We start from the raw sequence: 72,089 nt of genomic DNA, 5'->3' as shown, positions 1-72,089 counted from the left end.
ATGAAACTTATTTAGATGATGTGAATGTTTATGTACAAAGTTTCATTTGAAAATATATGAATACTTAACAACTTTGTTTAAATTGATTTGAAAACTATATTTTGAAAGAGTTTTTTTTTGTTTGCTGATGTATAAATCTTATATACATCAATAGGAACCCCTTCGAATGAATACAAACATTTAGAGTGGTTCCATGAAGCAATGAAATCTTTAGGAATAAAATAGATCGTTGAAAAGAGATGTTGCTTCAGCGGTAACCAATTACCATAATGCTATAACTGATTACATTTGTAATGTTGTAAAAACAATTGAACATGTAATCGGTTACAGGTTTTCTGTAAACAGTTAAACCTGTTACAAAATTGTCAAACACTTGTTTTTATGATTCTTAACCAAAGTTAAAATATTTTAATTAATGCATAAAAGGTTTGAGATGAATATGCGTGATAGATTATGTTCCATTAAGATATATAATATGAATTGTAATGCATACTTTAACCAACTTGATTATTTCCTTTAATTTCCAAATATTATGATCATTTGAGTTTGATTGTGCTAGCCTTCAAGCTTTGTCTTCATTTTATTGATGTGTTTGTTTTCATCAAAACTTTAAACAAGGTTAAGAAGAAATTTTCTTCACAATCCCCCCCCCCCCCTTTTAATTATGACAAACATCCTTTAAAATTTTCTTGTTCATCAAAGAGTTGCTTCCATATATACGACTTTATCAATTTTTGTGATTTTTTGCAACTTAAGGTTTTCTCCCATGAAAATATTATGAACAAGACAAATACAATACCTATCATTTCTCCCCATTTTGACATCATTAAAAAGAAGAAAAAGTATAATAAAGTACAAAGCAAAGTGATAACTTAGGAAAGATATACCATGATAGATAAAAATTAATAGCACATAATTATACATTTATCTTCTTCATAAAGATTTGAGGCAATGTTGATATCATTGATGATGCTCTTTAAAAGTGCAAATCTTTTCATTTCATCTTTTATTTTGACCGCTTTCCAAACATGTGAATCTTGTGCCTCAAGAAACCTTGCATAATGATTTTCCAAAAATCATAACATTCATTGGTAAAATATGGAGGCCTATTTATGCTTCCACCTTATCCTAGAAACAATTTTGTGAAATCCATCTGGACTGAGGAGCAAGTTAACTTAACCTGCTCTGATTCCAATTGTAAGTATAAGAGTGCACAATCTAGGGGTGAATTAGACTTGTTGAATTTTTCTAGTTTTTATGCAAGTTCCTTTTCTTTTTACTTTTTCAGAAACAAGTTAAGTGTTGCAACTTAATTAGAATAATGTTATGAAGAAAATAAAAGTGTATAAAAGTAAATGACATAATGATGTATGTTATCTTCCTTTATCAACCAAGGGTACATATAGTTCCATCACACCCTGTGAGAGATTTCTACTATTGTTAGATATTTGTACAAGCCTCACATCAAAACTTCTCCTACAATCTTCTAACAACAACAAAGAAGTACACCATTTCCTTAATTTACAAGAACACTAATAATTATGGTGGACTTTGAATCAAACCAATTCAAGTGACCTTTTTACAATAATCACCAACATGGTGATAACAAAAATACATATTTCACTCTTGAGTCTGTATCTCTTTTGACTTGCTTGAATGATAGGATATATGAAAGTTTTGGCTCTTCTCTTTCTATTTGATCACAATAAAAACTTATACACTTAAGTGCTCATAAATGATATGAATGAAGCTTCTTTAAATGATGTGAAAGTTTTGCACAAAGTTTCATTTAAAAATATATGAACACATAACAACACTATTTGAATTGATTTAAAAACTACATTTTAAAAGAGTTTTTTGTTGTTGATGTATAAACCTTATATACATCAATTGGAACCCCTTTGAATGTATATAAATGTTTAGATTGGTTCCATGAAGCAATGGTATTTTTATGAATGAAATAGATTGATGAAAAGAGTTGTTGCTTCAGTGATAATCGATTACCAGAATATTTTAACTGATTACACCTTGTAACATTATAAAAAACAATTTTTTGTACCTGTAACTGGTTACAGGTTTTGTGTACCCGGTTACACCTGTTACAAAATTTCCAAATACTTATTTTTATGATTCTGAACCAAAGTTAAAATATTTTAATTGATGTATAAAATGTTTGAGATGGATATGCATGACATATTCTAAGTCAATAAGATATATAATATGAGTTATAATGCATACTTTAACCATCTTGATTCTTTCCTTTAATTTCCAAAGTTTATGATTATTTGAGCTTGATTATGCTAGCCTTCAAGCTTTGTTTTCTTTTTGTTGATGTGTTTGTTTTCATCAAAACTTTAACCAATGTTAAGAAGAACTTTTCTTCACAGCTTATGAGCTTAAGGTGTTTCGTATTATACTTAAGTACAATGTACCTAATTGTGTATTACATTTCTCTAATTAATGCAGTGCATTGCAAGACCACATCATTGAATAGGATTTATTTATTTATTTTATTTCTCATTAATATTTTCTTATATGTGTGGTCATGAAGACTCATGTAACGTTGAAAATTATATTAAATCACATATTTAATATAATAAATTATGAGCAATATCTAACAACACCTCACTACTACCCAAATGACCAAAATATCATGTAATCTGACGAAACTTTTCTATGATATTGTTTATGTCTACAATTACCCTTTTGACCTCATTTCTGTAAGTCACTCATGACCCGTGGACCGTGTTACCCTTATCTAGTTAAATATTTGACTATTATACATTTATCATGTTACGTAGGACAGTAAAATTCTCTAAGTCGCTCATGACCCTCAACATGATTTGTGGAGTACCCCATCAATAACCTTTATCATCATCCAGTTATGGACAATTTTTGAATGATAATAAGTACTCAAATCAGTGGCTTCAAGTCAAACGGTGGTATACACCACAATCACCATGAAAATAACTCATGACACTAACATTATATATAGTATTCTCATGGTGGGTCAATCTTATATAAATGTTACTCCTAATATTTATTTATATATATATATATATATATATATATATATATATATATATATATATATATATATATATATATATATATATATATATATATATATATATATATATATATATATATATATATATATATATATATATGTGAAGACTTGATATCTCTTTATCCATGATATGTGAGATGTGGTCATCATTCTATCTACATTATAGTCGTTATACTTTAATGTTATACCATTTCACAATAAAGTTTGACTATGGATATTCTTCAAGAAAAGTGTTTGTATGTTTAATTAGGTCTCACGATTAAGTCATATCTGGTGTTTCACCAAACAACTTAGATAATCAAGGGACTTTCTTATGTTAGAAAAACAAACATAATAAAGAAATGTTTTCTTATTATTAATAATATATAATTTGATACAAGTACCAATTTCTAATAAAGTTATTTACCTCTAGGGCTTACACCAACAATCTTCCACTAGCACAAGATTCAATCAAGCATACACCTAATACTCATAGATATATCATGGTCATCATGCTTCTGTTGCTAAAGAGGCTTTGTCAGTGGGTGAATGATATTGTCAAGAGTTGAAACGCTTCATATGTTCAGATCTCCTCTATCTATTGTCTCTTTAATAGGGTGATATCGCCTAAGTATGTGTTTATATTGTTGGTGAGATCTAGGTTCCTTAGCTTGTGCGGTGGGACCATTGTCGTCACAATAGATATCATCGGGATGCACAATGCTAGGGACTATGCTAGGTGCAACTTCTTGATCCAAACAGCTTCCTTTGCTGCATTTGAGGCAGAAATATACTCAAATTTGGTTTTAGAATCAGCGTTTTTATTCTACTTTAAACTTTTCCAGCTCACTATGCCACCATTTAAGCAAAACACATTACCATATTATAATATACAATCATATTAATTTGTCTAGAAGCTAGCAATGGTTTATCGTACTATAGTGAGATTTTTCTGACCTTCATATATCAAGAATGAATCCTTATTCCTTCTTAAGTACTTAATGGTATTTTTAATAGCAACCCAATGGGTCTCATCAGGATCAGATTGGTACCTACTCGTTACACTTACATCATACGATACATCTGACTGAGTACTTAACATAGAATACATTATATATCATAATGAAGATGCATATGGGATCTTTTTCATGTGTTATTTTCTTTTTTAAGAGGATTGTGTTTTTGATATGCACAAGCTATGTTTCATATGTATGAATCTTATATGGCAGTTATGCACATTAAAGCACTTCAACACTTTGTCTATGTATGTACTTAGACTTAGACTAAGTAGTTTTTGTGATCTATCTCTTTAGATCATGATTCCTGATATATAGGGTGTTTCACCAAATTCATTCATATAAAAACATTCCCCTAGCCAAATTTTCACTTCCTCCTACAAGGTAGGGACATCATTTCCACTGAGTAATATGTGGTCTACATATAATACAAAAATACAACCATGATCCTGTTAACCTTCTTGTAGACACAAGGTTCATCTTAATTTTTAATGAATCCAAAATGTTTTACAGTTTCATCAAAATGGAGATTTCACCTGTTGGAAGTGTGATTAGATCCATAAATTGATCATTGTAACTTGCATATATTTTTGGATTCTTTTGGAATGCCAAAACCTCCAGGTTGTGTCATGTAAACATACTTAAGGAGACTACCATTAAGGAAAGCACTCTATAAATCCATTTGCCATATTTCATAATAATGATATGTAGCGATAACAAGTAAAATCAAAATGGATTTGATCATTACAACTAGTAAAAAGGTATCATTATAGTCTACACTATGAATTTTCTTATAGCCTTTAACAACAAGTTGTGCCTTGTAATTATATACCTTTAGATCCTTGTTTGTCTTCTTTTTAAAAACACGCATTCATCTTATATGATTAACTCCTTCAAAAGGGTTTTCCAAGGTGTAAACCTGGTTTGTGCATATGGAGTCCATTTTAGATTTTATTGCATTTATCCATTTCTTAATCACAAGAATAATAATGGCCTATTTGCAGGTTGCAGCCTCATCTTGATCTATGAGTAATATATCACCCTTCTAGGCTATGATATATCTATTTATCTCAGGTTGTTGACGTATCATGTTTGACGCACGTTAATCTTGTGTGACATGAGCATGTTGCTCTTCCATAACTTCTTGTGTTTACCACTGTTGTTCCTTCATGGGTATGCCATTGCATTGTGATTCTTGAATTTCTTCTAGCTCTTATTTCTCCCCCCTTACTCCTTTGAAAATAAACTCTTTTTCTATGAATACTCTAGTTCGAGTGAAAAACATTTTTCCCCCAAAGGTTATAGAAGTAATACCCTTTTGTCTCTTTAGGATAATCTATAATGAAGCATTTATCAGATTTTGACTCAAGCTTAGTTGAAATTTTTTCGTTTCATATAAACTTTGTAACTCCAATTCTTCATGCAAGACCCATGGGGTCTCTAAAAATCAACATCTCATATGGTGTCTTATAAAATGTATTAGATGGAACATGGTTAAGTTTGTAAGTCATTGTCAATAAAGCATGTCCCCAAGAAGAGTTTGTAAGATCAATGTGGCTCATCATGGATTGAAACATGTCCAACAAGGTGTAACTTCTTCTCTCGGATACACCATTCCATTGTGGTCTTCTAGGATGATTAAGTTGGGACAGAATCCCATATTGTTTCAAATGGTCATCAAATTCTAGGCTTAAATTTTTTAATATTATCGCCTAGTTGGTTTTAGACTTCATTTTTTAATTCCTTGAAATTTTCAAAATATTCATATTTGTGTTGCATTAAATGCACGTGACCATATCTATTGTAATCATTAGTAAATGTGATGAAGTATTGAAAACCTCCTCTATCTGGTATGTTCAGTAGTCCACATGCAACATTTAATAAGGGACAAAATATCACTAATCCTTTCGCTTTTCTTGTGAATGAGGACTTTGTCATATTTTCAAGTAAACCTCCTCCATTTGGTATGTTCAGTGGTCCACATGCAACACGTAATAAGAGCCAAAATATCACTAATCCTCTCATTTTTTCTTGTTAATTGGGACTTTGCCATATTTCCAACTAAACAAGATTGACATGTATCATATAATTCATAATCAAAAGAATCCATGAGGTCGTATTTGTGGAGTTTGGAAATACGTTTCTCATTTATGTGGCTTAAACGACAATGCCAAAGGTTGCATCCTTTTAGTATTAATATTATTTGTTGACATTTTAATATCAAGCACATGCAAACTGTTATTCATTTGTGTAGTATCATATAATATACCATTTAAATAAATAGAGAAACAATTGTTCATTTTTATAAATGGAAAATCAAACTTTTCTAAATAAGAAATGAAAATAACACTTCTGCTAACTGCATGTACATAATAAGGGTTCTCTAATTGAATTAATAAACCACTAGGTAAAATTAATACATAATTTCTCATGGCTAAGTGAATAACATTTTATCCATTGTCAACTCGTAGATAAACTTCACCCTTTTTCAATTATCTACTCCTTTTTAACCCCTAAACATTAGTACAAATGTGAGAACCACATCCAATATTCAATACCAATCATGTAGAAGTAGATAAATTTATTTCTATAATAAAAATACCTGAACTTGAAGTCTTTACTCCATTGTTTTTATCTTTTATTTACTTTGGGAAACTCCTCTTTCAATGTCCATTCTTACCATAGTCGAAGCAAATACCCTCCTTGGTTATATCGTTGTTAGGCTTCAAAGTGCGAGTAGTAGGTTTGGGCTAGATAACTTCCTTGAATTTTCCTTTACCATCTTGCTTGTTGGGCCTTTTGTTCTCATTATTGAAATTTCCATTCTTGACCATGAGAATGGTCTTCCCTTTTGATTTGAAATTATGTTGAGCAGTTCTCAATATAATTAATAACTCTGATAGATATTTTTCCATATCATTCAAATTTAAATTTTGGATTACTTGACGAAGATCTCTGACATTGATTATACCATTAAATCAGTCTCAAGATCCATCCCAAAAGGAAAACCTAATCAGCCTGGGCACATAACACCTACATAGGTTCCCTCAGCTAGATTTCCTTGAAAAGGGGCCTTGGAAACTTTGAACCTTTCATTGTTAGCCTGATTTTGATATATCACTTTAGGTGTTTGATCATATTGAATGTTACCATGTTCTTATGTTGCTTCTGCAATTCATAGTTCATGGTAGCCATTATAAGAGAACCAGTTTTTAAGACATCATCAACATGATACATATAAGCATCTCATTCAACCTTAGGAGAAGAACAAGGTGGATCATCTTTGGGAACAAGTATTTCTAGGACATACAACTTTTTTTCATATTTGAGGATAATCCTCAAATTTCAGTGTCTACCCCAAAAATTTATCCCATGAAACTTTTCTTTGTCGAGTAAAGATCGCAAAATGTCGATATTGAAAAAGAAGAAGAAGTTTCTATCATCTTGGACAGGCCTTTCTTACCCATCGTCAGGGAAAATGTCAACTTGGAAATCGATGAGCTTAGGTTCATATTTTATAAACAGAAGATGATAATCAAGGTTTATGATGTCTTGCAACTTTGGAGAATAATCTAGAATATAGTTATGAAAAGATACAACAAGTGCAAAAATTTGAAGAAGAGATGAATCCTCCAAAGAAGTCAAAGATAAAACAAAATAAATTTGGAAAGCCTCTAATTTTAGAAAAGAATGATAACATGATTCATGCAAATCCTAGAGAAGAAGAATATTGACTTATAGTTAAAAAGCATTGGTTTTCAAGAACAAAGAAACAACATCTGGAGCGAAATCAAACCTTTCTTCACTGGTTAAAGGTCCCCTATCCCGAGCACCAAAGACTGGAGTGAGTTATGAGACTAAGAAGAAGGGAATGAACAAGATTAATTGAAGGACCAACATGAAGTATCCTCGCTAACTTGAGAGGTGAGACATCAAGCTACTGGCGTTAAATGAGTGACTGATGGGAGGCGACCCATAAAAAATCAAGTGTTATTAATTTTATTTGAATTTTATTAATGGATGGAAGAAATTATTTTTTAGACGACAAGTGAACTAAGTGTGGGAAGATAGAAAAAGGAGAAATTGAAAGAGAAATAGAAAAGTTTGATATTTTTAAATAATTGAAGTCAATAACACCGTTCTCCATCCCTAACGCAACAAGGTTAACTTGTTGTATATCGGTTTCGCTTTTGAAAAAAGTTGCAATTGTGACGCTTACTGAAGGCATTGCGTCTTATATATATATATATATATATATATATATATATATATATATATATATATATAAAATACATTCTTGGCTTTTTAGTTATATCTTTCATCACTAGTTCTTCACCTCTTAGGGTAAAGAAAATGTGTAGAGTAAAATCAAAATCAAATTGTAGAGATTTTACTTACATCCATCATTGCACCAAAGTATTTTGAGTTATACGTCCTGAAATATGAGAATGCATGAATATAGTATTTTGCGTTATACGTCCTGAAGTATGAGAATGGAAGTGAAGGTTGAATAGGGTCACGAAAGTACTTTGGTAAGTAGCGTGAACTTATAAATTATCTTTAAATACATAAATTCTCGTTTTTCTAAAATCTCAATTTTCAAGCATTTTCTTTTAGTACAAGGAAAGGTTCAAGTTTGGGATTGTGATGATAATTTGTTTATGTTTGTAGTATTTAGTTTTGATATTTTTAATTACTTTTATTGATAATGCACTTCCATTTTTTAGGTTTTTAATAAAGACTCTGAAGATTCATAGAAAAGACAAAATCATGCTCACTAGAAAAATTTCAGAATATTTAATGTGAAAGTTATGCTGACGAAGTGAGGAAAAGAATACACACAAAGAACAGAAGAATGTCATAAAAGTCACAAGAAAGAAATATAACGACACACATTTCAAGCATAGAGACCCTATCATTACAAAACAACCAAAGTGGCACCCACCCAAGACCTGCCACGCAATTCAAACAATGTTCCTAAATTGCAAAACAAATAAAATATTGGATTATCATGCGGTTTGTTGGGCAAAATATATGGTGGGTTAAACCGTCTAGAATAGGGGTTGAATATGCCACTCACCTTAAACCATTTTTTTATAAAAAAATTACTCGCGTAAAATTATAGTTCAATAAACAAAAACATAAGTGGAAAACGGAAGCAAAATATAACAGATGGATTCAAAGATTATATGTTTCGATGTCAATCTAATATATATAATTCAATCAATATTAAACATGACTGAGATGAAATTGGAATATATCAAAGATTAATTAGTCCAAAATTAGGGTCTTTACAATTATAATCAAGGAATAGAGTAGTCATTGAACTAGGTACATCACAATTCACAAACCTAAACTTATATGATAAAGCACTATAACCAATGTCAAAAATCTAGATGACATTATAAAGATGAACACATTTAAAGCATACGAAAAAATTCATAAAATTAAAAAGGTAGGGAGAAGAAAAGTTGTACACCGGATGTATAATGGTTCAACTCATTCTTCCTCGTTAGAGCTTAGTCCATTCTTTAACGGATTACCTTGATCAACCTCTCAACCTCAATTTTTAGACTTGAGCACCATAATTATGGATTCTTGGTACAAGGATGAAGATGGTGAATATCATCTAAAGAATCTTACACAACACAACTAAAATCTCACAATATCAACATTCTATTATGTTTTCACAAGGTTGAATCAATGAGGTAGTGTGCTTATGAGTGGAATAACTATCATAAGTTTTCTCAATCTCAATGAAAGTATGGGTATGGATATCAATAGATCTTGCTATGGAAGAATCTCATTCTAAGACTACTTTTTCTTAATGAATATCTGATAAGTGATTATTGTAGCATATTTATTATTATATTCTCATTTTATTGTGTGTTTTTATTGTTTTGTTTTGTTTTGTTTTTGTTAATTTTATTTAATAAGGAAGTATCATGCAAGATTTAAATGAAAAAGACATAAAATTGCGCGTTTAAGTAAAATCTCAGTATAAAAGAGATGTGGCCAACACGGTCTGGTTGTGTCGGATGGGCCGTGTTGACCCTTGAGGTACTCCTATAGAAAAAACCTGAGAAGAACACAGGTTGTATGTGTTGCCTGACACGGTCATGTTCCTTAACGCGACCCCCTCCTCCTGTGTCAGACCCAGTTTCTGCTGCAAACTTCGCCATTCAGTAATGGTTTCCCGAATTCTAGACTTCCAAAACTGTCTCTTTTTATCCATAAGTGATCATTTATGTTAGTGCTTAAAATTATGAGACCTTAATGATGTATTTCATGTATAAATAGGTAGTAACTTGTTTGGAATGAGGTGTGACATTTTTAGGAGACTTTTTCTTTACTACTTATTTCACTTTCAGTTTATGTTCTAAGCTTGCATCTCTAATTTCTCTTTACTACTTATTTCATTTTCAGTTTATGTTCTAAGCTTGCATCTCAAATTTCTCTGCAACTTTTACTTTAATTTCTAGATTTCCTTCATTTAAGTATGATTTTACTTTAAGTTTGTTTCTCTTATTTCATTTTATTACAATTTATTTTACTTTGTTTATTTTATTATGCATGCTATGTTTTTACCTTTTTTATTTGTTGTTAACCTCACCATGAGTGAGTTTCCATCTCATGGTGATCCCTAAATTGATTTATCTGAATATGAACCAAGATAATTAAAAGTAATTTTATTTTAGTATCTTAAATATTAAATATATTTTTGTTAATTGTGAAAGAAAAAGAAACCCATATACGATCGTAGTCCGAAAGGATATGAATCGATATCAGATCGTGGATTGTTAAATAATTGAGCAGCAAGCCACCCTTCGTAACAAGGTGACTCACTCTTGATTGAGAAAGACATTTAGTCGTGCCTGAAATACATCTAGTATGAATGCCATGAAAGTGGGTGTAGTACATATTAATCTACTTTTCTATAATTTTCTTTGTTATTCTCAAGTTCAATTTTGGATGATCGATAGGGTGAGTCAAGATAGATGATCACTACCCCATATTCTGTTTTTGTTATCTGTTAATTATATTTCATTCACACTGAATATTGAATATTCTTTTTCTTTAACTACACATCGTTAGGATAAAAATTAGTACTGAAACTCATCTCCATGTGGGTTTGAACTTTTTATATTAGTTCACATTGTCCTGCACTTGCGACTTGCATTAAGTTTTTGCCTTGGATCAATCAAGATTAACTCACTAGCTTATTAGCAAATGATTAATGGCAAACCATTACAACTCACACTAAAAGGATTTAATATGTGCTAGAGGTAAATCACAAAAAGGTGAAGTAAGAACAAAATGATTTGAGTCAAAGAATGAGGTTATGATTTAAATCAAGGAAATAATAATTTGAATCAAAGGTAGTAACTTGAGGAATTTGTCATTTGTGTTGAATCAAGATTTTTGTCTATGATTTGAGTCAGGCTAAAACATGATTCGAATCATAGTTATTTTTTAAAAGATTTTTAGATCACCTGATTCAAATCAAAAGTTTTATGATTTGAGTCAATAAGTTTTGTGATTCAAATCACACACATCACTAATTCAAATTAGGTTAACATATCCAAATTCCATACTTCCTGTTGATGTTTGATTTGAATCAGGAGGTTTGACTCCAATCAAGCTACATAAAAACATTGATTTAAAATTTCTAAGTTGTGATTCAATCTACACTCATTATATTGACGTAGATTAAATTGGTTAGGCTACAAAACACATTGCTATAGGTCGAAAGATAATTTATTGAATTCAAGGGTATCTTTTTTTAATTCAATGGTATCTCAAATGTACAAATCTAATCTAATAATCGAAATAAACAAATTAAAAATTAATTACAAATAAACAATATATCAAACTACACATAAATCAAATTTAAACATAACATATAAATAAAAATGATATCAACTGCAATTTCAGTCTCCTCTTTTTATGTTTGACAAATTTGAGATATTATTGATTTGAACTGAGCAGATTATTTGAAAGAGAAATTTCATTCCATATTTATTTATTAGCATATAAAAAATGATACAAGATATCTTTGAGATATTTGAACATATCTTGAGCTCTTAAGTTCCCCTGCATTAAACACTTAATGCGCATAAATACTACGATAATATCTCGCAACCTTCTCCCCCATTTGACAAATATCAAAAAGAGAAACGATAAAACATATAAAATGCACATAGAGGAACTCTAACCAACATGGAAAACCCATTCAAAATTTCATACAAAAGCAAACTACTTTAAAACTATAAAATCACGTACAAGCACGAAAGCACAAGTAATGCAATTTTAGAAAATATACAAGATAGAAGATATTTGAAGACTTACACAATATAAAATAGAAGAAATCATCAAAAATAAACATAAATGGCTAAAAAAATTCCTTACTTAACATAATTCACCAAAAGAACTTATCACTCAAATATCCAAAATAGCAGAGATACTAATATTCTAAAATAAGATAAATAAAAGTCATGGTATGATGCAATAATGGGAATGAGATGCATGTTATAGTATGTTAGGTGATGGAAATGGATCAGGAGGGGAAGAAAAATCATTCAAGTCGAAATCACAATCAAAGCTCGAACCTTTTTGAGCGGCAAGAGCTTCCTTTATTGGAACAATCTGAGCCATCATCATGTCTTCCCTTGCTTTAGCTTTAGCAGCATTTGCATCAAGGTGAGCCATCAGACACTCTTCTCTCACTTGAGCAGCTGTCAGGATTCTATCAATGCAGATAACCATGTATTCTTTCACATCAGGTGGTAGGATGTCTGAGGTGCTGATAGTAGGGGAGGGGAAAGATGTATAAGAATGTGTTGGAGTATATGCAGGCTCAGAAGTAGCTTTCTATGGAACATAACCTTATGGAGCATTCTTACCTGCCACTAACTTGTTTTCATAAATTCTGCATATCTAGTCAAGATAGTAATATGCATCATCCTCGTCTTGATAATACTTTATCAACTTCAATGCAATATCATCAAAGATCTTTTTCTTTCTGGCAAGATCACATTCAGTAGACAATACACCATCTTTTCCAAAATTAACTGAATCTGAGAGTTATGGAACAGAGGACGCTTTGGTGTTTTCTTTCAAACTAAAATTTGATCCGTAATGAAATTTACCTAGTTGACTTACTTTTGGATCAATAATAACCACATCATGTATAAGTATTAATCATCATCCCTAGCCTAATTCTTGGCTTTCCGGTAGATAATTTTGAAAATCACCCAATGGAACATCTGCATTTCACATTTCATTTGGCTAATTTGAAAATTAGAAGAATCCAAATGATCTCTAAAAAATGGTTTGGAGATGAACTTCATAAATTATTCTCGATTGAAACCCTTAGCCTGATGTTGATCAACTTCAATACCCTTATACTTAAGCCCTAAGAGGTCGTAAAAGTCTGCATGAGTGAACAACATAAAATTTCCCTGGAACTTGCATAACAATCCACCAGTAATAAGACATGCAGTGCAGTAGAATGGTCTGACATAGTTTGGATTGCATTTCTTATTCAGACTCAGAAGCTTTAGCAAATTGTGTTCTTCAAAAGGTTTCATAAATTTCAATGAGTTGAGTTTCAACCTCCTTTACAACATAATACTCTGGGTCCATTTTCTTGTTGATGAAAGATATGGTCAATGGAATATGATCACTTGTGAGGATGAGATGATTGACTATGTGGATCAAAGAAATCACAATAGAATCAGTGTAAGCTAATGAAGCAAAAGAGGGGGCAGTTTTACAAGGATGATCAATTTTATCTTTGGTCTGGAGGATTCCTTGTGAGCTCTCATTTTTACACGTTTTGCTTATCTGATGGATCTTCCATTGTTAAATGATTCATGTTAAAGGATAAAGGATTATGAGTTTTTGAGATGAGATGAATGGAGGTAAAATATGAATATGATGAAATGAATGGAGATGAAATGGGTTTTGAGAGAAGTAGTAATGAGATGAAGTGAGATGAATTTTGAAAAAAAATGGAATTAGTTGAAATGATGAGGGGTGGTGATATGTATGAATGTGATTAAATGTAATGATGAAAATATTTAAAAATGAAAAGGCTCACAAATTTTAAAATATTTGGGATTTGAAACATTTGATTTGAATCAGAGGGATTTTGCATTCGAATAAGAAAAAGGCTTTTGAGCTTGATTCGAGTAAATCCTTAGTTTGATTTAAATCAATAATGAAAATTTCTATAGTACTTCTTCTAATTCGAATCGGGACATGGTGTGATACGAACCAGATGGACAAAGGCCAGTTGTGAGAAAACTTGTAACAATTGATTCGAGTAATGGATCTTGATGATTTAAATAATGCACCAAAAAATTTAAAAAAAATAAATGTAAGAATTTTGAAGATAGGTTTTAATGTATCATAAAACTTTAATGCATAATAATTTTAATTCCAAACAAAATTTTAATGAACTTGATAAAGCTTGATGCAAAAACTTGATGCCAACTTTGAAAGCACATGATGCAAATGAATGATATGCGCAGATGAGTAAGATAGGCATATGAATGAAATGCTCAGATAAATGATATATATCATACACACATAACACACATACATACACACACATACTTTAGACACATAACACACCAAATACAGATGAAGCGCATAAAATTAGGTACACTACAAGAAGATAAAGGAGAGTGGAACGGTCATAACAATTTGACGATATAGGCTTTAACTTGTTGCTCATGTAACAATTAGTAAACATTAACAGTAACAACAAAATCATAATACGATCAATCATAGACAATCAGATACTTCTTCCTTTTCACATTTGGAAAGAATTTTAAGACACTTCTTACAAGATATCAAATGAAATGGAATGACACATGTTCTGATTATCTTTGATTATCCTCTTATCAAGTTGTGATTAGCATCTTCATTTCTTGAGCCAGTACTTTGACAATATTGGATAACTTATACAACATTTTACAATGGTATGGATATTTCAAAACCTAATGCTTTGAACCTTCTTCGAGGATTTTTAAAAAATTAGTGAACACGCCAACATCTTTATGGGAACTACCTTCATCTTTCTTCACAATGACCTTAGAAGAATGTGTATTCAAGGAGATACTTCTTTTATCTTCTCATGATACTTTTACCAATTTCAAACATAGATATTATATGACAAAATGAGTCAGCTTTATAAATAATCATGATGTACCAAAAGTCTTCAAGCTATACAACTAGGTTTTTGATTTCTTACCGAGAACTCGAAATTTTGTTAACTCAATCTTGGATGTATATAATTGCTATCAAATTCTATAAAATTGTTATTGAATTATCAATATAATAATATTGGATTAGTTCAAATATCTCTAGGCTATTTAGATAAAGACATAAGTCATGTAACAAAATGACTATGAAACAAATTGAACCCACTAGATAAGAAAAATAAAAAATGCACATCATTTGGATCATTCTATCCATATCCTCGACTTTTGAAGTTGCATGACTTGATTAAAAGACCATCTCAGAGGCCATTTGTTGGGCAATAATATGGATATTAAATGGTTTAGAGGGGGGTTGAATAGACCAAACCCCTTAAACCATTTTCATAAAAAATCTACTCACGTAAATATCAAATTTCAATAAACGAAAACATAAGTGGCATGAGTAGGCAAAATATAGCGGATGCATTCAAAGTTATATGGTTCAATGTTAATCTAATATACACAATTAAATAAATATTAAACATGGTTGAGATGAAAGAAGTTTCTTTGATAAACAATTCAACTTGATCATAATATAATTTTATGCATAGCTCAAGATTGAAATATATCAAAGATTAATTAATCTAAAATTAACACCTTTACAATTATTATTATTAATAAGGATTAGACTAGTTATTGAACTAGATGCATCATAGAAATAAAATTATATGATAAAGTACTATAAGCAAGATCAAAATTCTTGATGATATTCCAAAAAAGAACAAATTTAAAGCATACGAAAGCATGCAAAAAATAAAGAGATATGGAGGAAAAGAATTGTACACCATATGTATAGTAGTTAAACCCATTCATCCTCGCGATAGCTTATTCCACTCTTCAATAAATTTACCATTGAAAATCGTAAGGTCTTCCAATATTTGGAAAGTTAAAATACAAGTATTTTGGTACAACAAATAATCAAAATTTTGAAAATTACAAGCCCAATGCTTTAGCCAACACAGATCAAAAATTCACTTTCTCTTCTATTGAAGAAGATTACTCAAACTAAACATTCAAGATCTTCAATGATCTTAATCCAACAATCTTCCTAGACACAGTAATCTTACTTCAAGCCTATGTTCTATAACAACCTTTACTCGGCTCTATAGATTCCTTGTCTAAGAAATCATTCTACACAAGAATGATTGGACAACTCCTAAATTATTTATGCGGAAGCCTTTTCTAAGTCCCACGTAAGTCTTCCATGGAGTAAAGAGAACATTTATCTTGTTGGATAATCACCACTAGATGACGAAGACAAGAATCAATTCTTTTTTCTGATACACAAAATAAAAACTTCACAAAAAATATTGGATTCCCTAATGTACGTTGATCTACCGCTCACACTCAATATTTAGACTTGAGCACCATATTTATAGTTTCTTGGTACAAGGATGAATATGATGAATATTAACTAAAAAATATCACACAACACAACTAAAATGTCACAATATCAATATTCTAGAAAGTTTTTCACAAGGCTGGATCAAGGAGGTAATGTGTTTATGAGTGGAAGAACTCTCATATGTTTTCTCAAGCTCTTTGAAAGTATGGGTATGCAACTCAATATATCTTGCACTGTAAGAATCTCATTGTGATACTACTCTTTCTTGATGAGTATCCTTGGGTCAATCAAGATTAACTCACTAGCTTACTAGATAATGAATAATGACCAGCATTTAAAGTCACACTAAAAGGATTTAAATAGGTGTTAGAGGTAAGGAATAAAAAGGTGAAGAAAGAACAAAATGATTCAAGTCGAATCATGAGGTTAAGATTTGAATCAAGGAAATAATTATTTGAGTCAAAGGTAGTAAAGTGAAGAATTTGTCATTTGATTTGAATCAATATTTGTATCTATGATTCGAGTCCAGCTAAATCATGATTGGAATCATAGCTATTTTTAAAAATATTTTTATATCACATGATTCGAATCAAAATTCTTGTGATTCTAACCAAGGAGTGTTGCGATTCGAATTTCACACACCCCTAATTCGAATTAGGCTAATAACGCCAAATTCCATACTTTTTGTTGATGTTTGATTAGAATCACCAGAAGGTCTGATTCCAATCAAGCTTCATAAAAGCATGATTTAAACTTTCTAACATGTGATTCAAACTAAACTAATCATATTGACTTAGACCAAATTTCTTAGGCTAAAAAACACAATGTTATGGGTCCAAAACTAATTTATTGAATGTAAGGGTATCTCAAAGGTACACATCTAATCGAATAATATAAATAAACAAATTACCAATAAGCGATAAATAAAACTACACATAGATCAAATTTAAACAGAACATCAAAATAAAAATGACACTAGTGCAATTTCACGCTTAAGTTAAGGTGCGATACGATCCTGTGATTGCAATATTTATTTCTATAAATTGAAAATTATGTTTAGTTATTAGGGTCCTGGATTTTTAGAAAGTCCAAGGCATTTTTCTGTACCAAGGAGAGTGGAAAATGTAGGCTACCATCAAGGCATCATTCTTAATCGTTGTATTTTTTCATTTTTTTATTGTCAAAGTCATGATTTCCTTAAGGATGAGTGGTTGGTTCTCTTAAATTAGGTTCCTTTAGATGATTCTACCTAACAACTATGATATATATATATATATATATATATATATATATATATATATATATATATATATATATATATATATATATATATATATATATATATATATATATATATATATATATATATATATATATATATATATATATATATATATATATATATATATATATATATATATATATATATATATATCATTGTTTATGATTGTCTATATAATGAATATATGTTTTACAATTATATACATTTATTTGAGTTTAATGTTTTCTTTCTTCTAGAGAATGGGGACAATTAATTTAGATGGCAATTGAGACCTAACGAAGAACTGCACATTCGATTGGTAAAATTATGAAATTCTAATAATAGTTCGTGTTACGCCAAGAATAACTACGACCATTGTTCTAGTTTTATGCACTATAAAACCTTCGTCAATTTCAATTGAAGACTCTCAATATATGGGAGGTCGGGTTACCTTGCGATTTTAGACTCCCCAATATCTATGGGGTTGCAAGGTTGTAAAATCGTATTTTGTAAAAGGTCATAATTAAAATAGATTCATTATAAGTTCATTCATTGGATGCCTCACATCTAAGGGTTGATTATTCGAAAGGAAAACTTAATATTTTTTATGATTATTTGGTTGATGTGCTAAGTCCGTCGTCTTGTAAGGCTCTGTCCTCACGTACATCGAGATCGACTATATTGATTGCTTTACACTCCTTCTTATTTATTTCTCAGAGACGACAACGGTTGATAGGTTTTTTCAATATTGTATTATGTGTAAGGCGAGCTCCACATAGATCATCTGTAACAACGATCAGTTTACCCGAATCGCTGTAGTATTTCATCTTCATATGGACCTTAAAGGCCATTACATCTAATGTCTCCATGAATGATCTTCGAAGAAGGCCACTATAGGCGTTTTCATAAGGAACTACGAGGAAATTTACATTCACTGTCCTCATATTCTTCCCTTCTCTGAAGGAAGCTGGTAGATCTATGTAGCGGTAAATTTATGACCATCAAGTTATGGATAAGCTTAACATCAATAAAACTAGAGTCGTCGCCGCACTTTTATTATTTTCAAAGGAAAAGGGAAAAGTACGAACAAACCCAAAGATAAGAAGTTTCCAAATCAAAATTAATAAAATGCCAGAGATTACAGGTAAGAGGGTTGGTTACATAGAGGGAAGGTGTTAGCACCCAAAGTATCTTAGGTACCCCTAGGGAACCCTTTTTTATGTGTGTATGTGTTTTTGATATAAAAAGATGTTTGTAACAAATAGAGTGTGGGGATGAGAAAATAATTCATTAATTATCTTTTTGTGTTCGACAAGACCTTCAGACTTGTGCCTACGTACCAACATAAAAATGAGGGATCAAAACCTCGTAATTTGTGGTATCAATTTCAAAATGAGTGGATTGTTTTTAATCAAAAGTTAAGTTTAAAAGAAACACAAAGGGCCCAAAAATTTGAATGAGTGTTAGTTCTTTTTGTCTTTTGAAATTTTAAGTCAATATGATTAGATTCATTTACAAGTTTGATTTAAGAAAATGAGTTTAAAAATGCAATGACATAAGGCCAGAGTTTCTAATTTGCAATAAGAGTCTAAGTTTGAAATCACAAGCAAAGAAAGTTTTTTTTTGAAAAGGGGGAGAGATTTTGAAATTTAAGAAGTGGAAGGATATGGAGAGACTAATCCTAAGCATAAAATTAAAAGTTAAGAGTTGAAAAGATCTGACTAATGAGATGCAATCCAACAGACAAGAATGTCATATAGAAAACTCACTTTCCCTTTGGACTTTAAATCAAGCAATACTCAACAAGCAATTAGCAATATGAAGATAAAGGCATCAAATAAATATGGCCACATCCAAGCAAATAAATCCATAGCTAACAATCTTCTTTGTCTTCTCATGTGTCAGATGAAATACTCCTTGATTTTTGCTCATAATAAGATATTAGGCATGAGATTAGAGTAATAGTTGCATTGAGACCATGTAGCAGATGAATTCATGTGGATCCCAATACTTGCATCAGATGGAAGTTCCAATCATAATAATTTGGTCTCAGAAATGTTGGCATTGGCCAAGTCCCTTTTGCATATGGAATGTTGCCTAATTCTAAGTCCAAAAGCTCAGATCAAACCCGACAATTCACACAAATATTTTTTAGGGTTTTTGTTGTTTATTAAGTATTTTAAGGTCCTAAGACCACAAACACAAACAAATATATACAATCACAATATATGGCTCAAATGAGCAAAGTGAAAATGACATAAACATAAACAAACTAAATGTTATGTAAATGACAAATGAATGGTAAATGACTTGAATTTAAATTGCATAAAGTAAATGACTTGAAAATAAAAGCAATATTAATACAAGTTAGTCAAATGTTAGTTGATTTAATGTTAGTGATGTTTTGCTTTTCAATTGATTAATTCATTCTTTAGAGAACACTCAATCATATTCACAAGCATGGATCCTTGAACCAAGACATCTTCCAAAGGAAGGAAAAAATGCCAAGTTTCCATACAATACCATGAAAGATGGGAGACTTACAATCTCACTTACTAGAATGTTATGCCTTTAGGGTCAAATTTAGCTCTATGTTAAGCAGTCGTAATTGGACTTATGTAGAAGTCACAACTATCTGAGGTTGGGCAATAAAAATTTAGGTGCTAATGCATGTTAGTGATTTGGTATAATGGACTAAACTCCTAAAACATACCACACACTAAAAGAAAAAAGATCAAAGGATGAACCTATCTCATCCATACTTGTATTGGTTAATCTAACACAAGGTTATTGATGAACCAAATAGCCTTAGGATGTTGAGATTTCAATGGTCAATGAAATGGATGGGAAAGAATGGGATTGAAGACGAAGAGGGAAGGCAGATGAGAGAAACACAAATTGGTCATGGGAGAAATTTTATCAAATTAAAATCATTCATTCATTTTAGGAGATGAAATGTACATTTCATCAATCCCCTAAATCCAATGATTTTAACTTAACAAAAGTCAAATCAACCTTGGCCAAGGCCCAAACACATAGTCAAACATCACAAGTCAATAAAAATGGCTCAACATAATTTCTATACACTTAATCAATTAAAAATCAAACTAAAAATGCATTTAAATTAAATTTAGTTTGGTCAAAACCTAAAACCTCTTCAAAACACCAAATAAATGGCCAAGATATTTATCTTAGGTTAAACAAGGTCAAAGGACCTTAGACAAAAAATTTCATGATTTTTGAAAAGTCAGAAGTATTTTAAAATAATTAAAAATGTACACAAAAATAATTAATTCATACAAAATATCAAAATTAATACAAAAAATAATTTTAATTCAAAAAATGAAATAGGAAAATATTTAAAGATTTTTGGGGAAAGTCCCATATTTTTTGGATTAAAAATGAAATTAATATGAATTAATCAAAATAAGTGGTTTAAATGAAAAATCAGAAAATACAAAAAAAAAAACAAGGGCCATCAGATCTCACTTATTAATTGAGGTGGCAGATCTGATGGCCACACGCACGCGTTCCACCATACGCCTTGGTCAATGCGTTGTACGCGTGGTAATCACAATTTGAGATTAAAACATTTGAATCAGATCATATGGCTTGGACTTTGCCAACGCACCACCGGAGCGCTAGCTCCGGTCATCTTCTCCGGTGATCACCACCGGTCTGGTTCAAGCTCAACTTTATGAAAAGTGAAAAGTGAATGCACTAAATTAAAGGAAAAATGCTTAGGAGCACGAATCTGACCTCAAATTTCTCCAATTCCAAGTATATAAAAAGATACAGGGATTTGAATTTTGAGGATCATGAACTGAGTTGCTTCGATTTGACCTCAAAGCAACTCAATCTTGTTGCCTACATTGGGAGGACTTCAGCCAACCAAAAATCACAAAGAATGGTGAAGAATGGAGAGAGAATCGAAGAGATGAAGTTTCTGAAAAATCACCTTCGAGTTGATTCAAATTCACTTGATCTTGGTCTGGATTTGCTTGCTTTCTCTTCCTCTTGCTTGCAGAAACCAATTGAGATGAAAAGGGAAGTGAACTTCTGGAGTTTGAACTTCCAAACAAAAGATGAAGTTCAAGCTCGATTTCAAAAGAAATCTTCAAAAATTCTATGCAATGGGGGGTATGGATTGGTCTGGAAAAGCTTGGGCAAGGTGTTGATGAAGTTCTGATCACATTGCTTCTCTATTTATATCCAATGCATATGTTCTTTACACACTCACATTCAAAAGTTCAAAAAAAGCAAGTTTCTTCATGAGCTTGCATGGGCATACACAAAGCCTAAACAATCATTTGCAAAGGTCCAAAATCATGCATAGGTCATGTTGAAAGTGTTGCGTTAAGTCATGCATTGTTGAATTGAATTGGATCATGAAATTCTTCCAAATGGTATCTCACATTGCACCCATGCGCAAGTCCTACATTCTTTGTCCAGATAAGATGATCTTGGACTTTTTGGAATGGTGAGATCAAGGGGAACAACTTTCATTTTGAACACTTTTTCATTTTAAGCTTGGATCATGATGAATTTTGAGGTGGAAGTTTGGAAAATCAAACATGTTTAAAAAATTTCTAAGTACCAAGTCAAATATTCACTTCTTCCACCTTGAATAACTTTTGATATGGACTTCAAATGGAAAATGTTCCTTCACCAAAGTTATATCTATTTCAAACCTATTAAATTTGGTTACAAATTTGACCTCATTTGGATTTGTAATGTAGGAGTTATAGATTTTAGAAGTTGAGGAAAATCACTTGTTCAATGGTAATGGTCCAAAGTGACCTATAATATTTCCTCTTGTCACATGCATTTGCAAGTTGAATTTGAACTTACTCCAAACATAAAAGTTTAATTAGACATCTTTAATTTGATCATCGAATTTTAATGGCTTTCATCTCATAATAACTAAGCAAGTTATGATCTTGGGAAGTTGACCTCCAAACTATAGTTCAGACAAAATGACCTATAATCTTTCACCATAAAAAATGACTTTCCACATAAAACTAGATCTTGACTTCAACATGAAAGTTGTTTGTAATGTCATTTTGAGTAACATTATACTTGGAATCATTATCATATGACAAAAATTGTAGGAGATAGGGTCTAGGGAACCCCGGTTTTGACCAGTTGCCTTTCTTTGGTCAACCACCATGAACCATCTTGTTAGCTTGATATTCTCTTGACTTTTGGGACTCATGGAGGATCATATAGGCATAATATGATGTGATATGAAGTATACCTTGAAATATCTGATCAAATGTTGAAGAAACTTGTTGAGGAAGTCACACAAGATACCTAGATGAATTAGGGTTTCCAAGGCAAACAATCTCCAAACTCTTGATGAATTCTTGATCAAAACGACATGTGAAGATCATGGGGATCCATATATGATTCTTAGAGACAATGTGAACCATTTCTTGATTGAACTCCTTGCATTGAGTATCTTAAACCCTAGATGTGAGCTTGATGGAACATAGGTGAGGATACACACTTCCTACAAAAAGCAACAAACTATACATTGACATATTTTTGGTATTTTGGTTAGTAAATAAAGAAAAATAAAGTATGATACAATCTATAATACCCCGTATTTCCTTAGATGCCTAAATTCCTATTAATTGAGATCAACCGAGTTCCCATGTGCTCTAAAAGTTGCCAATTTGGATAAATAGAGCAAATAGTGAGTTCAGGTTGACTTAATTAATATTATTCGGAACTGACCTTTTATTAATTGGGACATTTTGGTAACACTAATAATGGGTCAATAGCTCCGGTAGAACAAATATTACAATTTAGTGCCACTTGAGATATTTGTTACTACCACTCCACCACTTTCTAACCACACAAATCTTAATGGCCACTTGTTTATGACCTTTGACCCACTCACCACCACATGTTTGTGTCTTATACCACCTACCACTTGCCATTTGTTTTCTATGTATCATAAAGGATAAGTAGAGAGAAGAAGGAAAAGCAAGGCTAGTGGAGAAGAAGAAGAAAAAGGAAAGCTTAGAACCAACACCATCATCTTCATCCTCATTTCATCTTCCACAACTTCTCCTCTTCAATTTCTTGAGGTGGGTTCTAGTTAGAATTTTAGGTTTCTAGAAAAGTTAGGGTTGTAGAATGTTAGACAAATCATGAATATCCATGCTATAAGATGAATATGTTCTTGCTCTTGTTGATTTCCATGAACATGTGTCTTAATGTGTTTTTATGATTGGTATGATAATATGATTTGTTATGGTTATGTCATGATGTTGAAATCCTTGTAGTTATGAACTTGGGATTCTTGTTGTACATGTGTATATGAGCATGTAGTGAGATGGATGTGTTGGAAGAAGGAGTGTGGGTTTGATTGGAAATGGAGTTATAGAGGAAAATGGTGTTCTTAGAAGTGGAAAAATGAAAATATGAGTGAACCAATCGATTGGCCCCTATTATCAATCGATTGACAGCCTTTGGTTTAGCAGAAAAATTAAATTTTTACAGGACCAATCGATTGACACTGCATGTCAATCGATTGCAGAAACATGCTGTATATGAACAGTGGAAATTTTCAGCAGGATCGATCAATTGACACTCAGGATCAATCGATTGACACTCGACAAATTTTAAAAAACAGAAATGTGAGAGGAACCAATCAATTGGGCTTCCCCAACCAATCGATTGACTCAAGTTAAAAACTTCAAAATCCATTTCCTAAGTGTTTCTAAATGCATTCTTTCACCCATTAATCAATTGTGATGCTATGTTTAAGTTGAATACATGTTAATGGTGAAAATTACATGATAAATCTAGTGAGTTAACCTAGGATTGAAATTAGGTCATGAGTGAGGTTTATAACCTAGATAATACGAGAATATGGTATTCATTCGTACGACGCTTATGTGGAGGTCGTGGACGAATTGTTGCCATGTTTGTGAATGAGACGCATTGTATGGAAAATGCCATGTTATTGTTGTGTATTGTGGTGAATGAAGTCACCTATGATTGATGAATTTTTGTTATGGTTCGTGGAACCGATGATTGTAGAACCGATCATGTATTCAGAATGTGTATCTTCTGTGATGGTACACATCTCTATTGGTATGCTTATACGTGTAAGCATTGGGATGTGGGACCAATGATTCGAGCCTCAATAGGGTTTGAGCCCCAACCATGGAAGACATGGGGGAAAGGTGGACACCAAAGTGGGATAAGGCCCATACGGTGAAAGAGACTCAAAGTGGGTACAGTCCCATACGAGTGATGGTTCTTAAAAGTGGGTTCGAGTCCCATAGGGGAACCTGATATCCACCGTGAAAGTCGAATCATACGAGCATGCATGAATCGGGCTTGGCTTAGACGTAAGTCCGTTCAGGAATTGATGTTTCGTGATCTGAATAATGATCGTGTTTAAGTTATGAGAACTCAAATGCATGTCGCCATACAATTGCCAGTTAGATTCCCCATCATTCAAGTCTTCGTTCCCTTGTTGACTTGAGTTGGAAATGAGTTAAATATTGATTAGAAAACCTTGTAGAGCCGAGTGGATCCATAAGATAGGGAACCCACTGAGATTATTATCTCACCCCATGTTGTTGATTATTTTTCAGGTGGTTTTGAGCAGGATAAGGGTAAGGTCAAGATAGAGTGATGTCTTGCTTACCCGAGGACTGATGGCTTTTCTTCCGCTGTGTAGATATTTTTGAGATCATTGTCTAATGATCTAGATCAATAGTTTTATTTTGGGCACTCATATGTACATTTATGCCACATTATGTTATTTTTGGGCATGTATTTGTATATGTACATTGTGCTGCTAGGCACTTATGTATTTCAGTACCAGTTTTACACTATATATAATATGTATTCTAGACATATATTATATGTGGGTGTGACAGTTGGTATCAGAGCAGGTCGTATCCTCGACCTAGCCATGAAATATTATAAGTATTCCTTTCTGCCTCATATGTGGGTTGTCATCATTGTCCTTGGTGTTATATTCATAGTATTGAGCCAAATCAACTTAATCTTATTTGTATGACATTCAGGATCATGGTTGACAGACGCAGAGGTCGTGGTAGATCTAGAAACCAGAATTCGGACTCTGAACCGCCAAGCGGTAGTGAAGGTTTTCAATGGCCTAAATTTATGCAACAAATGCAACAACAACAGAATCAATTCATGCAACAGATGATGCAGCAGTGAAATGGTGGTTTGCATCCTCAAGGAGTTCCACAGGTAGCTACAGGTGGTAGTTTCCGAGATTTCTTCCGCATGAATCCTTCAGAATTCCATGGTGGGCTGAATCCTGTGAAGGCTCAGGAGTGGATAATCGGCATGGAAGGATTTTTCGGATAGTGCATTATAGTGAAGAAAATAAGGTTGTGTTTGATTCTCACATGATGAAGGGTTCAACTGTGAGATGGTGGGAGAGTGCTTCGACTTTTATGACCAATCAAGGAATATCTAGGGATTGGGAGCATTTTAAGACTATTTTCTTGGATAAGTATTTTCCTAGTTCTTTGAGGACTCAGAAAGAGTTTGAGTTTCAACAGCTCAGGCAGGGTACTATGTCAGTAGCTGCGTATGATGAGAAGTTCGAAGATATGGCTGCTTATTCTAGACAAGTTGCGTACGCACCGGATGAGAGGTGGAAGATTGATCAGTTTCTTTTTGGTCTGAGGGGTAAAATTTCCCATAGTGTTTCTCAAAGGGAATTTACTTCTTATGCTGAATTGTTAAGGCAATGTTATGTGGCTGAGAATAGTTTGAAGAACGTTCAAGAAGAAAGGGATCAGTACAGGAGTGGGCAGAGAGACCAAGGAAGGCCAGGAAACCAGTTCAGGCCTAGATCTCAGGCTTTCAAGGGAAAACAGGTGCAACATGCAAGACCCTAACCAATCTCCTCAATGTCAAGTATGTAAGAAGTATAATTTTGGAAGATATGTTGTAAGTGGAATTAGGTGTTTTACTTGTCAGAGGGAGGGACACATGTCTAAGGAATGTCCTCAGAATAAGAATCAGATGCAGGGGAGGAGCGCCGGTCGAGTTTATACTTTGGATGCAAGGAAGGCTAAGAGCAACAATGCCTTAATTGCTGAAACGTGTTTCATCAATAATCATCCTTGTTTTGTATTGTTTGATTGTGGGGCGACACACTATTTTGTATCAATTCGGTGCATGAAGTGTCTTGGCTTGCAAGCAATTCCCTTATCTCCTCCTATGGTGGCTACTACCTCCATGGATGATGTGGTTGAGACACCGTTGATTTGTGAAAATTGTTCGCTCTCGGTGAATGGTAGAATTTTTCAGATTGATCTTATTTGTTTACCACTTAAGAAGGTTGATGTGGTTTTGGGGATGGATTGACTTTCCGCCAACTCGGTGTTTATTGGTTGTGAAGAGAAGTTGATTATCATTCCATCTAGTGAAGCTACTCTAAAGGATGTGCTAACTACAATCTTGGAAGATACGGTTGGCATGGTTAATTTATTATTTCAGAATGAAAAGTCAGTTCTCTTGGTTCTTACCAAGGAATCTAGCGATAATCTGATTGTTACACAAATCCCTGTTGTTTGTGAATTTCCGGAAGTTTTTCCTGAGGATGTCTCCTCTCTTCCTCCTGAAAGGGGGGTGGAATTCTCTATTGATCTGATACCTGGGACGACTCCAATCTCCGTCTCTCCGTATCGTATGGCGCCACTAGAGTTGAGAGAGTTGAAGAATCAATTGAAAGAGTTATTCACCAAGCATTTTATCCGACCTAGTGTCTCACCATGGGGAGCTCCAGTGTTATTAGTAAAGAAGAAGGACGGTAGTATGCGGTTGTGTATTGATTATCGCCAGTTGAATAAAGTTACCATCAAGAACAAGTACCCTTTGTCGCGGATAGACGATTTGTTAGATCAGTTGAAAGGAGTCTGCGTGTTCTCGAAGATTGATCTACGACCGGGCTATCATCAAATAAGAGTTAAGAGTTCGGATGTACCAAAGACCGCATTTAGAACCCGATATGGCCATTATGAGTTCCTTGTAATGTCGTTTGGTATAACGAATACCCCACCTGTTTTCATGGACTATATGAATCGGATATTCCAACCCTACTTGGACCAGTTCGTGGTGATCTTTATTGATGACATTCTTATTTATTCTCGTACTTCTCAAGAGCACGGAGAACACATAAGGATTGTTCTATCAGTCCTGCAAGAGAAACAACTTTTTGCCAAGTTAAGTAAGTGTGAATTTTGGATGAACGAAGTGAGGTTTCTTGGTCATGTAATATCACAAGGAGGAGTGTCGGTGGATCCATCTAAAGTTGAAGCAGTTATTAATCGGGAAAGACCGAAGAATGCTTCCGAAGTCAGAAGTTTCTTAGGTTTGGCAAGTTACTATAGAAGGTTTATAAAGGGATTTTCGCAGATAGCGTTACCAATGACTAGGCTTACCCGAAAGGAAATTTCTTTCAAATGGGATTCGAAATGTGAGAAGAGTTTTATGCGTTTGAAGGAGAAGTTAACGAATGCTCCTGTTTTAATCATCCTTGATCCTAGTAAGTCCTATGAAGTATTTTGTGATGCCTCTAAGAAAGGATTAGGAGGGGTGTTAATGCAGAGTGGTCAAGTTGTAGCATATGCCTCTCGTCAGTTGAAGCCTTATGAAGAGAACTACCCGACTCATGATCTTGAACTGGCTGTTGTTGTCTTTGCATTGAAAGTTTGGAGACATTACTTGTATGGGGTGCATTTTGAGATGTTTATTGATCACAAGAGTTTGAAATACTTATTTGATCAGAAAGAGTTAAATATGAGACAGAGGAGATGGATGGAGTATTTGAAGGACTTTGATCTTGAGCTTAAGTATCACCCGGGGAAGGCAAACAAGGTTGCGGATGCCTTAAGTCGGAAAGAGATTCATAAAGTTGAGTTGATGATGTTAGAGTACGTATTGTTGGAAAAGTTCTGAGATCTCAATCTTCAGTTTAATTGGACACAGGATGGTGTGATAATGGGAAATTTGAATGTTACTTCTAACCTAAGGGAAGCGATCTGACAAAGATAAATGATAGATGAGAAATTGCAAGAGATTTCGGCTCAACCAGGTTTCACTCAGTTACCGGATGGAGTCATTCTGTTTAATCAAAGGATTTGTGTTCCGGTTGATGTTGAGCTGAAAAGGAAAGTTTTGGAGGAAGCTCAAAAAGGAGCATTTACTATACATCCAGGTTCATCGAAGATGTATCAAGAATTGAAGAAGGACTATTGGTGGCCTGGAATGAAGATGGATATCGCAGAGTATGTGTCAGAATGCATTGTATGCCAACAGGTAAAGATTGAACATCAGAAGCCAGGTGGGTTATTGCGACCTTTAGAGTTCCAGTTTGGAAATGGGATAGTATTTCAATGGATTTTGCAGTAGGGTTACCTCGGACCCAAGGTGGTTATGATTCAATTTGGGTGATTGTGGATCGGTTGACTAAGTCCGCGCACTTCTCGGCTGTGAAGACTACTTACAAGGCAAGTCATCTTGCACGGTTGTTCATTTCAGAAATTGTTAGGTTGCACGGTGTTCCTACTAGCATTGTGTCTGATAGAGACCCAAAGTTTACTTCAAGGTTTTGGAGAGCATTCCAACAAGCTATGGGATCGAGATTGTGTTTGAGTACCTCTAATCATCCTCAGACGGATGGTCAGACTGAACGGACAATATAAACACTAGAAGATATGTTAAGAGCTTGTGTACTTGAAATTGGAGGGAATTGGAATAAGCTTTTACCATTGATTGAATTCGCATATAACGATAATTATCATGCAAGTATTGGGATGGCTCCTTATGAAGCTTTGTATGGACAGAAATGTAGAACACCTTTATGTTGGACAGAAGTTGGCGAAGAAAGGATCTTAGGACCGGAGATTACTCAAGAGACAATGGAAAAGATAAGGATGGTCCGTGATAAGATAAAGAAAGCACAAGATCGCCAAAAGAGCTATGTGGATCACAGGAGAAGACCCTTGGAATTTGATGAAGGTGACCATGTATTTTTGAAGGTAACTCCGAGGTTGAGACTGAAAGGACCGTTTAAGTCACGGAAGCTAAGTCCGAGATACATAGGGCCATACCAGATTATAGAGAGAATTGGAGAAGTAGCCTACAGACTAGCCTTACCACCTTCTCTATCAAAAATGCATGATGTTTTTCACGTATCTCAACTCCGGAAGTTCATTCCAGATTCTCTTCACCCTATTCTTCCAGATTCAGTAGAAGTAGAAGCAGATCTGACTTTCGAACCTCTACCAAGTCGCATTACAGGACGAGAAGTTAAGGTGTTAAGGAATAAGGAGATTCCTCTTGTTAAGGTTTAGTGGGATGAATCACACCCAGGCGATGCCACCTGGGAACTAGAGTCAGAAACGCGAGAAACTTACCCTCATCTCTTCCAGGTAATATTTAAATTCGAGGACGAATTTTATTTAAGGGGGGGAGGATGTAATACCCCGTATTTCCTTAGATGCCTAAATTCCTATTAATTGAGATCAACCGAGTTCCCATGTGCTCTAAAAGTTGCCAATTGGGATAAATAGAGCAAATAGTGAGTTCAGGTTGACTTAATTAATATTATTTGGAACTGACCTTTTATTAATTGGGACATTTTGGTAACACTAATAATGGGTCAATAGCTCCGGTAGAACAAATATTACAAGTTAGTGCCACTTGAGATATTTGTTACTACCACTCCACCACTTTCTAACCACACAAATCTTAATGGCCACTTGTTTATGACCTTTGACCCACTCACCACCACATGTTTGTGTCTTATACCACCTACCACTTGCCATTTGTTTTCTATGTATCATAAAGGATAAGTAGAGAGAAGAAGGAAAAGCAAGGCTAGTGGAGAAGAAGAAGAAAAAGGAAAGCTTAGAACCAACACCATCATCTTCATCCTCATTTCATCTTCCACAACTTCTCCTCTTCAATTTTTTGAGGTGGGTTCTAGTTAGAATTTTAGGTTTCTAGAAAAGTTAGGGTTGTAGAATGTTAGACAAATCATGAATATCCATGCTATAAGATGAATATGTTCTTGCTCTTGTTGATTTCCATGAACATGTGTCTTGATGTGTTTTTATGATTGGTATGATAATATGATTTGTTATGGTTATGTCATGATGTTGAAATCCTTGTAGTTATGAACTTGGGATTCTTGTTGTACATGTGTATATGAGCATGTAGTGAGATGGATGTGTTGGAAGAAGGAGTGTGGGTTTGATTGGAAATGGAGTTACAGAGGAAAATGGTGTTCTTAGAAGTGGAAAAATGAAAATATGAGTGAACCAATCGATTGGCCCCTGTTATCAATCGATTGACAGCCTTTGGTTTAGCAGAAAAATGAAATTTTTACAGGACCAATCGATTGACACTGCATGTCAATTGATTGCACAAACTTGTTGTATATGAACAGTGGAAATTTTCAGCAGGATCGATCAATCGATTGACACTCGGTAAATTTTGGAAAACAGAAATGTGAGAGCAACCAATCGATTGGGCTTCCCCAACCAATCGATTGACTCAAGTTAAAAACTTCAAAATCCATTTCCTAAGTGTTTCTAAATGCATTCTTTCACCCATTAATCAAATGTGATGCTATGTTTAAGTTGAATACATGTTAATTGTGAAAATTACATGATAAATCTAGTGAGTTAACCTAGGATTGAAATTAGGTCATGAGTGAGGTTTATAACCTAGATAATACGAGAATATGGTATTCATTCGTACGACGCTTATGTGGAGGTCGTGGATGAATTGTTGCCATGTTTGTGAATGAGACGCATTGTATGGAACATGCCATGTTATTGTTGTGTATTATGGTGAATGAAGTCACCTATGATTGATGAATTTTTGTTATGGTTCATGGAACCGATGATTGTAGAACCGATCATGTATTCAGAATGTGTATCTTCTGTGATTGTACACATCTCTATTAGTATGCTTATACGTGTAAGCATTAGGATGTGGGACCAATGATTCGAGCCTCAATTGGGTTTGAGCACCAACCATGGAGGACATGGGGGAAAGGTGGACACCAAAGTGGGATAAGGCCCATACGGTGAAAGAGACTCAAAGTGGGTACAGTCCCATACGAGTGATGGTTCTTAAAAGTGGGTCCGAGTCCCATAGGGGAACCTGATATCCACCGTAAAAGTCGAATCATACGAGCATGCATGAACCGGGCCTGGCTTAGACGTAAGTCCGTTCAGGAATTGATGTTTCGTGATCTGAATAATGATCGTGGTTGAGTTATGAGAACTCAAATGCATGTTGCCATACAATTGCCAGTTAGATTCCCCATCGCTCAAGTCTTCGTTTCCTTGTTGACTTGAGTTGGATATGAGTTGAATATTGATTAGAAAACCTTGTAGAGCCGAGTGGACCCATAAGATAGAGAACCCACTGAGATTATCATCTCACCCCATGTTGTTGATTATTTTTCAGGTGGTTCTGAGCAGGATAAGGGTAAGGGCAAGATAGAGTGATGTCTTGCTTACCTAAGGACTGATGGCTTTTCTTCCGCTGTGTAGATATTTTTGAGATCATTGTCTAATGATCTAGATCAGTAGTTTTATTTTGGGCACTCATATGTACATTTATGCCACAATATGTTATTTTTGGGCTTGTATTTGTATATGTATACTATGCTGCTAGGCACTTATGTATTTCAGTACTAGTTTTACACTATGTATAATATGTATTCTAGACATATATTATATGTGGGTGTTACATAACCAAAAGTGCTTGGTGATCTGTCCCAATGCAAATCCAATGAATAAGGGGTAAGGAGGATGCCAAGGTGTGCTCCAAAAGTTAATGCATATGATGAGCTAACATGAGGGATCTTATGGTCAAAATTGGGGTCTTACAATCTACAAATCCATATGGCCAAGTTAAAGAATCATTAAATGCTCGAAGGATCCTATATTTGCATGACTTCAAATCTTGCTTTCATAACCCTAACATCATGAAGTCTCTGATGTACACCAGTTTGCACGAATTTCAATCGTCAATGAGGATCCCTGATTCTAAATGATTTGCTATAGTTGTGGTTACAACCAATAAAAGTGTCGCGTTAAGAGTTCTATCCACCTTCTCGTGGTCTAGAAACCCTAAATTTTACATATCATTCCCTCTCCTTTTGATTTGCATTGTTGATTTGAGGGAGTTCTATAGTGGAGGTTTTCTCTCGCTAGGCAATTTCCCACCTATCAAATCGACGAATGAGATCAAAGATGATCCAGAGTGTGAAGAATCTAAGGTCCTCTTGAAAATAAGAACGAGAATTTTTTTCTTCATCTTAGCGTAACCGCTATGTTTTTATTATGTTTATTTGTTGTTAACCTCACCATAAGTGAGTTTCTATCTCATGGTGATCCCTAAATTGATTTATCTGAACATGAACCAAGATAATTATGAGTATTTTTATTTTAGTATCTTAAATATTAAATATATTTTTGTTAATTGTGAAAGAAAAAGAAACCCATATACGATTGTAGTCCGAAGGGATATGAATCGATATCAAATCGTGGATTGTTAAACAATCGAGTAGTAAGCCACCCTCTATAGCAAGGTGACTCACTATTGATTGAGAAATCCATTTAGTCATGCCTGAAATACATCTAGTATGAATGCCACGAAAGTGGGTGTAGTACATATTTATATACTTTTCAATCATTTACTTTGTTATTCTCATGTTCAATTTCGGATGATCGATAGGGTGAGTCAAGATAGATGATCACTACCCCATATTCTGTTTTTGTTATCTATTAATTATATTCCATTCACATTGAATATTGAATATTCTTTTGCTTTAACTACACATCGTTAGGATAAAAATTAGTACTGAAACTCATCTCCCTGTGGGTTTTAACTTTTTATATTACTTCACATTGTCCTGCACTTGCGACTTGCATCAAGTTTTTGCCTTGGGTCAATCAAGATTAACTCACTAGCTTATGAGCAAATGATTAATGACCAACCTTTGAAACTCACACTAAAAGGATTTAATACGTGCTAGAGGTAAGTCACAAAAAGGTGAAGTAAGAACAAAATGATTTGAGTCAAAGAATGACGTTATGGTTTAAATCAAGGAAATAATGATTTGAATCAAAGGTAGTAAAGTGAGGAATTTGCCATTTGTGTTGAATCAAGATTTTTGTCTATGATTCGAGTCAAGCGAAAGCATGATTTGAATCATAGTTATTTTTTAAAAGATTTTTAGATCACCTGATTCAAATCAAAAGTTTTATGATTTAAGTCAATGAGTTTTGTGATTCAAAACACACACATCCCTAATTCAAATTAGGTTAACAGAGCCAAATTCCATACTTTTTGTTGATGTTTGATTTGAATCACCAGAAGGTTTGATTCCAATCAAGCTACATAAAAACATGGATTTAAAATTTCTAAGTTGTGATTCAAACTACACTCATTATATTGATGTAGACTAAATTGGTTATGCTACAAAAACACATTGCTATAGGTCCAAAGATCATTTATTGAACTCAATGGTATCTTTTTTTAATTCAACGGTATCTCAAATGTACAAATCTAATCTAATAATCGAAATAAACAAATTAAAAATAAACAATATATCAAACTACACACAAATCAAATTTAAACAGAACATATAAATAAAAATGATATCAACTGCAGTTTCAGTCTCCTCTTTTTATGTTTGGCAAATTTGAGATATTATTGATTTGAACTGAGCAGATTATTTGAAAGAGAAATTTTATTCCATATTTATTTATTAGCATACAATAAATGATACAAGATATCTTTGAGATATTTGAACATATCTTGAGCTCTTAAGCTCCCCTGCATTAAACACATAATGCACATAAATACTACAATAATATCTCGCAACCTTCTTCCCCCTTTGAAAAATATCAAAAAGAGAAAGGCTAAAACATGTAAAATGCACATAGAGGAACTCTAACCAGCATGGAAAAACCATTCAAAATTTCATACAAAAACAAACTACTTTAAAACCATAAAATCGCGTATAAGCACGAAAGCACAAGTAATGCAATTTTAGAAAATAAGAAAGATATGAAGATATTTGCATACTTACACAATATAAAATAGAAGAAATCATCAAATTAAACATAAATGGCTAAAAAAATCCCTACTTAACATAATCCACCAAAAGAACTTATCACTCAAATATCCAAAATAGCAGAGATGCTAATATTCTAAAATAAGATAAATAAAAGTCATGGTATGATGCAATAATGGGAATGAGATGCATGTTATAATATGTTAGGTTTAATGGGCATCGATCTGGAGGGGAAGAAAAATCATTAAAGTTGAAATCACAATCAAAGCTCGAACCTTTTTGAGCAGCAAGAGCTTCCTTTATTGGAACAATCTGAGCCATCATCATGTCTTCCCTTGCTTTAGCTTCAACAACATTGTCATCAAGGCGACCCATCAGACGCTCTTCTCTCACTTAAGCAGTTGTTAGGATCCTATCAATGCAGACAACCATGTATGCCTTCACATCAGGTGGAAGGATGTCAGAGGTGTCGACGGTAGGGGAGGGAATAGATGTATAAGTATTAATCATTGTCTCTAGCCTAATTCTTGGCTTTCCGATAGATAATTTTGAAAATCACCCAATGGAACATTTGCATTTCACATTTCATTTGGCTAATTTGAAAATTAGAAGAATCCAAATGATCTCTAAAAATCGGTTTGGAGATGAACTTCATAAATTATTCTCGATTGAAACTTGTAGCCTGATGTTGATCAACTTCAATACCCTTGTACTTAAGCCCTAAGAGGTCGTAAAAATCTACGTGAGTGAACAACACAAAATTTCCCTGAAACTTGCATAACAATACACCAGAAATAAGAAATGCAGTACAGTAGAATGCTCTGACATAATTTGGATTGCATTTCTTATTCAGACTCGGAAGCTCTAGCAAATTGTGTTCTTCAAAAGGTTTTAGAAATTTCAATGAATTGAGTTTCAACCTCCTTTACAACATAATACTCTGGGTCCATTTTCTTGTTGATGAAAGACATGGTGAATGGAAGATGATCACTTGTGAGAATGAGATGATTGACTATGTGGTTCAAATAAATCACGATAGAATTAGTGTAAGCTAATGAAGCAAAAGAGGGGGCAGTTTTACCAGGATGATTGATTTTATCTTTGGTCTGGAGGATTCCTTGTGAGCTCTCATTTTTGCACATTTTGCTTATCTGATGGACCTTTCATTGTTTAATGATTCATGTTAAAGGATGAAGGATTATGAGTTTTTGAGATGTGATGAATGGAGGTAAAATATGAATATGATGAGAATGAAGATGAAATGGGTTTTGAGAGAAGTAGTAATGAGATGAAGTGAGATGAATTTTGAAAAAAAATGGAATTAGATGAAATGATGATGGGTGGTGATATGTATGAAGTGAGATGAATTTTGAAAAAAAATGGAATTAGATGCAATATTTTTTTCTATAAATTGAAAATTATGTTTAGTTATTAGGATCCTGGATTTTAGAATGTCCAAGGCATTTTTCTGTACCAAAGAGAGTGGAAAATGTAGGTTATCATTAAGGCGTCATTCTTAATCGTTGTATTTTTTATTTTTTATTTTTTATTTTTTATTGTCAAAGTCATGAATTCCTTAAGGATGAGTGGCTGGTTCTCTTAAATTAGGTTCCCTTTAGATGATTCTACCTCAAAAATGTGATATATATAAAATTATTTATGATTGTCTATATAATGAATATATGTTTTACAATTATATCATTTATTTGAGTTTAATGTTTTCTTTCGTCTAGAGAATGGGGATAATTAATTTAGATGGCAATTGAGACCTAACGAAGAACTGCATATTTGATTGGTAAAATTATGAAATTCTAATAATAGTCTGTGTTACGCCAAGAATAACTACGACCATTGGTCTAGTTTTATGCACTATAAAACCTTCATTAATTTCAATTGAAGACTCCTAATATATGGGAGGTCGGGTTACCTTGCGATTGTAGACTCCCCAATATCTAGGAGGTTGCAGGGTTGTAAAATCGTATTTTGTAAAATGTCATAATTAAAATAGATTCATTATAAGTTCATTCATTGGATCCCTCACATCTAAGGGTAGATTATTCGAAAGGAGAACTTAATATTTTTTATGATTATTTGGTCAATGTGCTAAGTTCGTTGTCTTGTAAGGCTTTGTCCTCACGTTCATCGAGATCGACTATGTTGATTGCTTCATAGTCCTTTTTTTTCTTAGAAACGACAGCGATTGATAGGGTTTTTCAATATTGTCTTATGTGTAAGGCGAGCTCCACATAGATCATCTGTAACAACGATCAGTTTACCCAAATTGTTGTAGTATTTCATCTTCATATGGACCTTAGAGGTTATTACGTCTAACGTCTCCATGAATGATCTTCCAAGAATGCCATTGTATGCGTTTTCATAAGGAACTACGAGGAAATGTACATTCACGGTCCTCATATTCTTCCCTTCTGCGAAGGAAACTGGTAGATCTACGACTCCATATGGTCGAGTTGAAGAATCATTAAATGCTCGAAGGATCCTACATTTGCACGACTTCAAATCTTGCTTTCATAACCCTAACATCATGAAGTCTCTAATGTACATCAGTTCGCACGAATTTCCGTCGTCAATGAGGAACCCTGATTCTAAATGATTTGCTATAGTGACAGTTACGACCAATAGAAGTGTCGCGTTAGGAGTTTTGTCCACCTTCTCGTGGTCTAGAAACCCTAAAATTTACATATCATTCCCTCTCCTTTTGATTTGCATTGTTGATTTGAGGGAGTTCTATGGTGGAGGTTTTCTCTCGCTAGGCAATTTCCCACCTATCAAATCAACGACGGAGATCAAAGATGATCCAGAGTTTGAAGAATCTAAGGTGCTCTTGAAAATAAGAACGAGAATTTCTTTCTTCATCTTAGTGTAACTGCTACAACGATCATGACTTAAATCAGACGGATTTGATTCTAGAAATTCACAAAAATCAGAAGTCAATTCTCATAAACGACGTCACTATTCTACTTGGGCAGGTTTCTGATGCAGCGGAGAAGAGGCTAACCTATAAGGTTAGCCTTCCAATATCCAAGTCAATGAGAGAATATGAAGTAATGTGAGACTGAGAATAAATTTGAATCATATTTTTTTCTTCATGTGAGACATTTTATATATGAATGTTGATTAAAGTGTCTCATCATTCACGGTTTAGAATGCGAAAGACCATTAAATAATATCCAATGGCGGTCAAAGATCCAATTATTTCTTATCAACGGTGGTCAAATAAATTTGAAATGATGATTGAGTCTTTCTCATTTTGGATCCAACCCAAATTTCTCATCTTTGAATATAGGAGAGTTATGTCAATGTTTTCACCATAAAAATTTATTAGATTTCACTAATATATATTTTAAGTTGCATAACCCAATGAGATTTAATGGTGAACTCATCAACATAACCTCTTCATATCACATTTAATTATGAGAGGATCCAAATCACTAAATTACATGTTTGTTTTACATTGTTCTTGATACAATAATAAAACTTGTTCTTTTCATTTTACCAAAACCAAAACTAAATTTTGATATCTTATATTGAATAGCTTGTGAAAACATGTTTGTTTCACCTAACTCAATGCAGGTCCAAAAACATATAATATACTGATTGAATTTCATAATTGATTGAGAAAATAAAAAGACACACAGAAAAGGAAAGAAAAGCCATACCCTGGACCCCGGTTATAGCTAAGCTAACCTATGAGTTCATACTTACTAGTATACTACTACTACTGACTATTGACTAGAAAGTCCTCATGTCTATTTATGATCTAATACTCATAATTATCTCTTCCCTCTTTTACTTCTACTACCTGTGATGTATCATGAGAGAGAAACAAAGAGAGTTATAATAATGGTTGAATCTTTACCGAGAAGAAAAATGAATATGTCATGTTAACTTGACCAGTGACAGAAATATGGCATAAAGTTTTGTAACCCTGGCAGTTCCAAATTTAGTAAGCAATGACCAAACTCACACCTTTATCTCTCCAATAGGATTCTTTTCTTATCTTTACAAATTTTATGCATTCTCTCTTTCTATATACTAGTATAACTACCCTCTCATCATCACTCTCTCTCTCTCTCTCTATATATATATATATATGATAGTTTCTTTTTGATAGCATGATGAAGAGGAACAATATGAACACAAACATGAAAAACTATCATCAAAACTATTATAATAGTCCTATTATCAGCAATAAGAGTCCTTCATCATCAGAAGATTACATGATGAATGGTTTTCATCCATGGCCACCAAGATCGTACACATGTAGCTTTTGTAGAAAAGAATTCAAATCGGCTCAAGCGCTTGGTGGTCACATGAATGTTCATAGGAGAGATAGAGCAAGGCTTAGACAATCATCACCACCAACAAATCATCATGAACTTCAAACTCAAACTCAAACTCAAGGTTCTTCTATGCTTAACCTTAATAATAACCCTAATAACTTTTTCTCAAACAACTCATCATTCTTGCAACAACCATCTTCATCATCTTCTTCCTCTTTAGCAACAACTCTTAAGCCTATGACTTGCACATTGCCTTTGTTTGTTGTGGATGGTATTTTGTTGAACCCTAGTTTGAGCGCAATGAATTCGGAGAAATCGAAGATGGAAGAATGTGATGTTTTTGCATGTGAAGAGGATCATGAGTGTAGAATGTTGAAGAAAGGTGAGAATATTATAAGGATGGATTTGGAGATAGGTTTGCCTGGAGATTATGATAACTTGGATCTTGAGCTTCGTTTGGGTACTACTACTTATTCTAACTAGGTCACAATGTTTCATCACTATTTTTTTTTTTAAGGTTTAATTAGATATATTAGAGGTAGAGAGAAGAATGGATTGTTATTTGAAATGAGTTTATGCTTACTATCTTTAATTAGCATTTTAATTTCTTGTATTAATTCTATATGTTTATGAAGGTTTTCACTTCCATCACTTGGCTTGAAATGTGAAATTTATTGACTTGTTTTTAGTTTAATATATGTTGTTTATGAATGTTCATAGTATCTAAAGCATATGTATAAATTATTTTTATATAGTTTTTGTGATTATTTTATTAATGATTTGGTTGCGAATATATTTTATGCAGAAGTGAAAACATGTGTTCCCTTCAAAAAGTATTTATTTAAACATGTGTTCTAATAAATCGATAAAAAAATTCATCCCCAAACTAAAAACTAGTAAATGATTTCACATATTTTATGGAACAATTTTTTTGTATATATTATAAATGAAAACAACATATGAATATATACTTACAAATATTTACACAACTACTTATATCAAAAGATCAATTTAGATCAACTGTAAATAGTTATTTCCATATATAAGCACTTAACATAATCTAGTTTACGGGGGGGATTAATTTGTTATTCTCAACAAGTGTTCCAAAGGCAATGAAAATGTATTAATAAAATATAATGTCTATTATCTAATAATGGCTATTGAAAGTAAACTTCAATTTTGAAGTGATAAAAGTCATGATATTATTAGTAAATTGGTGAATAGTCTTCGCATTACAAATTGATTATGCAAGAATGAATTAGAGTTAATCCAAATTCTTTGATAGTATCATTTAAATTTAATCGATGTCTCCGAATTTCAAGTTAACACTATCAAATCAATAGAATTACACTTAAATGTCAAATCTTAATCGTGAATGTTAGAAGTGTGATATTTTGAATTTTTAAGAAAATGATTAAGTTTTCAGAACTGAATACCAATATATCAATCTTTTCATCATATTTTTCAATATACTTCAAATCAATAAAATTCAAATGAAATGAACACTTAGAGATTATTGTCATCTCTTCTATATTTAAATATGGGATGCCAATTAAATTGACACTATATTTTCTTTTATTTTTCCTGTAGATTTGATATTATTTATAAATTTATTTATAAAAAATAATGTTATGCAGAAAAATTCGCAGATTTAATCTATAGGAAAATTCATAGGTAGTATTATTAAATAAAAAATTAGGAGGGGTTGCCAATAACCTTTAAATGTCCATTTTGTTATAATTTTTAGAAAATAGGATAGAAAGATGGATATATTGAAATTAAGTTTGAAAATTTGATTATTTAGATAAAAAATTCTAAAAGACATGTATTTGAATGGCGGATAGCTATAATATATAGGTACAAATACATGCGTATAACACTTTCTAAAAAAATCAAAATATAAGGAAAGTTAATAAAAAATAAAAAAAAATCTATAAAATATATGCAAAGAAAACAAAATTGTTAAGTTGACAATAAAACATCATTAAAAAAAATAAAAAATAAAAATAGTGTTAGAATACAATAATAATAAAAATTAAAATACATAAATATATTAAATTCATATGAAAAAATCACATATTTTATTCAAAATCGAATAATAAAAAAAAACTATGAATACAATATTTGTACCCGATACATCAAGCATCATTACTTTATTTTAAAAGTGTCAATGTTGGATTGTCTTTAATTATATAAGTGGTAAGATTGAGTTTGATTTAACTCAATTTTTAAAATAGAATTGTTGGTAGTCCTTTAGAGTTTGTGTTCTTTTTTATTTTATTTTTAATTGTATTAGAATTGAATATCCTTGTACTCATGTTAATTCAATATTTTAGCTTATGTAAAAAAATAGTTAAAAATAAATTATCATCAAAATATAAAGGGGATGCTAATTTGTATCTTTAGGACTTAAGTTAAGAACTAACGAAAATAATTTTATGTTGGAATTTGCGTAATAATTTTAATAAAGGTATAAAATTAATTTTATAATTGATTTTTTCAATACAAACTTTCTACAAATGGGTATCTTATCTTACGTCCCTAGGACACAAGTTAGCATTATCCAAATATAAATATAAAGATCAATATAGTTGAGTGCCTAAACCCAATTGGAAGACCTATAAAGTTGACAATGCGAGCCTTGAAAAGATATTCCATGCAAACATAAATGTCAATTGAACATTATTCATTGAAATCAAACATAAAGTGTATCAGAAATTAGGTATTTCCATTATATAAAAAAATCATGAGTGGATGTTTTGAAAACAACTAGTAACATAAACAAGAAGTCACACACTTTATATATACTAGTAAGTACTAGTACTAAATTATTTATGTAAAACATTTAGTCTGTCAATGAAGCATTATTGTTACAAGTTCCAACACAAACCTCATTATGGTGAGTGTACAAATAAAAATGTCCTATTGGGGCCACTAGATTTTAAAGTTAAGATGAACAAATCGCAATGCAATGAGTTTGTATTACATAGTTTTGTCATTTGTTTGACTAGCCTCTTCACCATATTAGGTACTTGGAAAACGATGTGAGAAATTTAGAACAATCACGAAACATGCCAATCATATCGTCTCTTTACTTTTACTGATTTAACCTCCCAAACGACACTTTGCACGGAGCCAAACATACATAACATCTATAATTACACTTCACAATATATTTTTAACAGGTGAGTTTCAGAAAATGTTACAAGAAATAATAAATCAATACTAAGATTTTTTATTTGATATAAAAAAAAAGGAAGAAAGAAACAAAAAGCTGCAAGTTATGATGATGATATCTACCTCCAGAAGAATATCTCACAGGAAGCCAAACAGAGATTTGATTTCATTAAAAGCGTTGCATGATTTTGGTAGTACTCCAGTTTGATGGCATCCAGTACTCTTTGTATACAAAACATAAACATGGCCATGTGAACTGCCAACCTTCACTTCCCATTGGATATGGCCCCAATTCATTTGCATTATTTATTTTTATTTTCAAAGTTTTAGTAACAATCACATTATTTTCATAGATCTCATAGTTCTCTGTAATGCTTTGAACTGATGAAAACATATCATTCCATTTAAGGAATGTCATCATGCACATTTGACGCTCAGACATTGTCGGGAACATATAAGCTTATCAGGTTTGGGGAAAAGACATCCCTCTCAACTCCTCCACTATGTAACATACTTATAGAAATTAAATTGAAATCTAAAACCATGTTAATTCACACATGAATTCATTGCTTACGTTCTATCATCTCCATCCATGATTCTATCACATCCCATGTCAATTCAATTTTTTTGTCCTTTTCCAATCAACATATTTAAGCCAAAAAAACTGAATGATTTTCGGCTAGTTTTAACTCAATCCAACAAGTATATTTTAAATTAATTATCCCTTCTGTTGGCATGTGTTTTTAGTACGTTTCATAACATGACTTCTTTCACTGATATCCTGTGAAAGTCATGTAGTTGATGTCAACTATTCTCGTGTCTATTTGTACATTGCAGGGGTTGTTTGGCTTTCCAAGATGAATGTTGAAAGCAGCAGCCTGCATGTGCAGGTGGTACGTGCTCATCATGAAAATGTAGAACAAATATATCATCTGTTTCTATTTTAGACTTCAAATTTACACCAGCTTAACTGTCATTTTTTCAACTAGGAGTTACTCTTTAAATGACCAAAAAATTATTACTATAAACATAATACCTTGAGAAAATTACGAGACAAACAAAATAGAGAAGATAGTAAAATAAAACTATATAGATAGTAAAATAAACGAATTAGTGTTTAATTACTGTTATATTATACCCTTCTAAATATATATAAATTTGAAGTGAAGGAATAATGCCCCATTACAAAACCAGGAAGCACTTACAAGCTGTCAAATAAAAAGGAAGCACTAACTCGCGCCAAATTGAACATCATGCTCCACTAGGCCAACTCTTTGGAGATTATTATACCCTTTTAACAAGACATCCTGATAAATATTTGGACACAATTTAGATAGAGTAAATGCTAATGTGTTGTTTAATTAAAAAAGAAAAAAAAAACTAAACATAATTCGTTATAAAAGGAATAAGAAAAGGTACAAGATGTATAAGCAAAAGCAAACAATTTGGCAACGAAACTAAATGCCAGCAAATGCAACGCCCTGAGGAACAGTACAAATTCCCCACACCTGAGAAAACCAACCAGCGGCTGACAACACAACAATACAATAAAAATGAAGGAATTATTTTTTCCACCATAAGGGATGCTCCCCACTTCCGTGAAAAGTCACAATTGTTCATAGAATTCGAAAATGCATCTTCAGACATATCTTTTTTACACACTCCTCGATACAAATGGATGAAATATCCTTATTTTGTTAAAAAAATTAGTCTGGAGATGTATCTAAAGTCCCCTGGCTGTTTCAAAAGTTCACTTAGGTCTCTTTGGCCTTTGGTAAGGGTGAAAACATTTTTAAAGTACATGCTTCATGAATACTTCAGTCTTAGGTGTAGTGTTATGGAATTTAATTCTGCTTCGTAGGTGGGTGCTTGTTGTGAATGAAAGACATCACTTTGTCTTGATTATGCAATGACATTTCGAGAACCAGTTCCTTTTTCTTTTGAAATTGCTTGTAGTTTAATAAAGCCTTATAATTAGGATGACTTGCATGCTTCATTAGTGTAGTCATTTATGTTGTATGAGAAAATGTATTTCGACTTTTATGTATGCATCTGTTTATGATTGTGAAAACAAATTTAGGGAAGTACATCTCCTGATATACATTTCCGGACAAATTTTTGAATAAAATAGGAGCGTTTCAATTCCAGCGCCTTTATTTGTGCGTATTAAATACGTTCGGAGATATATCTTTGAACCATCAATATTCTAAAATCTATGCCGTATCATATCCAATATGCCGATACACCGCCAATATGTATCGAAGGAGTATCCAAATTTTTTTATTTTAAAAATAAAAATAAAAATTCTAATATGTTCCAATACAACAATGATTCGTCGTGATATGTTAAGAATAGGTCTCAAATCCTCTATGGATATGGCTAGTTAGTTAATCTCATATGGCTAGTTAGTTAATCTCATGTGTATTCAATATTTCTAAAATATGAATTAATCTTCGTCATCCTTAATTCTTCTTTTCTCAACTTTAATTATCTCATCACTTCATTTTTTCTATTACAAGAATCAAACTTTTCCTTTAATTACATTTCTCTTAACTTAAATAATTTTTTCTTTTTCTCATAATTCCTTGACCAATTATTATCGAATTTTGCAAACTCAATTGGTTTTTGTTAGAGAATCATTTAACTCAATTGGTTTTCTGTTCATTTATTTGTATCAAATTTATGGTTTTATGACTTTGTGGGATGCATCCAATTGGTTTTATGATTTTGTGGAATAATTTAAGTAATTTGATACAAATTTATGAGCATAACATGTTATCATGACGATTTATATTTCTTTGTTTTATAATTAAGTTTAAAACTTAAATTATTAATGAACTTATAGTATTGTATAAGTATATATGTCATGCATACAACTGAATTCTACCTAATTGTTCTTACATAAAAGCTTTGTATATCTGACTAGAGGATCATTTGTAGTGCTAAAATACAGATTTTCAACCTGTATCTTAGGAATACCCAATATAATGAAATCAACTAATTTAAAGATTGCAAATCATGTAGGTTCAACTTGGTAAGACAATTTTCCCACTGCTCACAATAATTCTCTTGTATAGACCCCTATTTCATGATCCTGATTTCTCAGGCTGTGTTTACTAATTTAGAGGAAATGGGAAGCGTGCATAGTCCACACTCTCCACACTTTTGCAAGAGATTTTATTTTTCTTCATTGGACTAAAACCTATGATCCACGAACACCCCGACACTAGCAAGATGACAACTTAAATAATTTGAAAACATAAATTAAACGTAAACATAAATGTCGGTGCTGGTGTCCAACACAGGCACGAAAATGGACACGCCTTTTTTCAGATGTATCGATGCTACATACACTAAAACCCTTCGATACGGAAATGACTTTGGAGGGCTTGAAATAAATTTTCAAATTCATTACTTCTCTTTATAATACCTTTACTATACATAAATAAAATATTACTTTTAAGTATTTTCACTTTACCACTTTCAAAAATACTCTTCCTTACAAAGTGAGGGATTCCCCTATCTTTAACATACTCTCCTTCATTCCAAAGTCTTTTTCCTCTCCTTTTCCCTTCTAACTTCTTAACAAAGCCTTAGCTACATTTTTTTTCGAGGTTAGAGCCTAACAAAGGTTGGGTTTTGCCTAACCGGCCTCCCAACCCGGTAGATTAGTGCAGGGTGGGTTGAGCCTAAAATAAAACCTTTTTTATCAAAGCTACCCAAACCGACACAACTCACTCACATCAGAGTCATATTGGGTCTGACTTCCGTATATAACACCTCATTCGAGAAGCTTATTAATATAAGCGAGTCTCAAAGAAGATTAACTTATCTCATAAACAACAAATGTTCGGCATGAGATCTAATAATGAGAGGAGGAGATGGGGTCAAGTCGTGCAAAGTAGCAGAACAAAAACAATATCCTAGCAATTTTTACCTTCTAGACCATTTCACTAGCAGTAACACCATGTGAGGCTTCGAAGATGACACTGTAGGATTGCCATGGAGGACAAATAACTCAACAACACACTAGTTACTGGCGTGTGAGAGAGAGATACAAGGTGAGAAAATGAATTTATCAATCAAGTTAGTTAAAATCAGGATTTCATGCAGAATCGAATAGGGGTAGTAAAATTGTAAAACGTGAAATAGTAACAAGAAATGTAAGTTTTACAAAATTAATAAAACACATATTTTGTATATAAAATATCACTCATGCATAAGTTTATATTATTAAGGGAGAGTAAACCTTTGGATTCAAATACTTAATTAAACTTAGTCATAACTATAAGGAAGTTAGCAAATAATGTCTAAAATAACCACTAACTCATAGTTTCATAAGTCATGAAGAAAACAACTTTAGCTAGGCTTGCATAAATCACCCATTACAGTAGCAAAACTAGACATTCTAATGCAACAAAGTGTAGAACTCAACAACAAAAACAGTACACAAGTAGGGGCTTCTGGTCACGAGAAAAAGAGCACAAAGCAGCGGAACTCAATAGCAATAACCATGGTTGTCAGGATCGGGCTATAACTCCCGAGATCATACGATCTCGCACGCCTGCAACCATCCACCAAGTTAGGCGGTGCAAAGATCGTGGGAGAAGCACGTAGGGTTGGCGCGCAAAGGAAAAGAGATGAATCGTGAGAACCGCACGATCTGCTTTATCGCCTCGACGTCTTTCGACCCAGCCATTAAACACTAGGATTCGACCCATTCTTTCAGAATTTTACCTGATTTTTTTGGAAGCTGCGCATATAAGGGTTAGGGCTTTGGGACTTGCTGCATTTTAAATGAGCAGTTGAGAATTGGAAAGGTGAAAGCTGCGCAGCCGCATTGAAAATAAATTTCGGACTTGCACCCTTTTTATTTGGTAGATGTATTGGAAATTTCTAATCATTTACTACTCATTCAATATGAATCAGTTCTCATTCAATATGAATCAATTCCTCTCCTTTTATTTCTTCAATAAATTCAGATGACTTCCTTCAACTATTCTCATCTCTAATATTGCAATTCATATCTTCTCTCTTCTGCCTTGCAATTCATCTTTCGTTCCCCCGCATTTTATTTTCATTATGTTTGAGTTGAGATGATGTTTTTTGGATGATGATTGAAACAATTACGTTTTTAGCTGATGTTTGGGAGTTTGAGAAAAATATGTTTTTTTAGATAAATGTTTGCTACTTTTGATTAAATTAATGAGAATTGTAAGTTTTTTTCCTAGTTATTAATCTAATTTTGTATATTTTGTGAGATTGTAGGATCCTTGTTACGATCCTACAATTTACGCTTTTTCCATATCCAAACGATCTTTAGTGGGCTTCCAATACTGACAACTGTGGTAATATCATTTCACAAAAAAAAAGAGGATTTTGGTTGTGAAAACAGAGTATGAGAGGGTGAGTTCTGGTCACATAAACAGTGCACAGCAGCAGAGCACAAGAAAGAAGGTTGAGTTTTGGTCGCATAAACAGAGCACAAGAGAGGGTGAGTTATGCTTGGAAAAACAGATCATCACAGACTCAGTCATGAGACAATGGGAATAAGGTTTTTTAGCAAGTGAAATGACACAATGGATCCCCAATAAATAAATCAAAAACTGTTCACACTGCTAAACAAGGTCAGAATACACCCACAAATGCTTCAAAAAACACAAACGGGTCTGGTTCTGAAAGCAGAGCACAAGCATATAATCTCTATGCAAACGCAGTGTTAATGTTGAGGAGAGATCTAATTTGGGTAGAGTAGGGTTTATGTTTTTATTAATAATTATGTGAGATTGGGTAGCCTTGCGTTTGGCAAGTTGAAAATCATAGGAACTGGAATCCAGTCAAATGAGAACTGTTCCTGCATATTTAAAGCCAGTTTTACTTGGATACCAACCCAACCGGGTAATGTGGGTTCGGTCAGGTCAGGCTAGGTTGAGCATGTCGGCCAAATCAATGAAACTCCTAACTAGGGGTTGGTAATTCGGGATTGTAGACATTGTCATACATCGATAAATGAACTCAATATTTCTATACATGGAAAGCTCCTGACTTTGCATCAAAACTTTAGTCTTAACCCAAAATTGTCAAATTCCCAAGAGATATCTCAGCAAGATATTTATTTTGACAACTTAAAGTCATAAAGCCCAGAAATTAAACTCACTCCAGCAAGGTGGTAGTTGTACCAAGTAGATCTTCTTATACTCATTCAGCAAGAAAATGGAAGAATGGGGGAATCAGCTCTGCTAAATTGAGCTTGATAAAAAAAAATATCATCCAGATTAGAGCTTGATCTTTTTTTGCTTACTAAATCTAACCTGATGCGACCATTCTAATCAGATTATCTTCATGCTACTGAATGTTCCTATAACACAGATCAACAGAACGTTCCTATAACACAGATCAACAGACTATAGATCTGTGTCTAAGCAACAACTTCTCAACCCTCATTCAGATATCAAACAACAAAATAGTAATCGACATAAGTAAAGATCTCCGTCTAATCAATGTTGGTCTAATCTTTCTGCAGGTTTAGAATGAACATGGTGGGCTTGTATCTTTGAATCAGTAAACTTGAATAAATAGCAAATACATAGGGAAGAGATGAAACTTTAAACATCAGTTGACTAACCAGCATTAAGAACTACAGAAATTTAATCAACCACCAACCAAATCAAACGTAAATATTTTTCTGTAGTGTTTTAGGAGAAGGGTTTCGTGGAAATGATGTGCAAAGTCAGGCAGTTATATAGCCAAAACACAACTCAGTAGAGAGAATAAGAGGAACCTTTGTTTCACAGAATATAGGAAAAGAAACAAATCAAGGAGAATTGGTAGTTTAATTTACTGCATATTGAATGATCAAAAGTGATCGCTGACCAACGTAACTCTCAACTTGCATTTTGAGGTTAAAGCGACATTATACATGCAAAATTTAAGCAATAATATTAATAAGTGAAGGAAAACATTTGTTTGAGACATTCAGCACTATACAAAAAAATTTACTTGAGTTGCACAAGAGCTTGTAGTTTTTGGCTTCCAAAAATTTTGTAAACATGATCCCAAATTCCTTTTGATATTTGAAATTTTGAAGTGAACCTCAGAGTAACCCTTCCCTTTCCAACCGATGGCCATAAGTCAAACTCTGAAGTCTCAACCTAGAGAAAACCATAAATATTTGATGCATCAAGCTAATACTTTGGAGAAACATTACCTACCCAACCTAAGTTATGTTATTAATTTGATATGGCATATTGATATTTTAACATTTAAACACGATCTACAATAATTTCTAAATAACTACCTCTAGTCATTCGGAAAAAACAATAAAACCATGTCACTTTCGTCTCCTGTACTGTAAACAAACATCAGTGTCCCTTTGAACAACGATAATGTACTGTGTATATAACCAGAAGTAGTTTTTAAGTACAACATTACATCTGATCGTTCATATCAGACAACTAAAGTGAGATTTAGCAAACAATTCTGAATACTATACTCAAGTAATAAAGTCTAATTAAGTTTTTATGTAATTTTATTTTATAATAATAATAATAAGTAATAACAATAACAATTTATTAACAAATCGTAAGTTTTCTTCGACCATACAACACTTTCTACAGTGGTTCTATAAAAAGGTCCATATCATAACTGCAAACTGCGGGACTGTGGTTATAAATCTTGCTTTCAATACAATCCCAAAAAAACTCACAAAGTTATAGCACCGACACCTCTAAAAAAAGTGTGTGTCAGTTTCTATATCTAAAACCGACGCTTGAAATTATGTTTATTTTTTTAATTATTACTGGTGTCGACGTGTCAATGTCGGTGTCTCGTGTTTCCGGTTGCTATGCTTCATAGCTCATAAGTCTTACATAACATAACTATCCATTTCCAATCAAACAACAAATGACAAACATCCATAACTTGATCTAACCAATGTCTAATATTCACAACCAGAATAATAACAATCAAAGCTAAGAAGACAAATCACAACTACTCAACACACTTAATTTGATTCAAAATCATCACCTTACAATTACAACCACCAATCAAGTCAAAACATAGCATTCCAAATACAACAGCAAAAATAATAACAAAAAGTAAACTACAAAACCCTAACCTTATTTGAGAGCTTTGTGAACACCAACAGAATCCGACGAATTAGTTATCTCCGCAACTACCTTGACTCCTGGCTGCTTCTCCTGCTGTTGGATGATTGACTTACTTTCGAACTCACGCCATTTGTTGATTGCAACGGTGCAGGCCACTGAAAACGTTTGGAACAAAGATGAATTTCGATACAAGTTGCGAATGAATTCGAAAGGGATCGGAAATTGGAATACCTGCGGCGCCAACAAAGTAGACGAGACGCGTGAGTTTGGGTCCGGGAGGACCTGAGAATTCTTCGCCAGTCATATATTCCGCCGCCGGTGAGTGGTTCCTTCTCACTTCTCCGCTAAGTCACTATCGTCGTTGTTCGGGTTCAACTTCGACCCTGGTTGAAGCAACTCGACGTTTCTACGTGGAATTTCGTAAAGAAAATATTTTTTATTGGTAAATTCTTACGCTCACCTCCACTATTAAAATAACACTTCATTAGGACTAGTTTTAAAATATGCATTAATCTTTTAAAAAATTTGATATGCCAACTTAGGGATAGACAAAAAAAATTGTGTCATATATATACCCACAAATTATGAATGTAACTAAAAACTATCTAGGTGTCAATGATGTTTTGATACACCTCAAAGGAAAAGGAAATAGATTAGTGCATAATTTAAAACTAAAAAAACTATAAAAAAAAAGGTGTAGAATTTTTTTTCAAAATAACTAATTATTTAAAAAAAATACCAAAATAACCAGGTTTGGTAGAGGATGCGTCAGATGAATTGGCGCATCCCTAATGCATTAAGAGGAGGCGCCAATAACATTGGCGCAATAATGTATTGGGCTCCTCATGAGGAGGCGCCAATGCTAGTGGCGCCTAGGTGCATTTGGTTGTGTGGGCGCCCATTCATCTGGCGCCTGCATGTCATGGTCATGTAGGCGCTAATCCCTCAGGCGCCCACATGTTTTGTACAATTGATGTTCCGTCTCTATAAATACCACTCCTTGGATGCAATATTTTTCACTCAAACTCGTCTCCTAATACCATAAATTGTCTAGTTCAACCACCATCAATTTCAATTCTCTCTGTTTCAACAATGTTTGTATACATTCATAAACGAAATGCTGATGTAATATTTTATGTCGTTGCGGCTCCGATATAGGTTTGACTTTGGAACACAAATACGTTTGAACGTCTTAATCGGACATTGTACAGTTGGTTAGAGGGAGAAATTGGAGAGGGTGAACGGATTAGAAGAATACAATGGCTTGTGTCCACGTTCAATCAACACGGAGAAGTGCGTGAATGGGTGGATATTAAGACCGACAAAGACGCTCGTAGGATGATGCATTACATGTTCAAAATTGTTTTGATGATTGTAATCGCATAGTTCTTGTATTCTAGTTGTTTTAATTTTTTGTGTTATGTAATGGTACTTTCGTCACAGACGTCTAATATGAAATAAATTTAGTTTTTCATATATTGCAATAGAGGTACATGTGAGTTTATCTGGTTGTGCTCGTTCCAATACTATGACCGTTATTACGATTGTGACCTGGCTGACGGCATGAACTACATAGTCTAACCATTTTGTTCGTCGTATCCATTTCGTTTCGAATCCGGGTGCTGTTTGGACGACCATTTTTCTTCCTTCGCATAACTTCGTTGTGCCAGACGATGTCCCCTTAATATTCTTGCCAATAATCCTCTTTTGCCACTACGGAAAAACTAATTTTATAAACATTTGAAAGGCTGGCGACTTTGTAAACTTCAGATAGCAAGTAGGATGGATCCCTTTGAACCTTTGAGCATGCCGCAATGACATGGGAGCAGGGCGTACGAAAGGCTTGGAACTTTCCGCAGTCGCACCAACCTCTATCTAGTTCGACTCTGTACTATCCCATCGGTATGCCCTCATTGTGATCCATGGACTCGGCAATACTATACCAACTTTTAGTACGGTCAAAGACCGTAACCACGTGTGTGTTTGCTTTGGCAGCTTCATATCTAATGAATTTTATTGAAGCATCACTGAACAATTGTCCATATTGCAACACTAAACTCCATTTTGAGCGTCTGGTTTCAAACAGCGCCCCTAGCCTGAAATATGTTACCTGCACCAAAGCAGTTATAGGCCGGTTACGGATGCCTTTGAAGACAGAGTTTATTGATTCCACAAGATTTATTGTCATGTGGCCCTAACATTGACCGTTGTCGTATGCCCTAGTCCACTTCTCCAATGGAATACTATCGATCCACCGTACCGCATCTTCGTTTTACAATCTTATTTCCTCGCGGTAGTGTTTGAAAGAAGGTTCTGATAATGCGTAACCTGCATTGACAACCTTCTTCCGCAACGTCTTATCTTTGATTTTCCGCATGAAATTCTGAGCAATATGTCTAATACATAACACATGCGTCGAAGGAGGATTTTGCCATTCGTTGTCAATGTTATTATATGCACTGATGATTGAAGGGTGTCTGTCGGAGATCAAACACAAGTTAGGCTGAGGTGCAACGTGCAATCGGAGATTTCTTAGGAAAAAACTCCATCCCTAAGCAGTCTCCCCTTTAACTAGGGCAAAGGCGATTGGAAAAATATTGTTGTTCCCATCTTGTGTCACTGCCATCAGTAACGTTCCTTTGTATTTTTTGTACAACCATGTACCATCAATTTGTATAATTGGTTTATAGAAAGAAAAACCTATGATACATGGTTGATACGCCCAGAATAGACGGTGAGAAATTCTATTTCCAACAGCACACGTACCATCTGGTGTATAGGCGGGGCAATGTTTCCATCTTGACAATTATCCTGGGAGCATATTATTTTAGAGCCAACAGGTATTTTGGAAGTTGTTTGTAAGACTCCTCCCAATTGTCAAACACTTTTTCAACAACTTTTGTCCTAGCTATCCATGCCTTCCTATATGATGGAGTGTACTCGTACTCTACCCTAATATGTGAGATTATTGTACTCTCCTGTAACGACGGATTGTCGCCAATGACAGACAATATTTCATCGCATATTAGCTGAGAGCTTAATTTACGATGATCCTGCATTGGGTTTGTCAGCATGCATGTGTGATCTGGACCCATTGATCCAATCTCCCAAGACTCGCTCCTCTTCCGGTACGAAGCTGACAACCTAAAAAGGCAGTGCTCATTCGGACAATAAACTTTATACCTTGATGTGTCAGTTCTGTCAACTCTGAAATCAGTTGATAGTTGCATGTGGAATTTCTTAATGGCTTTTACACATTCCTCTTTTGTGCGAAATTTGTCTCATTGTTTCAAAGATCCTTGCATCTGCACGTAAGGATTGTACCATACATCTGCTGAAGGTTCATCTGAACCTAAATTCAACCTTGTCATGTGTTAGGGTGGGCAGTATACATGACTTGCTGGTATTGGCTCTTCTTCCTCTTCAGCGTTCACCATCAAATCAACCATGATCTCAACTTCTTCTTCATCGTCATCTGGAACATTCACCTCAGCTTGTTCGTCATCAGTCTCACAAAACACTTATGACTGATTAGTGTACTGAGACACCTACTGTTGATGTGGTAATATATACAACTTTATATCGCTGTAACCGGATTGTTCGTGACTGACAAACATATGATGAACATCATCATCATCTCGAATCTTCTTCTGATAAAATTTTATCTAGTTTTCTGCAAACCAAACCGGATTTTATAGATGATTTGTCCCACATTACTGCACTGCAATTTCTTTTCTATTCTTTGTTTCAGATGTGAAAAATTTGATCGTCGATTTATTATAAACCGAGTTACCTCTGTGTTTCGAAAACAAAAACCGAACAATTGATGATCAAATATTTCACCTTCGACATGGGCACTGATCATGTAATGTTGTGTGGAAGACATTTTGTTGAAATATTAAATATGTAGATAGCTTTAATGGAATTGAATGCATTTCTAAGTTGTTCATCTGCACAATATAAATAGCGTGGTCATTGCTAACGTGGTCGTTGCATTGATAACTTGGTCATTGTCTGTACAGACTTGACCATGCATGCAGTAGAAAGAATCAACCATGCAGAGAAAAGAGTGACAAGAACACACATGCATCAGGGAATCAAGGAATCTCTGAACCCTGAGCCCTAAGATTCCCACCTAAGCGCCCATTCCCTAGGCGCCATAAAGTAATTGGGGCGCCAAAAGGAAGGGCGCCTCTTCACAAAAAATGGTCTTAGGCGCCACTAGGAAGAGCGCCCCTTCCCATTGCCTTACACTAAGGTGCCAAGAGAAAGGGCGCCTCTTCCTTGCATGTGAAGAATCACATGTAGGCGCCAAGAGGAAGGGCGCCTCTTCCCTTGCATGTGGTTTCTTCACATGCGCCTAGAAGAGATTCCTCACATGCTTTCTCTCACATGCTTTCTGAAGTTTGTCATTCCCTTGTCTCCCTTGTCTTCTCTTGCCATTCCATGGAACCAATCACATTCACCTTAGGTTGCAAACCTACTCACTCATTCATCTATAAATAGCCTCTCATATCAACAATATCAAATCATCTTCATAAATACTCAATTATATTCTTCTACCACACTTGTTTCCTCTACCACACTCAAGCTTTGCAAAATCAAATCATGTCTTTGTTGACTATGGGCAATGAACACAGAGGCACACTCGAGAATATCTCGGCATTTGTATGTTATCTCTCTCTTTTTACTTTTTATGTTTTTAGTCTTATACCTTTGTTATCTATGTTTTTCTTACTTCTTATAGATGTGTGTTTGTTGATTATGTATTTCTTCTTCTAATTGTATTTTCTTACTTTTTTGTTATTAGGGTCCGAAGCGGTTTAGATGTCGTGTATATGAATATGTACCCCATGATCCTTTAATAGAACCATATATTAGAGGATGTGGATTTGGAAATCTACTCAACATTATTTCGTACTCGGTGGACTACAAGTTCATTCTGGATTTGTTGGAGAGGTGGAGACCCGAGACCCACACATTTCACCTTCCGATTGGTGAGTGTACCGTCACACTTGAGGACGTGTACATGTTGTTGGGTCTTCGTATAGATGGAAAAGCAGTGAATGGTCGAGTTAACCAAGACAAGGTGCCCCTTTGTTAGACGACGAAACTGAGGGAGACACATCCGGTCAAGCAAGGGGGAAAGGTATAAATTTAAAATACCTAAAACAATATTATGCCAGTATAGTATTGTCCGACGATTCAACCGAGTATGAGAAACTAATAAAAGCTCGGCGTTATATTATGATTTTATTTGGTAATTTTTTTGTTTCCAGAAAGTACAGGTAATTCTGTAAATATAATGTATTTACCTTTATTACGCAACATTAATAAGGTAAACACTTATAGTTGGGGTTCAGCTGTGTTGGCCCATCTATATAGTGTAATGTGTAGAACTGCAAAAAAGAATATATGTACTTCTTTTTTATGTGTATATTTGCTTCAAGTTTGGGGTTAGTCAAGAATGTCGCCGCTCGCCCCGATAAATGAGCGCTCATTCGTGTTCCCGTTTGCAACCAAGTAAGTCTAACACTTTATCATTCACCATTTAGTTAATTATATTTAATATTATAATTAACAGTAAATAATATTTTTCACTTCTTTTTTATCTTAGGTGGTCAGTAAGGGGAATGAACTACAACAGGTGTCTGAAATACGCTATTGTAGTCTATCGAAATCTATTGGACCACATTGGACATGACTATGTAATAATACTTCTCAAATTATTTTCCATCTAATCGTTTTGTATTGTTTTACAGTTTGTCTGGAGGCCATATCTGGGTCTGGATCATGATGTGAACCATGACGATACTGCAGTTTGGACAGCGAAGACACCGATTATCCGATTCACTACGGTGGAAATGCACCATAGTGACCGGGTCAAACTACAGCTCGGAATGCTATGACTGATTCCAGAATCTCCCACGTGTTTGGGGAATTGGCATCAAAAAAGTGTTGATGCACAGTGGGATTATTCTGACTGGAGAGACTTTGCAAAAGACATGTGTCGTCAATGGAGGAATAGACGACAACACATCTTGAACGAACCATCCATCCATGATGCAAGACCCACTCAACAATATATGGCATGGTTTAGGTCGGTAACAACTCAACAATTTGTATCTGAGTCACGGTATTTGATGGATTCACGCCAACTTGCTTCGTCATCGTATTCCCCACAACAATTCACCATCCAACACCAATGTGAACCCACCCAAACCCAACAACCAACCACACAACATCAACCAACCACATACACACAACAACCCATCAATGACCACTCAAACATCCCATCAACAGAACACCCAACCATTGTTTAACTATAGTACGCCCCAGGAACCATTGCTTCATTTCCAAAATGACTCAATGACCCAATTTGGGAAAATATACCATCCCTAATTCACCCAACCCCAACGCCCTAACTACGATGACATGGGCACCGAACTCCATTACGGAAGCGCCGTTGGCCAGAGCCCCTCCGGATATTGGGAGCAAATGATGACATATCTGTCAAATACCGCTGGAACTTCCGTCGGACCTTCCAACCAGTCATCGCTCGATTATGTCAGCACACAAAGATCCCAAATACCTCAAGAAGATCGTGGGAGACATCGGAGACAAACTAACGCACCGGAATGTGGAACAGGGGGACGTTATAATCGGGTCAGTCATTAGTTTATTGTCAGTCAAATGTAACCAATTATTACATCTTCAATGAATTTATTTATTTTTCATTACTATTTCTTATTTATTAAATAATACAAATTAAATATTAATAATTAAAAAAATTAAAAAAAAATTAAAATTAAAAAAATTAAAAAAAGCCTAAAAAAAATATGAGGGGGTGTATGCACCAGATGATTGGCGCATACACCAACCAAATGCACCTAGGTGCCACTAGCATTGGCGCCTCCTCATGAGGAGCTCAATGCATGCGCCAATGCTACTAGCGCCTCCTCTTAAGTATTGCGGATGCGCCAATTCATCTGGCGCATCCTTTACCTAATCTGGTTATTTTGGTAATTTTTTTGAATAATTGGTTATTTTGGATTTTTTTTTGAAAAAAATGGTTATTTTGAAAAATAAAATAAAAGGTGTAAGTGTTGTTTTAATAAACTTCAAAAGATGTGAATCTAAATTCTTTAGAACTCATGAGTTTAACTTCGGTATACTAATTGTTTTAAATTTTAAATTTATTTTAAAATAAAAATAAAATAAAATAAAATTATGTGGCATTAAACTCATATAGTGTATTGGTTCCCAATTAAGGTTTTTTTACCGAGATAACCCAGTTTTTCGAAAAAATTCCCAAAATACCCCAGTTTTCAGCAAAATTCTCAATCTACCCCACTTTTAGGAGGTGTCGCCAATTGAATTGGCGAATCCTCTTAAATCTTGAATGGAGGCGCCAATTGGATTGGCTAGGGCAGGTGCCCTAGCCAATCCAATTGGCGCCTATGTGTAAGGTTTAAGAGGAGTCGCCAATTCAATTGGCGACACCCTTAAAAAAGCCTCAAATGACAAACCTTCCAACATGAAAGGTGTAGATCTTTTCAATACAATGAATTTGGACATAAATTTTGCATCATTTGGATTTTTTATGAGAGAGTTAAGGGCAGTTGAAGTTGGACTTCTGATTTTTTCAACTGTTATCTGACCTATAATGTTTTGTATTATCGCATGTGTTTCTTTTAGAGTTATGAAATTTTGTCCAACATAACAATTGAAGTAGACATTTCAAATTTTCCAATGCATTTGGTACCACCTCAAAACAATTAAAAATGAGTGAGTTAGGTCCTTGCGAAGTTGACCCAAAATTAGGGTTTCTGTCAAAACATATGTATGTGAATTTTGCCAAAATGGACCAACTTCAAGCCCTTCTATTTGAATGATAAAACCCTCAAATGACAAAACCTTCAACGTAAAAGTTGTAGATCTTTTCTAGACAATGAATTTGGACTAAAAGTTTGCATCATTTGCATTTTGTTTGAGAAAGGTATGGGCACCTGAACTTGGACTCTTTGACATTTCAATTGTTATGTGGCCTATAATGTTTTGTATTATCACATGTGTTTCTTTTAGAGTTATGAAATTTTGTCCAACATAACAATTGAAGTAGACATCTCAAATTTTCCAATGCATTTGGTCCCACCTCAAAATAATTAAAAATGAGTGAGTTAGGTCCTTGCAAAGTTGACCCAAAATTAGGGTTTCTGTCAAAACATGTGTATGTGAATTTTGCCAAAAGGGACCAACTTCAAGCCCTTCAGTTTGAATGATAAAACCCTCAAATGACAAAACCTTCAACATAAAAGTTGTAGATCTTTTCAAGAAAATGAATTTGGACTAAAATTTTGCATCATTTGCATTTTTTTTGAGAAAGGTATGGGCACCTGAACTTGGACTCTTTGACATTTCAATTGTTATGTGGCCTATAATGTTTTGTATTATCACATGTGTTTCTTTTAGAGTTATGAAATTTTGTCCAACATAACAATTGAAGTAGACATCTCAAATTTTCCAATGCATTTGGTCCCACCTCAAAATAATTAAAAATGAGTGAGTTAGGTCCTTACGAAGTTGACCCAAAATTAGGGTTTCTGTCAAAACATGTGTATGTGAATTTTGCCAAAAGGGACCAACTTCAAGCCCTTCTGTTTGAATGATAAAACCCTCAAATGACAAAACCTTCAACATAAAAGTTGTAGATCTTTTCAAGACAATGAATTTGGACTAAAATTTTGCATCATTTGCATTTGTTTTGAGAAAGGTATGGGCACCTGAACTTGGATTCTTTGACATTTCAATTGTTATGTGGCCTATAATGTTTTGTATTATCACATGTGTTTATTTTTGAATTATGAAATTTTGTCCAACATAACAATTTAAGTAGACATCTCAAAATTTCCAATGCACTTTGTCCCACCTCAAAATCATAAAAAATGAGTGAGTTAGGTTCTTGGGTAGTTGACCCAAAATTAGGGTTTTAGTCAAGAACTTTGTCCAACTTCAACTGCCCATAACTTTGTCCCACTTTGTCACATACACATGTCTCGAAATCGATATAGCTAAACTTTAGTGAGAGAAAGTAAAGAAGAGATTTTTTATAGAGAGAGTGAGAAGTGAGAAATGAAAACATGTTTCTAGATGTGAAAATATATGGGAAGGGACCTCTATTTATAAGCCAAAGGTTGGCATAAAAAGGAAACATTTTATGGCCAATAATGATGTGACAATCAATTGGCATCATGCGTGTGTACGTGTGTGTGTGTGTGTGTGTGTGTGATTAGCCATTTACTTTAAGAGAAATATCTTATGCTTTTATAGTATATATACTTAGATGTATCGAGGCATACTTTCATATACTTCAAGACTTATCAGATGCTTTATCCTTGTAGACACTTTCTTGTGCTTGAGATGAGGCTTGAGTTATATTCCATTTAATTGTCATCATCAGTTAGTCAAGTTCATCAAACCCTAATGACCTGGTCATCTTTAACCACTATTTGGTTATCATCAAAGACTTATTGTCATTATCAAAGGCATGTTCATCTTTAATAGTTGTCATCATCAAAAACATGTTTCATAACCTGTAAAACAAGGTTCCACATCCTCCCTTTTTGTTTATGATGACACTGCATCTCTCAAGGATGTGGTAAAAGAAATAATACATGCTTGTTTGGAGTAACTAAACTCCCCCCTCAATTAAGTAGAGAGTATACTCTACTCCCACTGAGAGTATATTTCTCCCCATTTTTTTAAATAAAAAAGGCAAATAAAGATGCATTGCGATAAATTAAATATGCAAACATATGCAACTAAATACTTAGGAATGGAGAAAAATATCATTTTTTATTAATTGAAATTTCTAGGAATTCAAAGTACAAAAGGGAAATTACGAAATGTATGGAAAATATGAAACAAATCAATAAACTAAGCATCCTAAGGTACATAGGTGAGATTATTTAATGCCATAAGCATCACCATACATTGTCATGATTTTCTTTATATCCTCGACTGGATTTTGACATATTTTCAACATCTTGTCGATCTTGGTGTCTTCTAGTTCTTCTTTTCCTTATTTCTTGATTTTTGGGTCATCATGTATTTCTCCATGCTTGACTATAACTTATTTCTATAAGAGCAGTGTAGATGATCATATGGTTGATTGAATCTTCATTTTCATCCATGGTATCAACATTGAAGGTAGTTAGGAGCCTTGTGATTATTGGTCCATATGGGAGTCGTACTGCTTGGATATTTTTGCATAAAATAATATGGTTGAAAATTCCTTCTACCCAATTAGTTGGAATTTCTTGGGTCAAAAGCCACAAGGGTATTACATATTCTCTAATGACATAGTTATGGTTTATATTCCTTGGAAAGAGGATCCTAGTTTAAAGTTATTGAAGGATCCTAATCTTTTATTTCAAGTTGATTGGTTTAAAAGGGACTTTCTTCTTATCCGTAGGATTAATGACAAGGGTATTAAGGGATGTGGAATGCTTTAATTTTCTAAATTCTATGGGTTTATCAAGGGTGTAGTAATTTCCTACAAAAGGGAGCTCAAAGATTCTCCCAAAGTGATCTTTGTGAATGTTTATTTCTAATCCCCTTACATATGTTCTTAGTGGGGATCCTACATGTAACACCCTTCTACCCAAACGACATATTTAAATAGATTATCAGAGTACCACATGTAGAAGAGTTTACATTTCTTACAACATAACACTTATCGCATCACAACATAAAACATATTATTTATTTTATTAAACTTCGCAGCGGACAACAACACAAATATTATCATTCATCATATAACAATTCATAATAATGTTTCAACATTATCTCAACAAAACATCTCAACATATTAGTCATCATAAACAACGTAAATAATAATCAATTATCTATCGAATCCCATAACCCCGGTGTCACATGACCAGAGCATTTGACTCGACTCTGTAGAATAACTCTACACTTATTCTTCAAACCTCAACAATAGCTACTCCTCTTTATCTGCACATTGCTCATCATAGATGAACATAAACACATGCAGAAGGGGTGAGAATTACATTATTAAATAATAATATAACGACAGAAATATAAACATAAATATATTTCACATATGCCAACACAGCTCATCATAATCATCATAATCAACATACTTATGAACATCAACAAAACCACATATCAAATGCAATGCACGCACCCATGCATGACTCAACACGACTCGGTATACCCATTTTGTGACCAACTACAGGATCACCACTCCCAGATTCATCACCATAGAATCCGAGTTCCCCGCAAGGAACCAAGCCTCTCAACAAGCCCGGAGTCAACAACATCACTGGAACTCAGTCCGTTCATCACTAGGCATCGGCCTTTCATGAATGCATGCACACCAAACATGCATCATAATCAACATAGCAACAACAGCATCATATAGTCATGTTATCATCATCATTAATAGCATGACATACAACTCAACAAAACAACAACAACATTGCAACGATATCACATCGTTACATAACACATTTATAACTAAACACGTAAATTCAACATCTCATCATCATCAACAACAATCATATAACCACTGTTAATTGTTTATAATACAATTACAGCGACTTACTAAGAGTCTCGCAACTCAACGTACTCAAAAACTCACCAACACTAGCTTCACAGCACAGTTCGCGCCGCCAACATAGGGACGCGCCGCGAACTCCTCCATTTCTCCAGGACGCGCCGCGAACGAAGGATCGCGTCGCGAACAATTAATTCGCTTCAGTTCGCGCCGCGCAGCAGGGTTCGCGCCGCGAACGATGCGTTACAGAACTCCTCTGAATCCTACCCAGTTCGCGCCGCGAACTGGGCTTCGCGCCGCGAATCGCGCGCAAACAGAAGCCATCTGCTACGGAACCAGCGCAGCTTTGCTTCTCTACTCGCCATAACTCATACCCCACAGCTAACAACCCAATATCAACACTTAACAGTCATATATACACAACATACTTCGATTACAATGCATATAACTCAACAAAACTCACAGATCGGAGAATTTCCATCAAAACCCCAACTTTCCCAATCTCCCTAAAATCCCCAAAATTCATCAACAATCCAACATATATCATGAAATTGCTCGCATATTATCGTTTAATAAGGTTCAGACCCCTTACCTCTTTGGATTGAAGGAAGCTCTGAGCAATCTTTGGCCTTTTCCTCTTCCTTCTCTTTCTCTTCAGCGTTTCTCCCTTTCTCTGACTCTGAGGCAGAATTACGTGAAAACAACTCTGAGTTCTCACTTTGGCCTCTTATATCCAATTCCACTTTTACCCTTCCACTCTTCATATTCCATTTATTTTATTTATTTCATTATTATTAAAATAAATAACATCTATATTAATAATAATAATAATTCCCAATATTACTTAATAATTCACTTTACCTTCAAATAATCATATTAAAATAATATTTAAATTAATCTAACAATATTCGGGGTGTTACAACTCTCCCCCACTTTAGAAGTTTTCGTCCTCGAAAACATACCTCAAGCAAATAGAGTCGGATACGACTCCTTCATCTGATCTTCACGCTCCCAAGTCAAGCTCTCACCAGCTGGATCTCCCCAAACAACTTTCACTAGAGCAATCTTCTTACCTCTCAGGGTCTTCTCTTCTCGGTCATCTATCCGAATTGGCAACACCTCAACGGTCAAATTATCCCTCACCTGGATATCATCCAACTGAACAACATGCGAAGGATCCGCAATATATTTTCTCAACTGAGATATATGAAACACATCATGCAGATTAGAAAGCGACGGCGGTAAAGCTATCCGATACGCCACTTCCCCAACCCTCTTCAAAATCTGATACGGACCCACAAACCTCGGAGTAAGCTTTTTAGACTTTAAAGCTCTACCCACACCTGTCGTCGGAGTAACTCTCAAGAACACATGATCTCCCTCTTGGAACTCAAGTGCCTTTCTCCTCTTATCATGATAACTCTTCTGACGACTCTGAGAAATCTTCATTTTCTCCTGAATCATCTTAACCCTTTCAGTCGTCTGCTGCACAATCTCAGGTCCGAGTACAACACTCTCACCTGATTCATACCAACACAATGGAGTTCTACACCTCCTACCATACAATGCTTCATATGGAGCCATACCGATACTAGCATGAAAACTATTATTATAAGTAAACTCCACTAACGGCAAATAACTATCCCAAGAACCACTCTGCTCCAACACACAAGCTCTCAACAAATCCTCCAAGGATTGGATAGTTCTTTCAGTCTGACCATCAGTCTGAGGATGATAAGCTGAACTCAACCTCAACTTAGTCCCCAACGCTTTCTGCAAACTTTCCCAAAATCTAGAAGTAAATCTGGGATCTCTATCAGACACAATACTGGATGGAATACCATGTAGCCTCACTATCTCCTCAATATACAACTCTGCCAACTTCTCTAAAGAGTGATTAATCTTCATCGGCAAGAAATGCGCCGACTTAGTCAATCGATCCACAATCACCCAAATAGAATCATTACCTTTCACCGTCCTCGGCAATCCCGTCACAAAATCCATGGAAATGCTATCCCACTTCCATTCAGGAATCTTCAAAGGTTGCATCATACCTGCCGGTTTCTGATGTTCAATCTTTGACTTCTGACAAGTCAAACAGGCATACACAAACTTAGCAACATCTCTTTTCATACCATCCCACCAAAACAACTTCTTCAAATCTTGATACATTTTAGTTGCACCTGGATGGATACTCAATCCACTCCTATGGCCCTCTTCAAGAATACTCTTTTTCAATTCAGACACCTCAGGAACACAAACTCTACCTTTAAATCGCAGGATGCCATTCTCATCAATCTCAAAATTACCACCATTACCCTGGTTAACCATAGTAATATGATCAACTAGAGCGACATCAACTTGCTGACCATTCCGAATATCTTCCAGAATTCCACTAGTCAACTTCAGCATACCCAACTTTACACTATCAGCGGAAACTTCACAACCCAAACTCATATCACGGAACTGTTCAATTAACTCAAGCTCCCGAACCATCATCATAGACATATGTAGAGACTTTCTACTCAGCGCATCTGCAACTACATTAGCCTTACCGGGATGATAACTCAATTCAAAGTCAAAATCCTTCAGTAATTCTAACCACCTTCTCTGCCTCATATTTAACTCTTTCTGATCAAACAGATACTTCAGACTCTTGTGATCACTGAACACTTCGAATCTGGGACCATACAGATAATGCCTCCACATTTTCAACACAAATACAACAGCTGCAAGTTCTAGATCATGCGTAGGATAATTCCTCTCATGAACTTTCAACTGTCTAGAAGCATAAGCTACAACTTTACCATTCTGCATCAAAACACCACCAAGACCCATCAAAGAAGCATCACAATAAACAACGAAGGACTCACCAGGATTAGGCAAGATCAACACTGGAGCACTGGTCAACCGCCTCTTCAACTCAACAAAACTCGCTTCACAAGCTGCATCCCACACATACACTTGACCCTTCTTAGTCAACTGCGTCAACGGCAATGCCAACTTAGAGAAGCCCTCAATAAATCTGCGATAATAACCAGCTAACCCCAGAAAACTGCGTATCTCAGTAGCAGACTTCGGAGTCTCCCACTGTAATACAGCAACAACTTTAGCAGGATCAACAGAAATCCCACAACTCGAAATCACATGGCCAAGGAAACTCACTTCCTTCAACCAGAACTCACATTTAGATAACTTTGCATATAATTTCTTTTCTCTTAACACCTGCAAAACAATTCTCAGATGTCCTGCATGCTCTTCTTCCGTCTTAGAATATATCAGTATATCATCTATGAACACCACAACAAAATTATCAAGGTACGGATGAAATATACGATTCATATATTCCATAAACACGCCTGGAGCATTAGACACACCGAACGGCATCACAGTGTATTCATAATGACCATACCTCGTACGGAAAGCAGTCTTCGCAATATCGTCTGACTTCACTCGGATCTGATGATAACCCGACCGCAAATCAATCTTACTGAAAACATGAGCTCCAACCAACTGGTCCATCAAATCATCAATCCTCGGCAACGGATACCGATTCTTGATAGTCACCTTATTCAACTGCCGATAATCGACACACAACCTCATCGTACCTTCTTTCTTCTTCACTAACAATACTGGTGCACCCCAAGGAGAAACACTTGGACGCACAAACTTCTTCTCAAGCAATTCTTCAAGTTGCTTCTTCAATTCAACTAATTCAGTTGCCGACATTCTATAAGGAGACATTGACACTGGACTCGTACCTGGTACTAAGTCAATGGCAAATTCGACTTCACGTTCTGGAGGTAAATCACTTACATCCTCCGGAAACACATCCTGAAATTCACAGACAACAGGCAAATCTACACTCACCACTTTCTTATCCGCTTGCAGAGACGCAAATAAAGCGAATATCTGAGCTTCATCTTTCACAAAATCCCCCACCTGCCTAGCAGATAGAAATCTTGCCTCATCATTCTCACCAACTTCAGAAAACCGCACCGTCTTACTATAGCAGTTGATAAACACGCCATAGAATTCTAGCCAATTCATTCCCAGAATAATATCAATTTGGTGCAAGGGTAAGCACACCAAATCAACTACGAACTCTCTCTCAAAGATCGTCAAACGACAACCTCGACAGACAACAGAAGTCTTCACAGAACCATTAGCAGGAGTATCTATCACCATACTTCCGCCTAGGGACGACATAATCACACCAATCCTGGTCGCACACTCATACGAAATGAACGAATGAGTAGCACCAGTGTCAACAATAGCAAGCAATTCAACATTATTAATCAAGCAAGTACCTTTAATCAGATTATCTTCTTTAGGAGCGTCAGCCCCACTCAGAGCAAACACCCTACCAGTAGTATGAGCTGCAGTAGCCGTCTTCTTCGGTTTCGAGCACTGCAAACTGATATGGCCTTTCTCGCCACAATTAAAACATGTCGGACCAGCATCCTTACATTCCGTAACTCTATGACCAGCCTGACCGCATCGGAAACATCTCAGCACTTTCTTGGTACAGCTATCAGCACGGTGGCCTGGCTCGCCACACTTGAAACATTTACCAGCTATGGGAGATCCTCCCCCACTTGGCTTCTTCTCATCTACCACTTTCTGCTTACCTTTACCATTCGGAGATGCATAAGGACTACCACGATCCTTATTCTTCTTCTCACTAAGACTCTTGTAATGAGCAGTCCTAGCCTTGCTATCTTCATCAAATATCCTGCACTTATTAACCAGTGTAGGAAACCTACGAATCTCCTGGTAACCAATGCCTTGTTTGATCTCGGGACGCAACCCGTTCTCAAACTTGACACACTTGGATTCCTCAGCATCAGCACCATTATAATGAGGACAATACTGCACCAGCTCCTCAAACTTCGAAGCGTAATCAGCAACAGACATGTTACCCTGCTTCAGTTCTAGAAATTCCATCTCCTTCTTACATCGCACATCAGCAGGAAAATATTTCTCCAGAAAGACCGTCTTGAACCCTTCCCAAGTCATCTCAGCACCTGGTACTTCAATTCTCTGGCGAGTGTTATCCCACCAGTTTTCAGCCTCTTCAGATAACATATGCGTACCAAACTGCACCTTCTATGCTTCAGTACACGTCATCACCCGGAAAATCTTCTCAATTTCCCTCAGCCAAATCTGAGCACCATCTGGATCATAGCGCCCTTTGAATGTAGGAGGGTTATTCTTCAGAAACCTTCCCAAATTCTTAAACTCGTCGACCGGCGGATTCTGCTGCGCCTGCATAGCCTGCGCCATAGCAGCCAAAGCCTCAGCAATCGCACGGTCATTTTCTCCAGCCATACTCTACACAACACAACCACAACCGTTAAATATCGACAGTGTCATTTACACTAATCGACCAACAAGGAAAACATCACATTATGACTCGACTGGACTGACGATGCTCTGATACCACTAATGTAACACCCTTCTACCCAAACGACATATTTAAATAGATTATCAGAGTACCACATGTAGAAGAGTTTACATTTCTTACAACATAACACTTATCGCATCACAACATAAAACATATTATTTATTTTATTAAACTTCGCAGCGGACAACAACACAAATATTATCATTCATCATATAACAATTCATAATAATGTTTCAACATTATCTCAACAAAACATCTCAACATATTAGTCATCATAAACAACGTAAATAATAATCAATTATCTATCGAATCCCATAACCCCGGTGTCACATGACCAGAGCATTTGACTCGACTCTGTAGAATAACTCTACACTTATTCTTCAAACCTCAACAATAGCTACTCCTCTTTATCTGCACATTGCTCATCATAGATGAACATAAACACATGCAGAAGGGGTGAGAATTACATTATTAAATAATAATATAACGACAGAAATATAAACATAAATATATTTCACATATGCCAACACAGCTCATCATAATCATCATAATCAACATACTTATGAACATCAACAAAACCACATATCAAATGCAATGCACGCACCCATGCATGACTCAACACGACTCGGTATACCCATTTTGTGACCAACTACAGGATCACCACTCCCAGATTCATCACCATAGAATCCGAGTTCCCCGCAAGGAACCAAGCCTCTCAACAAGCCCGGAGTCAACAACATCACTGGAACTCAGTCCGTTCATCACTAGGCATCGGCCTTTCATGAATGCATGCACACCAAACATGCATCATAATCAACATAGCAACAACAGCATCATATAGTCATGTTATCATCATCATTAATAGCATGACATACAACTCAACAAAACAACAACAACATTGCAACGATATCACATCGTTACATAACACATTTATAACTAAACACGTAAATTCAACATCTCATCATCATCAACAACAATCATATAACCACTGTTAATTGTTTATAATACAATTACAGCGACTTACTAAGAGTCTCGCAACTCAACGTACTCAAAAACTCACCAACACTAGCTTCACAGCACAGTTCGCGCCGCCAACATAGGGACGCGCCGCGAACTCCTCCATTTCTCCAGGACGCGCCGCGAACGAAGGATCGCGTCGCGAACAATTAATTCGCTTCAGTTCGCGCCGCGCAGCAGGGTTCGCGCCGCGAACGATGCGTTACAGAACTCCTCTGAATCCTACCCAGTTCGCGCCGCGAACTGGGCTTCGCGCCGCGAATCGCGCGCAAACAGAAGCCATCTGCTACGGAACCAGCGCAGCTTTGCTTCTCTACTCGCCATAACTCATACCCCACAGCTAACAACCCAATATCAACACTTAACAGTCATATATACACAACATACTTCGATTACAATGCATATAACTCAACAAAACTCACAGATCGGAGAATTTCCATCAAAACCCCAACTTTCCCAATCTCCCTAAAATCCCCAAAATTCATCAACAATCCAACATATATCATGAAATTGCTCGCATATTATCGTTTAATAAGGTTCAGACCCCTTACCTCTTTGGATTGAAGGAAGCTCTGAGCAATCTTTGGCCTTTTCCTCTTCCTTCTCTTTCTCTTCAGCGTTTCTCCCTTTCTCTGACTCTGAGGCAGAATTACGTGAAAACAACTCTGAGTTCTCACTTTGGCCTCTTATATCCAATTCCACTTTTACCCTTCCACTCTTCATATTCCATTTATTTTATTTATTTCATTATTATTAAAATAAATAACATCTATATTAATAATAATAATAATTCCCAATATTATTTAATAATTCACTTTACCTTCAAATAATCATATTAAAATAATATTTAAATTAATCTAACAATATTCGGGGTGTTACACTACAAGTCTTAGGTTTAGATAGAATTCTCTTACAAGATTTAGGAAGAATTTATCTGGTACCTAGGTGAAGAAATCTTTTAGGGAGGCTTGACAAATTTGATGATATGGTTTGTGACTCTTTAAGAGGCTTGGCTCATGTACAATGGGTGAATCACCTTCTTCACTAAGATTATCATCTTCTCTTCCTGCTTTATATTTATCAATCTAGTAGTGAACACATTCCTTCTTGGTGTGTCTCTAGATTTTTGGCTTGAGAAGGCCATTATGATGTTTAAGGAAAGAGAAATCGCACTAAAAGAAACTAGAAGAGACTTCATACATATTATACACTTAAAAGTATACTTTTTGCTTTGTACAACCCTATTGATTATCATTAAAGCTTTGAGCTGCAAAGTATACCTACAAAACACTAAGGTTTCAGCTTTGGTACCCATATTTTATTGGATCCAAGTGCATTAGTTCTTCCAGAAGATCTAAGGTTGCTTCCTTTAAATCTTTTCAATTTGTCAAAACAAAAGGGCTCTAAATGGCTAACTCTTTTGGAATGTGTGCATTTATAAACAAGACGATTTTTTTTCTTATGATATACGCATTTAGTAAGTTTTCTATCCTTTTTAAATCCTATTTTATTCTTATTTAAGGAAGGCCTTTGACCTGATAGGATCAAGTCAAGCTTTTTTTTTCCCTTGGGTAAACTTACCTAGAGTTTCATGCAAATCAACTACTTCATTTTTTAGGAAAACATAAGTCTCACAAGTTTCTCGTGAGTTTATAATTTTATTTATTTTTATCTTGAACGATTGATTGCTTTATTTAAGAGAATCTTAAATGCTTCTTAAGAAATAAGTTGCATTCTCTAAGTTTATCATTTTCTTTAACCAATTCATAACTAATTCTAAACAATTGCTCATAGGATGGTTTAGTTACCTTAGCATTATCTTCCTCGTAGTATGCCTTTAAGAAGATTTCATCTTCTTCATTGGAAGACGATTATTTTATAGTTATCCTTGAGTTTGACATTTCTCCTCATTTTATTATTTCGAAGATTCCACTAGAATATGCTTCTTCACAGCTTCTTAAACATGATGTTCCTTCATTTGATGTTGAATCTTCCGAACATCGTTCAACTGCTGAGTATGTTCTTTCGAAGGATTTCATTGAATTCATTTGATAGGATTTTGATGAAGTTGATTATTTTTTTGGTTTTTGTTTCTTCATCTGTGATTAATTGAACTAGTTCGATTTTTCCTTCTTTCTTGATTTTTCCTAAAATTCATGAAGGCTTTCATCTTTCAATTTAATGAGTGGATTAAACTTCCAATTCTCAACTCTTATATATTGGTTAGCAATAAACATTCCAATATAATTTATAATATTTCTAAACTTTGAAAAACAATTAAAGGTGGTATCTTCATCTTCTTCGTCTTATGTGTTCATCTCCTCTTGCTCGATACTTGGAGAAACTCCATATATCATTTCAAGAGTATCCAACATTTTCTTGGAGATTTTGTAATGATGAACATAGAAAATTTACTATCATATAAAAAACATTACTATAAAACTCTTGGTTTTGAAATCTATTTCAATTTTTCTCTTTTCTTATTTGATTCAAAGGGAATTAGGTTTATCTACTACTTTTCTTTCTACTTGGTAAGTAGGGATAAATGGACCATTGATTATAGTTTTCCATAATTCATTATTTATACTTTAATTTGAAAACATATAGGATTAAAATTATAGTCTAAAAATATTTTAGAAAAGTTTAAGAGTTATGCAGCGGAAAGTTAAAATTTAGAAAGTAAAGTGCGAAAAATAAAAGGTGAAGGAGGAGAGAAGACGTCATGAGTTATACAGGTTCAGTCAAAAACGACTTAGTATTGTCCCCGATATTTTATCTTGAGAGTATACAATACACTTAAGAGATTTTATCAGGTTGAACTCTCAAACCCCCTTATACAAAGAAAATGAAGTACGTGGCTAACTTCCAACCAAATATCAAACAAGGAGAGAAACAATGAGTTTTCCTTCCAAACGGGATTGAATTGGTTAGTATATTTTCCATAAGAAACTTAGAGAAGTTGGTATTCAAAATTCAAACAAATATTTTGCACAGACTGATCTTGAACCTTGGAGAGCTTTCTGAGATCTAACCAAAACTTGGTTTTATGTCGGGCTAACCAGGAACCTGTAAGATTTTACCACTGATCCGATCTCTAACAAAAACAAGCTTTTAACACCGAGTTGAGCTTTAACAAAAACTTGGTTTTATACCAGGCTAACCAAGAACCTATAAGATTTTAACATCCTGCTGATGTCGAACCTAAACGGAGGCTTAATCATACAATCCTCAAAGCAATGCTTTTCACGAGTTTAGCTTACAACCCAAACAAAAAATCATTAAATGAATGAATTGTTAACCAAGGTAAAAATAAAAATTCCTTGATAAACTTACAAATCTACCATTCCATAGTTACAACTTCCTCACTTGTAAAATGACTTTTTTGAAAGCGCTACAACTAAACTTTAGTGAGAGAAAGTAAACAAGAGGATTTTTTAAAGAGAGGCA

General features: G+C 34.4%; 2 protein-coding genes across 3 annotated transcripts; one reads left to right on the top strand and one right to left on the bottom strand.

Annotated features, from left to right (window-relative positions):
- The first annotated feature begins 39,184 nt into the window (after window positions 1–39,184).
- LOC127083105 (transcriptional regulator SUPERMAN) lies at window positions 39,185–39,884 on the top strand. The gene has a single exon (XM_051023344.1). It carries the CDS (start codon window positions 39,185–39,187, stop codon window positions 39,833–39,835), a length of 651 nt encoding a protein of 216 aa, XP_050879301.1. The 3' UTR covers window positions 39,836–39,884.
- A 3,717-nt stretch (window positions 39,885–43,601) lies between these two features.
- Window positions 43,602–51,118, bottom strand: LOC127086193 (uncharacterized). 2 transcript variants are annotated; one of them, XM_051026905.1, is made up of 3 exons: window positions 50,869–51,118; window positions 50,646–50,792; window positions 43,602–43,836 (listed from the first exon to the last, which is right to left on the bottom strand). In XM_051026905.1, the coding sequence occupies exons 1-2, from the start codon at window positions 50,939–50,941 to the stop codon at window positions 50,647–50,649; spliced, it is 219 nt and encodes a 72-aa protein (XP_050882862.1). In that variant the 5' UTR covers window positions 50,942–51,118; the 3' UTR covers window positions 43,602–43,836; window position 50,646. The 2 variants fall into 2 exon arrangements, with proteins under 2 accessions (XP_050882862.1, XP_050882863.1); XM_051026906.1 differs by lacking the exon at window positions 43,602–43,836 and adding an exon at window positions 49,344–49,680.
- Between the last annotated feature and the right edge of the window lie 20,971 nt (window positions 51,119–72,089).

This window comes from Lathyrus oleraceus, chromosome 5 (genome assembly GCF_024323335.1).
Source record: "Lathyrus oleraceus cultivar Zhongwan6 chromosome 5, CAAS_Psat_ZW6_1.0, whole genome shotgun sequence".
NCBI classification, from domain to species: domain Eukaryota; kingdom Viridiplantae; phylum Streptophyta; class Magnoliopsida; order Fabales; family Fabaceae; genus Lathyrus; species Lathyrus oleraceus.
This window is presented reverse-complemented; position numbering and strand designations above follow the sequence as displayed.

Bases quoted from the DNA above. Each gene is read 5' to 3' on its own strand.
- LOC127086193 (XM_051026905.1), bottom strand. From the start codon at position 50,941: ATGACTGGCGAAGAATTCTCAGGTCCTCCCGGACCCAAACTCACGCGT. The intron at 50,793-50,868 runs GTATTCCAATTT...AAACGTTTTCAG, and splicing joins CTACTTTGTTGGCGCCGCAG to TGGCCTGCACCGTTGCAATC.
- LOC127083105 (XM_051023344.1), top strand. From the start codon at position 39,185: ATGATGAAGAGGAACAATATGAACACAAACATGAAAAACTATCATCAA.